The following is a 72089-nucleotide window of genomic DNA, read 5'->3' on the forward strand; positions in this document are numbered from 1 at the left end:
AGCATCCTAATCCCCATTGGCCTCATTTACAACCTCCTTATCCTAAACCCTAATCCAAGAAACCCTAGAGTGCTCTTTGAGTGTGGAGCCATTTTTGAGTGATTTTGTATGTTTTGAAGCCTAGAAAAAGAAGAATAAGCTTGAAGGTTCAAGGAGAAGGTTATAGATCCACGGATTTCGTTCCATCCTCTTCACTTTCTGGTAATCAAGCTCTCAACTTGTCTTATAGTTCATTAGATCTCTTTGTGGCCACTTTTATGGGTTTTTGTCCAAGTAGTATGATTTATGAGACATGGATGTCCCAAGTGGACTATACTTTCAGATCTGAAGTCATTAAGGGCTGTAAAGGCATAAAGGTGCAAACTTTATGCCATTTGAGCCTCATGCAATCCCTAAGGATGTTGTTATGGTCTTTAAAACCCCAAAGGGGCCATGCATGGAAGCAAGCTCGAGACTTTACGTGGTTATCTGGTATCTACGCCATAGATCTAGGTTTTCATGCTTTGGTTTGGGATACTAAGGCTGTTTGGACAAGATCTATGTCCTAAAGGAATTAGGGTTTTAGCTAAACCCCTAAAAAAGGGTTATCAACGGGTAAAGTTGGAAACTTTACCCTTACAAGGGTCATTTCCAGTAAACAATCGAAGTATGGGCTTTAGATCTATAGAATAAGGGCTTAAGCTGTTAAGATGGCCAAACAGACAGAAGGACTCGTCGAGTCCGTGAGGGAACTCGACAAGTCGGATCGTGTTGTCTCGTGAGTTGATTCACCAAGTCACGATTATGAGAAGCTTTGTAGAGGGACTCAGTGAGTTGATTCACCAATTCGCGACTATGAGCAGTTCGATAGGACTCGACGAGTTGAGTCGTGATTCAAGAATTTATGAGTTATAGAACTCGGCAAGTTGAAAGGTTGACTAGATGAGTTGGTCAACCCATAATGTTGACTTTGACCTGGGGTAAAATGGTCATTTTACTCTTAGATGAATTTCCAATTTTATGACTAAGTATTGTTGTATAAAGTTAGCTGGGGAGTCGTAGGAGCAGCCATCAGAGATTCCTCATGCACGAGATCAACATCCAGTTTGAGAGGTGAGTTTTCCTCCAATAGGAGCGGGTCAAAGGCACTAATGTCGGCCCGTTCATGTATGTTAGTGTATACCAGACTTAGGTTCGATGTCGGGGATAGCCTAATGCAGTTTATATGTTCCGGACTTCGGTCCGATGCTGGGGCAAGCCCGATCAAAATTTAGCTTATATGTTATGTTCTATGTGTTCCCGACTTCGATTCGATGCCGGGGCAAGCTCGTGGAAGCTTTATATGTTTATATGTTATATGTTTATGTGTTTTTTGCTTGTTTCTATGATATGTATTTCAGAATTTGATTCGATGCCGGGGGGGGGGGGGGGCGATTCCGGACTTTGTTCCGATGCTGGATTCGTCCGATGCCGGGAGGGGCCCGATGCAATGGGTAAGGACCAGTATGTGCGATTATGTGTTATTATATAGTATGTGGTAGTTTGGTCGCGTCTGAGGGCACGCGTGAGCCGGCGACTCGACGAGTCCATAATATGGACTCGGCGAGTCCATCCGTCTGGGTGAAACCCTAAATCCCCGGGTTGCCCACTATTTATACCACCTTATAGCCCCCATTCTCGCCTCCCTCACCCTGAGAACACAGTGTTAGAGCCCCAAACCTCCATTGAAGAGCTTATTTGTGTTTGGTGCCCTCTTTGTGAAGGTGTGAAGAAGGAGAAGAAGGAAGAAGCAAGGAGAAGGGTTGGAGTGCAAAGATCCAAGGCCAAATCAGAGTTTATTGAGGTATTTTCGAAGTTCCATCTTATTTTATGCTTTAAACTTCCATTAGGGCTCTCCTAAGAGCTAGTTGGTGCTTGTTTCAAGCCTTACACTTGCATGAATGTCTTAGTAAGTCGGAATATCTATGGATCTGAATGTTGGGGTGTTGTAGAGCCCAGATCTACTGTCTTTTTGGAGTTATATTGCATGATAACCATAGATCTACCCATTTTATGCATCTTTTAGCCTTATTTCCCTTATTCATGAGGTTGTGCACGTAAAGTTGGAAACTTTACGTGGTAAAACAGCTTATTGGACTCAGATCTATCAATTGTATGCGTTGGATTCAAACAAAATCAAGTAAAAATCAGTTGCATGGCGGCGACTCGGCGAGTCGGAAGAACGACTCGACGAGTCGGGTCGCGAGTCCCGAGTCCTTCAGTTTTATCAGTGTCGAGTGGACGAGGTGAGTTAGGGAGTGGACTCAGCGAGTTGAGAGTAGACTCAGTGATGGAGGGACTCGGCGAGTTGTTCATACAACTCGACGAGTCCAAGGCAATCTTCTTGGGGATCAAGAATAACTCGTCGAGTCTGTTCATACGACTCGGCGAGTCGGATGAAGATTGTCTGAGTTCTTGGATCTAAAGGGTACTCGTTGAGTCGATGCCCCACTCGACGAGTAGCAGCGTGAAGAGCTGAGAGATGAGACTAGGACTCGGCGAGTTGGGTAGCCCGACTCGGCGAGTCAGCCCAGAGTGAGTTGACTTTGACCAAGGGTAAAAGAGTCATTTTACCCCAAGTGCAGTGTTTAGTATTTGATTGAGTGTGTTTATGGACTTGTAGCCGAGGAGATTCAGGAGCAGCCGCCGTTAGCTTTCCGAGCCACACACTCAGCAGCCAGCTTACGAGGTGAGTTTCCTTCCAGTAGGAACGGGTCTAAGGCCACAATGCCGGCCCGTTCAGTTAGCAATAGTTTCCGGATTTAGGTCCGATGCAGCAGTTAGTATGTTCGATGCCTTCGTGGTTCGAACAGGATTTGTGTGCTATGTTTTATGTGTTAAGTATTATGTGTTCCGAGCCACGACCCGATGTAGCATGTCGTATATGTGTTATGCTAGTTGATGTGTTATGCCATGCCATGTTCAGTCAGACAGTTCCGGACTTCGGTCCGATGCAGTTAGTTCCGGACTTCGGTCCGATGCAGGGTACAAGGTCCCAGTCAGTTCCGGACTTCGGTCCGATGCAGGGGACAAGGTCCCAGTCAGTTCCGGACTTCGGTCCGATGCAGGGGACAAGGTCCCAGTCAGTTCCGGACTTCGGTCCGATGCAGTCAGTTCCGGACTTCGGTCCGATGCAGTAGTTCCGGACTTCGGTCCAATGCAGGGGACAAGGTCCTAGTCAGTTCCGGATTTCGGTCCGATGCAGTTTCCGGGCTTCGGCCCGATGCAGTGGGCAAGGCCCAATATGTGTTTATATGTTATTGTATGGTATGTGGTAGTTTGGGGGAGCTCACTAAGCTTCGTGCTTACAGTTTCAGTTTTGGTTTCAGGTACTTCCGCAAGCAAAGGGAAGAGTTCGGGGTGACAGCATCGCACACACCGCAGCATGACTTTTATCCTAGGATGTCTCTTGATATTTTGATTTGATGTAGTATGATACAGTTTTCCGCACAATATTTTATTATGTTTTGGGAATACATCGCATGTGTTTATGTTATGATACTTATATTATGGCTTTGATTATATGGAAAAACGAAAATTTTTGGGTCGTTTCATTCGTGCTTATAGTTTTTAGTTTTGGTTTCAGGTATTTATGCTAGTAAAAGGAAGGGCTTGAGATGATCGCATGGCATACATCACAGTCTTCAGTTTGAAAGATTTTAGACTCTCATATTTGATATATTATTTTGATACAGTGTTTTCTTATATGATGATTGAGATACATGACATGTGATTTTATTATGTTGTTTTATGAGTTATGGGTTTTTTTTAACGAATTAAAACGAAAATTTTGGATTATGTTTTTGGGATGTTTCAATATAACTTAGAATATCATATAACATTATCCTATTAAAATATTTTATAAACAAATAACATATACAATTATTCTATTATACACATACACTTATTGTGTTTATGTAATAAATGAACTTATTCAATTGGAAATCTAGAACTTTATTTTATTATAATATTTTATATATTACATTTATTGTTGGTGATTTGTTATCATCAATGTTATTCAAGTGTAATTAGATTACTTTTTTGACTAAAAATGATCTTGATAAATATTAAACAAGTAAGGAAGGTGTGGAGTACACACCTGTTTAAGTTTGATTAAGTATCAAAGTATACTGTCATTTAGGGGCGAAGACCCTGAACGAACGGGGGTCCGGGGGCAGCGCCCCTAGGAGCGGGGTCCAAGGGGTGGCATCTCCTGACGGGGTCCAAGGGGCGGAGCATTATTTTATAGATTATGAACATCATACATCATAAACTACAACAATTCAATGATTTTAAACAGTATACACTCAACTATAAAATTTAGCTTGAATTGCCACTTAAATTCTAAACAAGACATAAACATCAATTTATGATAACAAAAAACACGTAACATTATTCTATTAGAATATTGTACATAAACTTATTATAACAGAAAACATAAAATATTATTCTAATAGAATACTATACGCACAGACTTTGACTTTAAATTGATATAATATGTGAAAGATATTGCTACACTTACATGACATAAACCATGTCACTGCTTGTATTATCCTTCAAAGGATAACTGTTGTTCAACCATAATATATTTTTATTAAACATTTATCAATGTTCAAACATTCAAAACATAACTAGTATTTACCAAACATCAATCATACTTATTGTTCAAAATATAAAAAAAATATAGCCAATTCTAAAAGAGAATAATACTCAAAATTTATTAAAAATTAAAATCTTGGGAAATATTTTAAAAAATTCAATCAAAAGTCCTCATTCCATTTGTAATGCTCTGTTCCAAATCGTTTCCTAATGCGGGACAGTAACCCGAAGATCAGGTATCATCAGGCTTAGGACCTTTGAGGAAAATAGATTTAGACCTATTTGGGTGTGGGTGATGTAATTTAGGTGATCCGGGTATTCAGTTCGTGTTTTTGAGCCAAGGGGTATATCGGTAAAGTGTCAGTTTGGGCTTTTTTGGAAATTAGATTTTAGTTCGGGAAGTTTTAAAGTAAGTATGAGTTTTCTTTCAAAGGCTGAGGACAAAATGATGAGGTTTATTTCTTTGTCAGGATAAGTGATTTATGCTAATAATAGGCTTTGATAGCAGTAATATGTGGTGGTCTTCTGCACAAGAGGATTTCTCAATCATTTTATCAATTCAATCATAAAATATTATTTTAATAGAATACTATACGCATAGACTTTGACTTTAAATTGATATAATATGTGAAAGATATCGCTACACTTACATGACATAAATCATGTCACCGCCTGTATTATCCTCCAAAGGATAACTGTTGTTAAACCATAATACATTTTTATTAAACATTTATCAATGTTCAAACATTCAAAACATAACTACTATTTACCAAACATTCAACCATACTTATTGTTCAAAATATAAAAAATATAGCCAATTACTAAAAATTTATTAAACATTAAAATCTTGCAAATGTTTTATCAATTCAATCAACAGTCCTCATTCCATTTGTAATGCCCTGTTCCGAATCTTTTCCTAATACGGGACGGTAACCCGAAGATCGGGTATCATCAGGCTTAGGACCTTTGAGGAAAAGAGATTTAGACTCATTTGGGTGTGGGTGATGTAATTTAGGTGATCCAGGTATTCGTTTTGTGTTTTTGAGCCAAAGGCTATATCGGTAAAGTGTCAGTATGGGCTTTTATGGAAATTAGATTTTAGTTCGGGAAGTTTTAAGGTAAGTATGAGTTTTCTTTCAAAGGTGGAGGAAAAAATGATGATGTTTATCTCTTCATCAAGATAAGTGATTTATGCTAACAATAGGCTTTATTAATAGTAATAAGAGGCGGCTGTCTGTATAAGAGGATTTTTCAATCCTAGGTAGTATCCAGGAAGTTCTGGCGGGGTTGTCGAGTGTGGTAGAGTAAGTTGTAAGGAATTATTGAGGAAGAAATATAATTCAGTGGATAAGAGTTTAACACACGTGTTCCAGGCTGGTTTAGCTTTATAATTATCAGGGGACTAAAGATGAAGTTTTGGGAAAAACTTTGTGCCACGACGTGGCACAAGGATTCCCACGATGTGGCATCGAATAAAGGAACACAAATTTTATTGAGCCGCCACAGGATAACATTAGGCCACTACGGTGTGGCAGCTGTTTTGGACCAAGCCCATGATTCTTTTAGGGTTCCCTTCGTATTTAAATCCCTATAAGTCATTTCTTGGGTTCATTACCAGCCTCCAACACCCTTTTACCTCAAAGAAACCCTAGCCCTAATTTCCCTTGGTGATTTGTGGCCTTTTGAAGTATTTTTTGTCTTGGAGAAAGAGAGAAGAAGGAGAAGAAGGTGCTCAAGTGGTGGATATTACAAGGAAACAACATCTTAAACATCTCACATTGCTTCTGGACCTTTATAAGTGTCAAAGGCTCAAACTTTATAGATTCAAGTGGTTAGATCTAAGATATTGTCCCATGTTCTTCATGTCTATACAAGTTTAAATGGAATGAACACATAAAGTTGGTAACTTTATGACTCCCCTAAGTCCCATGAGCAACATATCTTACAGATTTAGACTTTGGTTGGGGGTTCTTGACCTTGCATGAGTTTTTGGTCATTTTATGCTCATGTCGACCTAAAATGGACTCTAGGAATGTATTGGACATGCATGTCTATAAAGCTCCAATATTTATGACCAATATGGTATTAGAAACTCTTCTAGAGTAATTAGGTTAAAGACTTTTTTGGATTAAGGGCTTAATGGTTAAGACATTATTGTACTTAGCTTTGTTTGGACCTAGGGTTTGAGATCTTGATCTCTTTGGGTGTCTTAATGGATAAGGTTGGAAACTTTATCAATCTAGACCATAAAATGGACTGGATATGAGCTTTGGAGCTCTTGGAATCAAAGAAAAGGCTTAATCCATTAAGTTGTTGGAAACCCAATGCCCACAGCATGGCCTTGGGTTGCCACGGTATGGTGACTTGGAAATGAACGTTTGTTTGACTGTATAAGGGCCACGACGTGGTGATGGATGGCCATGACATGGCGATTGACTAAAGTCAACGTTGCAACGTTGACCATTGACTTTTGGCATTGGTTGACTTTTTGTCAAAATTCTATTTTTAGAACGTAGACTTAGGGTTTACCTCGTATGGATAGTTATAAGTCGTTTAGCATCCATATTTTGGCAGTGAGAGATGTTAGCTATGGTCAGCGCGACATTGTGTTGGGTTTTAATTAGCTTTGTGATTTAGGTGAGTCTCCTCACTATAATTATGGGTCGAAGACACCAATACCGACCCATTGGTTTATATATAAAGTAAGACCAGGTGGTGGCCCCTAATAATTGTATGAAAGACTTGGATATGACACCTTACAAATTGCATGCAAGACCAGGATCTGGACCATGACAATCATATGTAAGATGTTATTTATCTTTTTGATGCTTGCATGAAAGACCAGGAGGTGACTCTTGGCACTTGTTTGTAAGAATTGGGTCGTTGGCTCCCAACTTAGCAAGGAAAGACCATGACACAACTCATGGCATGATAGTAATTGTAAGACTATGGTTGACACATGACTTTCTCTTTTCTATGTATGGTAGGTGGTGTTTTGGGGATCTTACTAAACTTTGTGCTTACAGTTTTTATGTTTATGGTTTCAGGTACTTCCTATTCCAAAGGGAAGGGTTCGATGTGACTGCATAACATATCCCATAGTTTTTCACATTGGCTATTTATGATTTTAATATGATGTTATTTGACATAATCATTTTGAATGGTTTTGGAACAACTCATTTGTATGGTTTACTATTTTAAAATTGAAAATTTTACTATGAATTTTTGGGACGTTACATCACCAAATCTTATTTTTGTGATTTACCACTAGATTATGTCATTAATCAACAAATTAACATATTTGAATAACATTCTATGTATAATTACAAACATAAAAATCAGACTATTATCAAGTAATATATTTTGTTATATATAACCAATAGATTAAGTTACAAACTATCTTGAACAAGTTTAGAACAACAAACATAAATCATTGAGAACATTCTCAACTAATTTATTCTATTATAGAGTAATATATTTTATATTTAAACTAAGGTATTTCATTATAGAATAACTTAAGTTAACAATAAAGTTCAAACAGTTTCAGCAAGCTAAATATTAAAAAATAACATTTTATCTGATAAAATATCTTAAATCAACAAAAAAAACATCAGTTATTCATAATAACAACTTAATCTAAATAAACATGGTAGTAAACAAGTTTTATTAAGAGAAATAAACCTATCTAAAAAAAGTTAATATAAATATGGCTACAATAAAGTTATATTAAATATTTAGTATTGAAGATTTTGAAATTGTAAAATTATTTGTAAACCCTAGCTAAGTTAGATCAAAGACTAACCATAGGTCTAGTAAATAGTAAACAAGTAAGTTGCTACAATAGACAATTTCACAATAGTGATTCATAAATCATAATCATAGAATAATTAGAATCAAAATCAAGAATAATTCAAGAGCATTTAGCAAAAAAAATCTCAAATTAGTGTTGATTTATAAAATACAATAACTATATCATAAAGTAATACTAGTATATGAATTAGCTTTGACTTATCAAATTAGGAAGTAAATTTTCGATTAATCAATAAAACAAGTTCTTAACTCAAATTAGGAGGAAACATCTAACTTATCAAATTAGAATACCTAGAATATCAAGTTATCAACACTATTTTACTAAATTCTTTTTACAAGATCATATAATTATTCAAACAAAATAACATTCGAAACTAAATTAGAAAGAAATATTTGACTTATAAAATCCAAATACCTAAAATATCAAAGTTATAAAAAATTTGACTTATAAATTAGAATATCTAGAATATCAAGTTCTCAAACACTATTTTATTAAATTTTTACTAGATCATCTAATTAATCAAATAAAATAACATCTAAAAGGAACATCTAACTTATCAAATTAGAATATATAAAATGTCAAGTTACCAAACACAAATGTACTTACTGTTTACTAGATTATCTAATTAATCAGACAAAATAACATATAGAAATGAAACTATACTAATCAAAATACTTAGAATAGTCATATATAATAACCCATTTCACAAAATTTGTACCGGTAGATAATTAATCGAATTTGTGGAACTAGGGTTTATACAATTATTATTGCTTATGTGTTCTTACTAACATGAATTTCAACTCCATAAATTGATTATATTACAAAGTATCTTAAATAAGTTTAGAACGGTAAACGTCAATAACCCATAACATTATTAATTAGTTTATTCTACTATAGAGTAATATATTATGTTTTTAAACTAATTTATTCGTTGTAGAGTATCTTAAGTTAACAGTTTAGTTACTATTGCAACAAGGTAAAACATCAACAAGTAACATATTCTCTTACAAAGTATGTTAATTTAACAACAACCATTAATCATTTGGAACAATAGCATAACAATTAAAATAAACCTAGGTGTAGTAAACAAATTCTATAAAAAAAATAAACCTACTTAAATAAGTTTATCGCTAACTGTGACTACAGTAAAGTTATATTAAACATTTGGTACTAAAGATTATGAAATTCCGAAATTCATTGCTAACCATAGCTAAAGTAAAGTTAGATCAAAGACTAACCATAGTTGTAGTAAACAAGTAAATTGCTACAATACACAAATTCATAAAAGTGCTTCATAAATCATAATCATATAATAATTAGAATCAATATCGAGAATCATGATCATAAAAACAAACTAGACGAGATATTAGTGCCATCTTATTTGATTGTTGAACTATCCATTTTTATGATCAAAATTGGAATCAAGAGATCCAAAATTAGATGTATTCAAGCTTTGATTGATAAAAAAAATGATATCACGTTTTTCAAAATAATAATCAAAATCAGTTTATTCAGTTTTTTCTTAAGAGATTTGGAAGAAAAAAAAATATTGTTAACAAAATTTGAATCAATAAAAGCAAAATATAATCACAATTCAAAACCAGAATCTGTATATGAACGTTGAAAATCAAAATGAGAATGAATCATAATTTATTCTTAGGCTTTTAACAAGGATTTTTGAAGAAATATTTCATAATCAAAATCAAATCGATTTAGTGATTTTCGAAAGAGTAGTGTGAAGTAGAATCAGAATGAGATAAAATCGAATCATGGTAAGTTCTTCAATCAGGATTGCAGATTGGGAAGAAAGTTGGTTTTTATGGTTCGTTGGAGGGTGAGTGTTTTCTAGTGAGTGAAGAATGAATGAATCTGGTTGACTCACGACTCTAGATCAATTAATAACAAAGTTATGATACTACCCCTCAGTGTCTTTCATTAATCCCAAAGGTTGATAGAATTGCAAAAATGATACCGCCTCTTTTTGTTTTAATTTGATTTAATCTCATTTATATATAATGGTAGATTAATGGTTTAGATTTTATCTCCATGTCTCACAATATATCATTATCTCACATGAACTCAATCCTCTCTCTCTCTCTCTCTCTCTCTATATATATATATATATATATATATATATATATATATTATCATTCCTCCGTTGCACCGGTACGATTGAGCGTTTTTCAGCGAAAATAAATAAATTGTTGATAATAATAGCACGTCATTTTGAAGACAAAAAACAAAAAAGAAAAATCTAAAATGCAGAATAAATTAAAATTTTGAAAAAAAAAAAGTATTAATTTCGTGATTTTTTATATTAAAAATAAATAAATGAATATTAAAAAAAAATTACTGTTTTTTTATAAATATATATATGAAATATGTAACAAAATTTTACTTGTAACAATTCTATTAAATTATTAGAATACTTTAAAAATTCTGTTCGTATAAAATATTAAAATATTTTAAAAATTCTAACTTATTTTCATATTATGTAAAAAAGACGGTAACTTTTGAATCTATTGATGACAAACAAACGGCGAATGCATTTTCAATTGTCTTTTACATAAGTAAGAAACTCTTTGTCCTTCTCAAGAATGACCATTTCTTCTTCTGGCAGTTGCACATGTGCCATAATACCATCTCCAGATGCAGTATCCATCAAAACGATAACATTCTTACTAACATTTGGAAATCGTACTCTTACTTCTACTGGTTTACCCCACCCGAAATCCACTTGATAAAATGGAACCCTACACACGCTTGTAATATAATACAGATCACCCTGTAAGTTTGATATCGCGTTTGCAAACTTTTGAACTAATTCTTGCTCATCTTTTATTCCCTCAAGTTCCATTTTTGCTTTCCTTATCCTAGCAATCACCTCACCCAGTTTGATTCTACCGGAATTATCCATCTTTGCTACCCCATACATAGATAAGTTACCTGCTGCTGTTTCAGGATACATTTCAACAAATTTGTTCCTCATGTTCACTGTTATAGTCAAGTTTGATGGCTTTAAAGAACCTGAACTTGTCGTAGCTGCACTAACTGCGTGTTTAAATAGTAGAGATGTCACCACTTCGACTCGAGTAGGGTTGACTGGAGCTGAGCCCATGGCAATAACCTTGTTCTTGAGCTCCTGTAGTTTTGAATTGGGAAACACAAATCTCCTCGTAACATAGTTTCCTTTATCCAAGTCGTTAACAATGAAATCAGGCAGTCTAGTGTTATCAGTTTTGGAAGATGAAATGAAACATGGGTTTATGGGTGACCCACAACGTGCAACAGTGGCCCAATGGTTAATGAAGTTGGCTATCGTTGCTCCGTCAGCAAACTTGTGTGACATGGACAGAGCAACGGCGGCTCCACCACCGGAAAAATGATTAAGCTGAACCTTGAGCAGCATAGGGCTAGAAGCTTGAGGAGTACAAGTGAGGCCATAAGGAAAGAGTTGGTCTATGAATTCGTCTTGCACATTCTTGTGAATGAAGTCATCTAGTGGGCTATCGTTAAAATTAAGCTTCCAAGAACTCGACACCTTCGTCATTGCAGTTGATGTAAGGTTCAGGAGGGGTTGGAATCCTGCCAGCGACAGGGTGGTATTGTGCTAAACACTTTGATAGCGATTGCTTTAGAATGTTGGTGTCATCTTTTTTGTAGTTTGGGTAGAAGAAAACAAATGGGATGTGCATGTCAGGAGCACTTCGATCAAGTAAAGAAAAGTAATGAGTTTTGAGGTGTAGAGGTGTTGGGGAAGATGGTTTAATGGTTTCTTGAGATATGATTGTGTGAAGTTGCCTAATCCTTCCAAATCGTTGGGACTTTGCCGTGATCGTGTTTGTTATTAATAATAGACAAGATTGCAAGTAATATGGAGATGTAAACATGTATAGGTCGTTATATATAGGGCCCTAATTAACTGAATGGTGAGAAATAATGACCATGAAAAAAGTCAAATGTTGCGTCTTGCACCACTTAATTGTTAATGCTAATTGATTGGGCTTACATACTTTGTTATATGGTTATTGGTCGTAGGATTATTAAATATTAATGACTGTTTGAATGTTCCTGGATGATATCCTGATTCAATGTTTTTTATTTCATTTGGTTATTGTTAATCATTAATTCAACTGTTTTATAATGTCTAAAAATTACGGTTATAAAACTAATTAAAATTTTATAGTAAAATTTTAAAATTATTTATTAAATATTTTAAATAAATTATTAATTAAAAGATTTTTTTTAATCATATAAAATTATAATCGTTGATTTAAATAAATACGTTAAATTATATCACTTTAGAATCTATATTAACTTTATTTATATATATATATATATATATATATATATATATATATATATATATATATATATATATATATATGAAAAATCAATAGGTTGACAATTGACATGATATTAATTAGAAATCTAATACGATAACACATGTCAAAAAAAAATTATTCCTTTATTAGAATAAAAGGATTCTTTAGGGTTCATCTTCAAATCATCATCTGTTTGATTGTTTTTCCCTGTTAATTTGTTGAGTTTTCATTTGTTGTTATGTATTTGTGGATTAATGTTTTCTTAATTTGTTAACTTCTTTTTGATGTTTTTATAAAATGTGGATTTATAGTTATAAAATTAATTTAATTTTCATAGTAAAAAATCATAATTATTAATCAATTATTTTAAATAAAAATTTTATTAAGAGATATATCAAAATTTTAAAATCATTGTAACTTCAAATTTAATATATAATTAGAAAAATTAAATTTAAATTTTGAATTGATTTGCCTAATATATCTTCCTGAAAAAGATTATATTTTTTTATTAGAATAGAAAGATTGGATGATCTAAGATGATATTGTTATATGCTTATTTCTTTATTATGTAAATTGTAGTTGTAAGTTTATAATATAATTTATCACTTTTATGTTTTCGTATTAGTAGATTGCAAGGGAGAAAAATAAAAAATTATACTTGCTACTAGAGTCTAGATATAGGACCCTTTTATATATATATATATATATATACTAGCCGTTTACCCGCGTCAAGCGCCGAGTGCTAATAGTTTTTTCAGAAATTAGTTTGATAGCAATTAGTTTTTTTGCGCAAATAATTTACTACATCTAAACAATTATCAATGAGAGTCATGCTAGCATAAATGAAATCCATAAAAACTAAAAACGAAAAAGTTGGGACATTTTACTAATGCATACGAACCCTGATTGATTGTGCATTATTAATTGTGCAATACTTTTTTATACACCACATTTGATGTATAGATTTTACTGTCGTTGAATTTTCCGTCAAGCTTCACTAAAACCTTTGTATCGGAACGTGAAATCCCTCCGGACAATGCCACATAAAGTTGGCAATGCAAGAAAAATGATCCCTTAGATAAATACATACATTTGGAGTTTTAAAGCGAGAGTGAGCTGTTCTCCCCCTGGCATGTTATTAGCCGTAACACCCGATGAAGCGGTGACGAGTGCAATATGACCACACGAACGGATATTAGCAAGTAAGCTTTGTAAAAAATGTTTGTTCTGTTCCATCGGGACCGTCTATGAAGAACACTCCTAGAATATCATTTATCGACATGTTCTATGATCTCATCATAAGCAAATTTTTGTTCATGATAGAGAAAATATTGGGTCACTAAACATTCAGATTTTATAACCATAGAGCATTCTTCGTGTACTTCACGAAAAACTCTAAATTCTAAATCAACATTTTGATCTATCTTTGGAATATTAAGATCATCAACATCATCACCCAAAGATTGTAGGAATACCAAGATGTCAGTGTGATTCAAATGAGTTAAAAATACGATATGTTGATGTTTTTTCATTAGGAAACATATTATATTCTAAAGAGATTGCGGTGACAAAAAAAGTTGGTAAATAGCTTCGTTTAGGAAAATAATTTCCTTTCAAAAATTAGTTGCCTACCGGAAACATGTAATATTCTAGAGAATGTCCAAAGAGGCAGACGATAGTCTTTTTTACTGAATAGTTTACTTTAGGTGATTATTTTGCAGTTGGAAAACAATAGTTAGTTTTCTGTCGGAAATCAGTTTCCTTTAAAAGTTTTTTTTTTTTTTTTTGCCCGGAGGATAGCTTCTTTTTGGTCATACCTTCGTTTAAGTTTATATAACACTAATGGTAAATACCATCTTGCTAAATAAAAGTAAAATGCTAATTTTCGTAAATTAGTGAATGTTTATATCAATTAATCAACTTCTTAGATCATTAAACCGAATAATGAAATAAGAATAAAAAATCAATCCAACTAAGGTTCAAAATAAAAAATATGATGTCTCTTTGGTTAAAATAAAAATATGTTTAAGTTTAATTTAAAAATATAGATACGCTATCATGTTTTTAAAATCTATCTTACTAAAACAAATATAGGTAAAACCATATAAATCATCAAATAGGTAGATTGTTATAAATACCATAAAATATATATTTTGTTGCTGATGAATTTTATATTTATACATATTTTGATTTTGAATTTATGCTATAAAACAAATATATACATAACTATATGATTAAATAGATGATGTAAAGTTAAAATAGATAACCATTATTTGTACCAGACCAACAATAAGCATCGAGCATTATGGGTTTATACATAAGTTCCAAATATAACAATGAAGTTACATACAATATTGAAGGTACAAATGAACAAAGTTGGTGCCCTTAAGTTCCAAATGTGACAATAAAGCCACTCAGTAACAAAGTCTCTCTCATCTAACATGCACCAAACAAACAAAGGTAAAACATTTTGTTACTATAAGACAAACATGTCAACAAATATATATTATTTTAGTTTTTTCTAGCACAAAAAGTGTTGATACATAAATAGTTTTAAAAAATATATTCAAGGCTTTTGGTATTTTAAAACTTATTTGATGTTGAAGAGTAGATAAAAATTTCAAATAGCCGGATACATACACACATAGCCACTCGATTCATAACCACTAACACAAAACAGCAACACATAAAACAACCAAAAAGAAAAGTGATGGTAAGAAAGTGCTTACCTCCAATTTGTCAATACCAACCATGGGAGCCTTCAAATTTTTAACTTTAAGGCTGAAAATACTCCACATCAGGAAAAATGCAACATGTTTCCTTCTCAGTCTCTCTGTCAATTCCAATCACCAAAAACATCCTTCAGTAAAGGTTCCTAACTAGACTAAAGAAAATAAGTAAAAAAGTTAAACATTTTGTTAATAGTGACTATTTGTTATAACATAACTTTGAAAATGCCAAACTTTGTAATCTAGGGGGTATCTTACTTGAAAATCATTGAAAAAAAATGCACCAAGATAGAATGTAGTTTTGGGAACAGACACTTGAATAATTGTTCTTTCCAAAATAAGGAACTCGGGTCTTATATAACTACTAAATTTCTATAAGTTTGCATCATCATTTCATGTAAAGGTTATTAAAAGTATGTTACCTAGAATAACAATTAGTTGAGAGGTTGAACACTTAACAAAGCATTACAAACTAGAATAACAAATAACTACTAAATTTGTGTAAGTCTGCATTATTCTAAATCATGTGCTAATTATAATATCAGAAACTTAGAGCTAGTTACCAAATGCCCTTGTTCTTATTTTGTGCCTCTTCATTGACTTGGCCTTTCTCTATTTTAAAGTCATCTCTTTTGAGGTCAAGACCTAACTAATTAACATACACACATAAACAAAAATAAGAAGTATATAATGAAAAACTAACGATTTTAATGGTTGAAAATCATACAAGTGGTTTAAAGTAAGTGATGTCTATGATCCACTTGGGTACATATTTGATGTTTTCACTCCAATTCTTTTGACACCAGATCCACCTTCATCTCCAAAAACACTTATACATATCACATCCTAGCTACATGAATATGATACCACCGACCTGAAATTGAAACTAAAACTAAAAATATTAAAATCATTTTCACGATGAAGCATGATGAAGAACTAAGAATCAGATAGAAAGATTAGGGTCAACTGGTTAAGATAGGTTTAAAACTTCGTGATGAAGCCATAACAGGGGTTTCACAATGACAACAACATCCAAAATATTGTTTGCCTTTGATGAATGACTCCGCTCATTCAGTTCACGGGATGGTGAACACATAAACATGCACAATTATATTAAAAGTCATTCACATTGGTTGCAAAGGTTTTGATTCTAATTATTTTTTCTTCTTACATGAGAGCAGATTTGGAGGTAGATCAAGAAGAACCATCTCAAGACCACCTGTACCTAGAACCATTTTACACAAAACTAAATTACTTCCTTCAAATGAAAAAGGGAAAATGGGCCAAAAATGTTGGTAAGGAAGTATAACGAATAGAAGGTGAAGATGGTGGTGGCAGATGTGGGTTAATCGAATCCATCTCCATCTGATTTCAGAAATTATGGGTCAAAACATGGGTTCATCATATCCCTCTCCATATGATTAAGGAAAACACGTGTGAAATCAAATTTGAGAGAGAGAAAGGGAAATCAAGATGAGAATTAAAAGGGACAAAAAAAATACCTCAAGACATCTGCGGTTGTAGGTGTTGGTGTCATGTAGCTACTAAAACTCCAAAAGTTCAAAAAATCCATATTAAATCACAATAAAAAATCGAGAACATGCTCACAAATGAAGAAGCTGCAATAGAAAAAAAAATAAAGACAAATGAAATCATAGATCCACGACACTGACATAGAGAAATGGGGAGAGATAGTGGGTGAGAAACCTTGGTATGCATCTGTCTTTAAAATACCAAACAAAAAGTCGATTGTGTATGTGTTTTTGGTTTTTCAAAGAGCAGAGAGTGACAGATAGGGTTTCTAAAAAGCTCAAGAAAATCAATCCCAGGTGTTTCTTCAAACAAATTAGTAACTCTCATAGAATTCTCTTTGTTCCTCCGCCTCATATCTGAAACATCAGGTCTCTCGGCTCATGCTCTCATACTCTGAGGAACATATGCTTCCTTTGCTGCACTGGAAACCATCATATCTGATCCTAGTGGTTTATCGATTAATGATTCAGGTGATGGGTCTTTGAAAGCCTACAAACTACAAAAACAGATCGAAATTTCAAGCTTTATCACCAAATCGGATAATGATGGAGTCGTGGTTTTTGAGATTGAATGTTGATGAGGGAAGTGAGAAAGAAAATGAGGTAATGAATTCTGAAATGGGAGCTAGGGTTTTTAAAGAGATTATTGAAGAAAACTCCATTAGAGAACATAAAAGTGTAACAAAAATCCCTTGCTTATTATCAATTCGATTTTTATAGTGAATAACCAATGAAATCCAAAACCAATATAGAAAATCAAAATCTTCAAGAACCCAAAATCGAAACCAAACATAAAAATATCAACTTAGGGCTAGAAAACATAAATTGATTTAAGGTTATGACTTGATACTACCAGAAAAGGGTATGTTGTCGCTAGTTCAACCAACACCAGCTAGAAAAAATTCTGCAAGAAAATTAAACCAAATAATTAAAGGAATAAGGTACCGAGAGAGAGAGGGAGAGAGAGAGAGAGAGAGATAGATAGAGAGTGGGGGGAGAGAGAGAGAGAGAGGACTTTAAATGGAAAATGTGTCTCAAGTCGAAGAGAAAGAAAGAAGAAGGAGATGGATAGTGGTGGTTGTTTCCTTAACTGATGATGGAGATGGTTTCGATCATTCGAACGATGGCTGATAAAGGTGATGAAGCTATGTTAGCAGAGTTCGATTTAGGGTTTTAAGAGATAAAATGAGAGAAATATATTGAGAGATGGTGAGTGTAGCAGAAGAGATATGATGAAAAGAATGAGTGTTGCAGTTCTTGAAATCAGCAGAAACTAGATATAGTGGAAGTCGGGCCTAACTTGAGAGATCTTTGCCGAGATTTGAGGATTCAACATAGACTTCAGATTAATAGGATGAAAGTGAGGAATATTTATTTAAAGGCCCGACTTGACTTTTGTTGAATGTGATGCGGAGATATTAAAGGGATAAAAGTGAGTTGTTGACCAAACATAATGTTAATGCATAAAAGGTTTGTACAAATTGTATTATGCTTTATCTTCTCTTCTAATAAAAGACTCTTTATACTACCACATGTTGATTTTCTACACCCTTTATATGCTATGTGTCCTTATATGAAGCCTCTTTTCTCTTTTCCCGCTCAAAATTTTTAGCCGGCTTTATTTACCATAAAATTTTAGCGTTCTTTATTTCCCCTAATTTTCCTCCTCGTTCGGTTTTCTTTCTGATTACAAATGCACCCCCATAAAATTGATAAGAAATCATCATCAACAAATCAACAATAAATTCGCAAGAAATCAGGAAACATCATCATCTCCAAAATTGAATATGTTTGACTAGGTTTTATCCAACTTCATATCTCGTCAGAATTAATCCACACTTTTTCTCTTCGTTTCTTACCCACCAAGCTCTTCCATTTCCTTCCTCTTCAAATAGCGTTCGCCGCACATGGGTGCAAATATGAAGATTAGATATGTGAGATCTCACTATTCCATGTTGGTTTTGTTCCAATGGAGATTTTCGAAGTTAAAAACAGTTCTAATACAAATACTTCATTGTAATTTCAGTTTCATGACTAAGTCCATTGAACCACTTTCATGGTTTTGGTAATGTAAACTCTGTCATCGGTTTGTTGATTGTAATCATTTTGAAATTTTTTGGTGTATTCATCAATAGACATGCTTCCTTTCTTTAAGGTAAGGAATTGGTTTTCTAGCTCGAGCAGATTTTGGGCTGAGCAGTACCTACGTTTGAAATGCACCAGAAATTCTGCCCATGTCAGTTGCAGGGGCCATTGGGGCTCAGCGTCTTTCCCAAGGTATTCCACCATCGTACAGCGCCTCCTCGAAACTGACGCACTGCAAACGTGGTCTGTTGTTTTCCCTTGCAACCGCACGTCATGAAAGCTAATTCCATCTCCGAGATCCAATCCATGACCCCGATCGGATCCTCCTTTCCAGTGAAAGTCGATGGCTTGCAAGTTAGAAAATCCTTGTACTTGCATCCATTCCTCTCGACTTCATCATCTTGGTTGTTTTGTCGAACTATTGGTGGGTTGACTTGACCAACAGTCCCACTGCAGTTTCCTTCCCCAGTCTGCCCTTCGTTCAACTTGGGCTGTTCGATCTGAATAGTGGCTTCCTCTCGATTTTGCTGGAGCAAACGTCTAGTTTCCTCCATTTGACGATCCAACATCGCTTGGATCATCGCTTGCACTCCGACCATCGTGACTGGCTCGGCAGTGGCTTCCATCACCGGTATTTGCTCAATTGCTGGGGGTTGATCTCGGTTCCCATTTGCATTCACGTTTCCGCTACGAATTCTTGCCATCTTGATCTATACACCGAATAAGGTGAATCTAGACCTTTACTTAGGATTGATGTTTAAATCATTCTTATCACTCCGAAACGTTTATATGCTAGTTTTAATATCGTAGTTAAACGCTTAGAATCCTAAACACACAAGGTTTCCAGATCCGGTCGGCAACAGACCATAGATCCGAACAAATATCAGCATATCAGGCACAAGCATTTAGCACATAAAAGCATTTTAGGCACAATTCCTAAAATAATCTAGTGCTCACACCTCACAATCATCGCTTAGCATTCTAAGTTTAAGTCTAGAAATAAATCCATATTCCTAGTTCGCTTAAACTAATGCTCTGATACCAACTGTGACATCCCCATTTTCACGGTCAGAAAAGACCGATTTTGTTTATGCTTTATAAAAATCAGAGTACTTCATTTTATAAAAATGTTGCGGAATTTGTTCCCAGAAAAACATGGTAAATACGTTATTAAAACATTTTCGAAGAAACGTATTTATTTCATTTTAAAACGTTTGGGACGTCATCATTAATACAGAAACATAAGCATAAACAGAACTTACAATCATTTACACTAGTGATCTACATCTCTTTAAATCTCTTAGTGTAATGTCACTTCATATCAACACCTGTGATATAAATAAACTGAGTGGGTCAGGTTGGGAAACCTGGTGAGTACATAGGGTTTTCAACCCACAATAATATAATTATTATGTTTAAACAATCAAACAATCAACCCAATTACCCATCCCCATTATCTTCTTTATTCTTAAGGATCTACCCTAAGAATCAGCTATTTCTCATTCATTCATTCCTAAGGATCATCCTAAGGAAACAACATGAAGTCCATTGTTGCCAATGACACATTGGTCAAGCACAGCTGCTAATATTGTCACTTAGGCTCAGCTGCCAGAATTAGGACATTTTCTATGAGGCGCTTCTGCCGGTATTGACCTTTAAACACTACGGTCATGGTCATAAGGCTCCCTATTAGGCGCAGCTGCCGATACTATCCTTAGAGCGCAGCTGCTAGGACGTTTATCGTAGATCTAAATCATCTACGGGTTGTGGCGCAGCTGCCAGTGCTCATCTATAGGTACTAGGTCCACTGCTGCCAATGTATACCTATAGGGCACTAGGTTTGTACTACTAATGTTCCTCTATTTCAGCTTTTATCCATCATCATTCATCTACCCATGTTTTACCCAACATATTTTGTAGATATAAAATACTTTATACAGTTTACATCATTTAAAACATGTATAAAAATCTTTCACCAGCATAGACAACAAGTATTCAGACAATATGCACACATAACCCGCAATTTATATTAAAATACTTCATATCTATGTGTAAGATGAAAGGGATCATGCACTCACAACACGTAAATTATATAATAAATACTTCATATCTATGTGTAAGATGAAAGGGATCATGCACTCACAACACATAAATTATATAATAAATACTTCATATCTATGTGTAAGATGAAAGGGACCATGCACTCACCTGAGAAGGTGGTGACTCGGTACTCGAACAACGCTTCGTTTACTTTAAAATAATTTCTTTCGACGAAACCTAGTATTATCACCAATAGATTTTAGTCTATTATTCGCCGAGACTAATTAATAGTCTAGCTATTATTACTATTATATAAGCGTTAAAAAAATACTTATATAACCCATAATAATAGCCCAAGTATTTATTATATGTTCTTAATAACGTTAATATAATTAAATAAAAACTATATTAAAAATAGCGTAGGCGTAGCTCACTTACAGCGGATTTTATAGAAAACCAGGCTTTGCTTGGAGCAGCGTTTCCGAGCCGAAAAGCTCTTCTTCTCGGAGCCGTCGAGCACTCCGGGGCTTCTGCCTCGTGCTAGGGAGGTTCCCTAGGCTTTTCGGGGGATTTCGGGGCTAGAGAGAGGTTCTAGAGAGAGAGTAAAGAGAAGAAAGAATGGAAAAGGTGTGAAGAAAATGAGGGTGGGAGAGGTGGTATTTATAGGGTGAAAATGGCTGAACTTGGTGCCACATGTCACCATCTAGTGGCAAGACTTGGGGAGAAAGCAATGGCCAAGATTGTGCCACATCACCCATTTTCGCACAGCACACTTCCGACTTCTAAAATCCGTAACATTCACATACGACCTCCGTTTTTGACGTTCTTTATATCCACGCGTAGGTAAAAATAATATCTACAACTTTCATTTTGACTCCGTCGGCTAATTCTCGACCGATCTTAAATTTAACAGTACGAGGCGTTTAGACTGTTAAATGATCGCGAAGAATTCGTAACTCCTTCATACGGACTCCGTTTTCGTCTGTCTTTTTACCGTTGAGTTCCTATTAATGATATCTTCAAGTCTCATTTAGTTCGCATAAGCCAAAAACTGCTCGAACTAAAATTCGAGTTTCGGGTTGTACACTGCTAAGCCGAATCTTAGAAAAATCATAACTTCTTCATATGAAGTCAGATTTGGGCGTTCTTTTTATGGATTTTCTCAGTTTAACATATTCTACGGCTTTCGTTTAGATCACTAAGCCTAAATCTCGCTCTATCGTAAATTCACTTTTTACACTTCCCGGTGCCGTGTCGATTCCGTCGCGAAACTTCGACGAGTCATAACTTCTTCGTTATAACTCGGATTTCGGCGTTCTTTATATGTACCGACACCTTGTGACATATACTAAAACTTGGTTCAAATTATTTATTCTAAATAATATTTTGTCGAAAAGTCATTTTCGACCCCTATTATCTCTAAATTGACTAGCCCGGATCTACGGGCGTTACAAATACACTATCGTTCTTCATATTCAAGGCAACTTTGTTGTATTTTAAGTGAGTGAGTCTATAAACAAAACACGAACTCACACATGAAAACCTAGATACAAATTAATTCTGAAAAAAAAAATGTTATTAGTAACAGTAATGATGAATTTAGGCAGTTTCCATAAAATGAGAATTATAATTATTGACATCATTTAATATACATACAACTATGAAAATAATTTAATATCTATCTGTATTTAATTAAATAATTATTTAATTTACTAAATTCTTATTGATGCATTTTAACACACAATAAATATAAGAAACACATGAACCTAACCTTATATATATATATATATATATATATATATATATATATATATATATATATTAATTATGAAACTCATATTTTATACGGATTGGAGAAAACAAAAAATTAAATAAAAATAAAATTATTTAAAATTGAAGTTTTAGTTTTGAAATTTAAAATTAAAAGGAAACATATTAAATACAATATATGACTAGTAACATTGTAATTTATTGATTATTTTCAATTAGGACAATTATTTGAGGTTTAAATATGATGTGTTAATTTAGAAAAAAAAAAGAGAAAATGACACATGGAAAAAACATTTATTGAAAAATAGTAGAAAATGACATGTATCCAAGTTAATGAGAGTGATATTTGTCAAAAAAAATCTTTATTTATTAGAGTGTATATATATATATATATATATATATATATATATATATATATATATATACTATCTTATAAAAGAAATCTAACTATTTCTAAAAATAGATTGATTATAATAATAATATTTTTTTAAGACGTCCAAATAATGAAGCTGATAGTACAAGTAAACATTAATAAAATAATATTAAATCTTAACCACATTTTGAATTCAAATATTTATCATCAAATCTCCTTATATTTCTCAGCAATTTGATATTGTTCCCTCAAATCCCGGATTCATTCAAATTTTGAACCCTTTTAGATATCCTTAAATTTAGCATGTTGATTCAAATATCCCTCCAATCGCATATACCTCTTTGTTCCCTCATCTGCTATAAAGCCCACCGTCTAGGAACAAAAAATGACTTCATCTCCCAAATAACACCATAGTTTGATTATTTTGTTTTCGACATGTACTTTCTTTTGTAACATAACATTTTTGTAGAGAAAACATATCACCGAAAGAATTTACACACCCAGCCGCTTTGCGCGGGTACGCTGCTAGTATATATATATATATATATATATATATATATATATATATATATATATATATATATATATATATATATATATATATAAACCATACATATTTGTGAGCCCTTAAAAAAATTAAGACATTGTCTTGAAAAACAAGGATGTGCAATATGAACCGTTTGATCAAAGTTGGATGGTGTAGATTATGTTGTTGGTGATCCATGTGAATAGCTTACAACCAATCAGAATTAAGCATGTAAAGTTTACAGCTGATAATACAGAATGTAAAAATATTAAAGCTTATAGAAACACTCATGCTCATTCTCACGTGGATGAAAGCTTTCACACACGTTGGCGTAACACTCCCGTACGCCCTAATTTATTATATACCCTAAACTCCTTTCCATTACCGTCATTATCTACATCAAAACAATAAATACGCTCATTCCTCACCATCACCACGATCCACCACAACCATCTCTACGAGCTACCTTCATCACCACCACCTGTGCTATCCTCTGCTCGCTAAGGTCACCATTGCTCGCCGTCAGTGATCCTCCGTCGTTTTCTTCCCTTTGGTTATGTTTTGTTTGTTTAGACACTGCCACAACCACATCAAGGAATAACCCTTCTGACTCTCACCTTAAAAATCCAACGGTAAATCTTAACCCGCCTACATTTTTTTTTTTGTTTTGTGACGTTTAGTGTCATTTGTGTGTGTGCCATTTGCTGTCATTTTGTGATGTTTGGTGCCATATGTTGCTTTATGTGTGAAGAAGCAACACCTTCATGACTATGAAAAACCACTATCGAGGTTTCTCTTTACATTTTCTTTTTATATCTCTATGTAAATCCAGATTTGAACAACGACCGTTTTCTGTGGTTTTGATATAGATTTGATAATGCTTTCATTTATATGGTGTTGATATAGTTTTTATATCTGAATATGCAGGAAAAATGGAATATATGGGAAAGGCAGATGAGATGAAGCGAAAATGAAATCAATACGGTGTGAGTACAATTTTGATTGTACGATTTAGGTTTTATTTATGACGAATGCATGATTAAACCCAAAAAAGTGCAAGGGGTTTGAAGTGAATATGTGTTGGAAGGAGAGTTCTAGGTTTGGTTTTGCTTTAGGCTTGGCCTTGGGGTTTTTTGCTCCACTTTGGCTTGAAGATCATACACATATCTGTACATACCAAATCTATAACAATTTGATTAAATCTTTTTTTTAATATTCCCATTACTAACTGTTATTCATAGCATATATTATAGATTAATGGAACCATGTTTAAGATACACATACATGTTTCGTTATTATTTGGTTATTCATTTTCTGATTTTTGGTTTCATATCTATGTGGTATATATGTGGAGCTATTAAAAGATAAACAAATTTATCACATTTTGGATAGATGGAATAAGAAGTATTTATGTTGTGGTTAGTAAATTTTGATCTTGGGGTTGTGATTAATTATTGGATTTTTTAAATGTATTTTCATGTGTTATTTTAGTTTCGATTATACTTTTGCACGAATCTGTATGAGATTTTTTTGTTTCTGCTTAGTTCTCTTAATTTGAATTTAAATACCTAGCATCATTTTGTATAATTATGTAATTGTTTTTACTAAGCTCCATAGTTCGTAGCATTTCTAATTTTTGAAGCCATAGTTTTTCATTATTAATTGAGAGTTATGACGTAAAATATTAACAAAAAGATAATAATATTTTTTAATTATTGTTTTTGAGATACTAATGTGTTTATTATAAAACGAATAGTCATATCATCGGATATTTATTTTAGATGAGTCAAATCTATCTTCCTAGGGTAAATGTGTATATGATTACTTTATTGAAAACATGTTAGATTAAATAGTCTTTCCAAAAAAATCTTTTTGATGGATTTTGTTGTTAAAAATTATAACACGGCCTTTAACTTTCTATAATATAAAAAACATAACTAATTGAAATTCTTTGGCATAAGTCAGACGTCAAATTTTTCTATCAATTCTTTGGCAGTCAAAATTTCTATTGATTATTTGACACGTCAATTTCTATCGATTATTTGGCATTAGTGAGACGTCAAATTTTCTATTGATTCTTTGGCATCAGTAAGACCTCAAATTTGCTATTCAATAATCTTTTGAATATATTTTCTATTCAATCGTCTTTTGAAATATTAAATAACTAAGATAACAATTTGACTTAATTTCACAAGGTCTAGATATTAAATTTAGTTTATTTATTTAAGTTTTCTACCTCATATTTTCATTAACGTCAAATTTGGAATTATATCTTACTTTTTTATATTAAAGTTGGATTGTAAATCATTTCTTATAGACAAAATTGCAAGAATGGTCCTTGTGGTATATCTAAAATTGCTACTTTGGGCCAAACAGGTTTAGACTAGCACTAATAGTCCAAAAGTTTTCATTTTGCTGCGGTTTTGGTCCAAATCAGTTTAAAAAATCTAAAAATGACGGATTTGCCCCTTTCCATTTCTTTTTTGCTTTTTCTTTTTGTTATTTAATTATTTTCTAACTAAAAAAATTAAAAAAATAAAATAAAATAAAATCTCTCTCTCTCTCTCTCTCTCTCTCTCTACAACTTCTTCCCCTTCTACCACCTCCCTCATATCAGTTCAAAGAACAAGGGATTTTCCGGCAACCACCAACACCAGTCGGATTTTTCGGTAACCACCAACACCAACCGGATTTTCTGGCAACCACCACCAAAGTTTGCCACCACCACCGTTCGCCACCACCCACAGATGAACAAAAATACACGAAATCAGATGAACACACAAACACATGAAATCTGAAGAAAACATAAACAAATCAACACACACATTCATCGATTTTTTAACAGATTCAACACAGACACACAAAACCCAAAAATCGATTCTCTCTCTCTCTCTCACACGGATCTGAAACGCCATTGTTCTTATTCTTCTCTCTCATAGAACAGAACCGCTGCCTCTTGAGAACCGACAAGATGAACAGAACACAAGCCTAGCACCGCCGGAGTTCATGGGTAACGAGGGTTTGCAAACAATGGTTTCAGATATGTTTACAAAACTCAAGCCATACCACCGTTTCAAACTGTCCCCACTGTTTCTCAACACTCCTAGCTCCATCAAACGACCCTCAGGTAAGCTTCTATCGAGTTTGAAGAAGGAAATAATGAGACACTGAGGTTTTCAGAGGCTACCACCATTCTCGTTATTTTGAAACCCTAGGGTATTCATAGGTTGTCGCCATTATAATCCCTAGCTTCGATATGTGTGTCGCATCCTGAAACTTTTAGGGTTAGGGATCGATGTCATAGCTTCGATCTCGTGGCGTTCATCTTTTATGCCGGTGGTGTCCAATCTTCCGGTGAGAGTGAAGCTTGGGGGAAAAAGTGAGGGTGGTGACGTTCTCTTAGCTGGAGAGAGAGAGAGAGAGAGAGAGAGAGAGAGAGAGAGAGAGAGAAAGAGAAAGAGAGGGGAGGGCGTGAGAGAGAGAGAGAGAGTGAGAGAGAGATTCTCTTCTTTTATTTTATTTTTATTTTTTAGTTAGGAAAACAATTAAATAAAAAAAGAAAAGCAAAAAATAAATATAATGGGGGTAAAATCGTCATTTTATAAAAAATCAAACAAAAATGGACCAACTCGCAACAAAATGAAACGTTCTAGACCATTAGTGCTAGTCCAAACCTGTTTGGCCCAAAGTGGTAATTTTCGATATACCACAGGGACCATTCTTGCAATTTTGTCTTTCTTATAATACACATGGTGATGGGAGGCCACCAAACCCGCCTCACAAGAGTATATATATATATATATATATATATATATTGGTTCTAAATTAATTAAAATTTAAAAAAAAAAAGTGTAATTCATTTCTTAAACTATTTAAACTTTATTTCATCTCTAAAAATCTAAATAGATGATGAGCTTTTAACATAATATTTTTTAATATAAGTTAATCGTTTATTTGTAAGTATTTTATGGATGATAGTTTTTGAACTTTTATGCTAACATATAAATCCAAAAGACTAGAAATATTATTTGTAGTTGACTTAGAAATATAATAAAAAATATATTTTCTAAAAAATATAATACAATATTTATGATGTATTTTTATAAATATCATAATTATACTATCAATGTAGAAATATATTAAAAATAGACATTTTCACGTATATTAAAAGTGGTTTTTGTAAACATACGTAATTTGGGTGTTTCTAATGACTATAGTTATAACAGAAACAATGTAAATGTTGACATTAAGTTTTTCTTTAAAATCTACTTAAGTCATAGATGTTTTTATAAGCTTTTTTCAATAAATTTATGAACATATAGAGAATTTTAAAAACTTCTTGCGATCTCTACAGGAATATGGGATAGACAATAGTAACTTAAAGCGAAGTACAACATTTTTTTTTAAGATCAGGAAAAAAGATAAGAATAGACAAATAATAAAATAAAGAGTAAATTACACGATGGTCCTTGTAGTATGTGTTATTTTGCGTGTTTGGTCTTTAAATTATGTTTTTAACTTGAAAAGTCATTACAATTCGATTTCATTGCGCCTTTGGTCTCTAACTTAATCCTCCACCAGATAACCAAAATGTAAATACATTAGTTTCAAATAACCGAAAACTTATATATAATATCTAACAGTATTATTGTTATCTTAAAACTAATAAAAGAAATAGTATACAAACTAACATAAGCCAATAACACTTTCATATGATGCATTTCATAGATAACTTTCATATTAAAACTAAGGAAATAAGATCATCACTGAAAACAAAGTATTCACCAAATGAAAACATTTGACGCACGTGGAAAGGAAAACTAATCGTCTCTTGAATATTAACCAGAGGTAGAGAAAACATATATTCAAATACTCGCCAATAGAAAATGAATCGCTGCTCGGAACTGTTCAATGTAAAAGAGTATTCGCCGACGCTGCATCGCACAGGTACACTACTAGTGTATATATATATATATATATATATATATATATATATATATATATATATATATATATATATATATATGGGAAAAGTGAATATACCCTTAAGGGTATATAAGCTTAGGTACCCAAACCCACCGTAATACATCATTTTGTTTGATATATTCATTTTAGGGATTTTCTAATATGGGCCCTAAGGGTACATATAAGAAGTATTAATTAATCATAATTATTACCATAATTAAATATGAAATGAATTAATTATAGAGATTATTAATGAATTTTATATTTAATTATGTTAATATTTCTTATAATTAATGTGTTTAACATTTAATTATGGTAATAATTGTGATTAATTAATACTTCTTATATCTGTCATCAGGCACATATTAGAAAATCCTTTCATTATAAAGTTCTTAAACATTAATCCTATCTTGATTTGATTTCAAGATTTTCAAAATTTCACTATTATCTTTCTTTTAAATCACATCTTTTTGCCGAACACCTTCTAGGCTATATATACTATAGTTGAAAATGAAAATTATGTAGAAGAAGATAAATGTGAAATTTATGAAAATTTTGGAAGTAAATCATGTTAGAAGTTGAATTATAAGAATATTGGACAATTACAATTTATATATATGATACAAAACAACGTAGTATAGTGAGTTTGGGTACCTAAGCTTATATACCATTAAGGGTATATTCATTTTTCCCTATATATATATATATATATATATATATATATATATATATATATATATATATATATATATATATATATATATATATATATATATATAGGGGATAGGGAATATACATTACAGCCCCACCTAAGCTTAGATACTAAACCTCTAAAATATGTCATTTTATCATGCTAAATATACCTGGTTTGGTTTCACTTGGTAAATATATCATCCTCCATAACATTTCTTTCTTTCATTATCGTTTTAACATCTCTATTTTCTTTCTTAAATTATTCTTTCTTACTTCACCCAAGTGAGCATTAGTAAACCTTAAAGCTAAACCGTAAACCCCTAAATGCTAAACCTAAACCCTAAACCTAAAATCTAAACCCTAAACCCTAAATCCTAAATCTAAACCCTAAACCCTAAACCTAAACCCTAAACCCTAAACCTTACTGTGTCAATCTTGAATTTAAATCTTGAAATATTAATCGTGAGGTTGAGTACCTAAGCTTAGGTGGGGCTGTAATGTATATTCCTTTTTCCCATATATATATATATATATATATATATATATATATATATATATATATATATATATATATATATATATATATATATATATATATATATATATATATATATATATATATATATATAGACACACACACACACACACACACGGCGTATGCCCGCTCAAAGCGGCAATGATAAATAGTTTTTTCGGCGAATAGTTTTTTTACGGGAGAATAATTATTAGATATTATTATTAGTTATTATGTAATAAAATATTACCACTTCTAAAAAAAATATTTATGTTTAAACCTTGTATTTATATTTTAAAATTGTCAATTTGCTCCTAAGTTAAATTTCTTAATAACCTTCCTTAATTCAAACTTTCTAACTTTTGGCAAGTATTAATACCTTTTTATGTATAATTGGTTTGTACAAAAATGTTTCTATCTTATTCCTCTTAAAATTCAAATATATATATATATATATATATTCTCCCTAATATATGAAAATAAATTTGCTACATATCACTCTCTCATTAACTTGGATACATATCATTTTTTGATATTTTTGATTAAATGTTTTTTCCATTTGTCATTTTCTCTTTATATATATATATATATATATTTTCTTATTTAATAATCATATTTAGACCTCAATTAATAATTTTCTTAATTAAAATAACCCATAAATTACAATATTAATATTCATATATTATTTAATATGTTTCCTTTTAAATTCAAATTTCAAATTTTAAATTTTAAATCTAAAATTTCAAATTTAAATAATTTTTGTTTAAACTTTCATATTTAATTTTTTGTTTTATCAAACCCGTATAATATAAACACATCACATTTTAAGAAAGGCTAATATATTGTTGAAATAAAACTATTATAAATTAAAAAACAATAATCTAAATAAAAAATAAACTTAATTAAAAAATGATTAATAAAGAATCTCTTTTAGTGTAAAAAATTATGTTACTAAGGTTAACCATTACATATCCATCCAAGATCAAAGTCATCTCCCTCTCATATAGTCATATTCTTTAATTACGATTCAAAAAAGTTATACACATTCAATACCACCCTATCACTATTCACCTTCATTTTTCTAAACATCATAACTAAAAATATACTATAGATAGAAAGTTAGAAACCACTCTACTCTTGTTCAATACACCAAACATTCAATACCTTCTTGGACCAAATCCCTCTTTGGGTCTAGCCCTTTTAGCTTTCTCAACCTCCTTAAGAACAGCAGCATGCTTTGTACCCTTAAGATGAGCTGCCATTACAATACCACTGGAGCAAGATGCATGACAAATCTCACATAAAAAAGGAGTGGCAACATTTTCCCCTCTTTTCTGCAATTGTTGTATATTGTTTTTGTGTCTCCCACTATTCGCATGATCCTTCAATTGAACAACTGTACAAAATGTTATCTCACAAATCTTGCAAACAAGTCTGACTGTTGGTTTTTTCGGTTTTATGCCACTTGTAGATGGCTCTTTTCTCTTTAAGATTGTTTGACTTGTGGGATGAACCTATATGTATATTTGTACTTGTATGTAAATGTCAATCGATGAAAAAAAAATGAAAAAAATTAGGCTTATAAGATCTCACTTGGGAAGGTGGCAAAGGATTAGATGTGACTTGGGATTGAGAAGGTAGCAAAGGATTTAAGTTATTGAGTTGCTGGTTTTTCAAGGCCTCCATTTTATGTCGATATTCCATTTCTCTTTTTAGAGCAAGATCCACAGGCATTACATTATGCAGTGTAACCATCTCGTCATCCATTTTTGCTACACATTTCAACATATACAGGTTTTTACTGGAGCATAAATAATGGTAACTATGTCCATCACAATATTACAATAACTTATAGCACAAACTCCAAATGAAACCAAATTAGCACGAAAAACATAATATTCAAACAGAAACAGAAAAGCCATTGTCAAATAATCATCATACTTGGTTTCGAAACAAAAACTGAAATAAAGCCATTTGTAGTTTTCATCACCAAGTTATCATCATTATTCGATCATCAGTAGAATACAACAGAATGTAGTTTTCGTCTCTAATTTTTATCGACAAACTCATCATACAATGTATGCTTATTTTCTACATAAAATCATATGACATTTAACCATTTGGTTGACAAAATCCTTTTAAAAGAGCAGTACAGGTGTATCTGTGTTAAATGTGTATGAGAGTGTGATACAGGGATGTTCTGTAATGCGTAATGAACAATAATTTTAGCTCTGAAACAAAATCCACTGGAAGATTTAGAAGTTCTGAAACAAAATAATGATCGGCTAAGTTGACAGAAGAGTGGAGAAGGAGGAACAGAGGAAGAGATTTAGGGAGGATCGAGGATAGTACCTGCACAGAGTCAATGAGAAGGATGACCGGAAGAGAGGCAGCAGTCGACGCGACGGCCGGACAGCGACGATGTGCGAAGAAGAAAAGAACCGAATCGGGGAGCCAAGCCAAGGGGAGAGGAGAGTGTGAGGTTACTGATTAGATTTAGGGATTTGGGCTATAGAAGGTTCTAGAGGGCAATAACGTAATTTCATATACGAGTGATACTGATAATCACTGTATTTTTGTTAAGCAAGAACCAATTCTACTTATGGTTTTTTTTTTTTTTTTTTTTTTTTAATATATTTTAATTTCAAATAACTGACTCCTACATCCATCGGTCCACCATTTTGAAATCGGCTTTGAGATTGGATTTGTGGGTATTGTGAGTCCTCTGGGAAGAAATTAGCATTACCACTTTACCAGCTAAAAAAAAGGGAGCAAGATGGTTGCTACCCCAAAGTTGTTAAGATTGAAATTTCATGTTAAAGCATTTAACATAATTGTTGTTGCTACCCCAAAGTTCAAAAGACACTAGCCATTAAACATAATTGTTGTTGCTACAAATTGCAAAAACTAGGAAGAAATATCAAAAGCATAAAAAGAATCAGGATAGTTTTGATTCATACAACCAGATAAGATCATATAAAGAATAGCATGGGTGTAATGTTTTGCATAATTTAAGATGAATAGACATAATGGATGAAGCGATAATACTCAATGAAACTTTTTACCTTTATCGATATGTAATGCTCGATTTCAAGTTGTATGGACGAATTTTTGAGGTTCGTCTATATAATAAACATTAAAGAGTTATGATCGGATTAGATTAAGATCTTAAGATCCTAGTATCCAAGTATAAATCTTGTTTTAAATAGATCCTAAAAAAATAAAAAAATAAAAAAAAAACATCTTTTAATAATAATAAAATTGCTTCAACAAGAAGTTTCTAATTAGTTAAAACTAATAATAGTCATCAATAACATAAATCGACAAAAATAGCATGTTTGTTTTGATAAAAAAAAATTATTGATTATGTGAATAAGGTGGTCACAATTTTTATAAAAAAAATGTCCAAATAAGTTATTTTAAAATTAATTAATTATATATTAAAACACCTGTAAGTCCAATGTTTTAACTAACTTAAAATCATTTTTTTAATAATCAAAACCATGGTTATGGCAAATAGGTCCCAACGTTATGAACGTCAAAGTTTAAAGTAAACTTTTTAAAGATACAAGAGTATGTAACAATCTAAAAGCCAAACATAAATTTAAAAGCAAACCACTACACGACATTCTAAATGTCCAAGTATCATCCTCAAATCATCGTGAATACATATCAAAATACATAACTCAAGCTTAAAAATTTCTATAAAGTAATAACGAGGTCAACATCTTTAAAGTTGAAGATGTCATTTAGATATATAGATGAATACCCCAACATATTTAGAAATCGTCATATAGATATTATTATCATAATAGGTAAAAACATGAGAAAAAGTAGAATTTTGCACAACGTCATACTCATCATTGGTGGTTCGTCATATGTCATCATTTGTCAGTTAAGGGTATTTGGCATTCGTCATTAAAGAGAAATTGTCATTCGTCATGAAGAGGGAATCATTATTTTTCATTTGTAAAACATCATTAAAACACTGACACATCATATAATAAGTGCAATGCTTATGCTTCTAATTCTCAACCCTAGTTATCTCAAGTCCAACCTCACATGCAGGTCATTGAAAGGAGAATTTGTCCAAGCATTGATGTCACATTTGTCAAACATCACTCGTAACGAAGGCATGTTGCCAAACATCACATAAATAGACCGTTATAACTAGGATAATGTGCTCGGTCGATCCACATACAAGGTAACTAGCCTCATATACAAATGGAGGATATCTAGAACACCGACACAACATCATTTTTCATTATTGGTTCTTGTGATCGTCGTTAATGATGCACACAAGTTTATAAGTGAAAATCAGGGGCAAAAGAAATTATAGTTGTCCCTTTTTATCATAACACATCTTTTAAAAATATATATTCTTTTCATGCAATGCAAAGGGAATACATATAGTATTACATGTAGCACATAAGGAACACAATGTATTACATGTAATACATAAGGAACACAACATCATTTAAAAATCATAAAGAAAATATGGACATGTACTCACCTCTAGTTGTGGTAAATAGCACATGACTTGTGCGCCTACTATTCACCTATAAGTAAACATAGGTATTAATATTTACTCCTTAACCCACTTCATGGTTTAAAACAAGATTGTCAAGATCGGAATCCTACTTAGGATTGTTTTTGGGTTTGCAAGATCGGGATCGAAATCCTAAGATCCCCACAAAATAAAATATAATTTTAATTTATAATATTTAATCATGAAAAATATTTCAAACATTTAATTTTTTGTTCAAAAGTTTTAAACTTCAAAATATTAGTCATAAGTTACAATAAAAAATGATAAATGGTAGATTGGTAAAAAGTAAAAGACATAAAATAGTAAAAAAAAATCATTTGCAAAAAAAAAAAAAAAAAAAAAAAAAAATCAAGGGAAGGTAGGATCGGATCAGATATCGATCCTACCCCAAATACGATACGATCTGGATCGTTTTTCATATCTAAAATCGTAGGATCAGGATCACGATTTTGATAATTATGGTCTAAAAGCCTTCAAGATATCATTCCTTTCCATACTCATAATCATCACCAACAATGGTGATGTTTATATACATCCTTACCATTCAACATCTTTTATCAATTTATGTGATTAATTAGGGTTTGTTGGTTATCATTCAACTTTGGAAATTCCCATGAAAATACATCAAGGACAATCCCTAGATAAGTTATAAACTCCAATGAAACATAATTGACAACGTGGGTTCATCAATGGATTGTTGTAAATCAAAAGACACGCAAGGAAACCGACAAATAATATTGTGAATTATATGTCGATTAGTTGCGAATAATAAATTCAATTATTATTATTATATTACCGAGTTTCGTCCAAAACCAGATCTATCCTTCTCGATTAGATCCGATTATAAGAAAGGTAGAAGAAGACTGTCCTGTTATTGGACGAATGAAACACAAGACAGAAAAATAAAACCGACCTGTTGATAGCTGACTTGATCTTGAAGCAACTGCACGGATCAGATTCCTGTCCTTAAAGGCTTTTACTTCGCTTGTATTGGCTGTAAGCAACAGAGTAAAACCCCAGGATTTAATGCAGCTAGATCGATATTCCAACAGCACTGGAAATCGACAAACACAAAGCGACTACTCGGAAACTAGAAGAAAAAACCACAGAGAGAGGGAGAGAGCTTTGAGAATTCGTGTGTGTTCTGAATGGCTCCTAGAGAGCTATATTTATAGGTATCGAAACCCTAGAAGGCATAAACCGGGCCCCCATAGGCCGGCCCCAGAAACCCTAAGGCGACAGCTTGCTCTCCAAGCAAGCCGTTTCCTTATCCTTCTAGAATGCCCCGATGACTTATCCATTACGAAGTCAACGCCAGTCAACCATTTGACCGGGTCGGTCAAATCGGCTTGACCCGAACTTACCAAAAACAAAAGCTCCTCAGCTCCCAGCGACCAATGCGTCGTGCGAAGTGCAAAGTGCGCCTAAATCGCGCCATTTCGCGCACTCGCGGCGTCGGCTAGTGCTAGGCTAGGCTAGGCGCGCGCGTGGGCTTGGCCCATTCCTTTGATCCACTAAAGCCTTTGAAGGCTTACCAAGGGAATAGGCTTATAAACCCCCAAAAGTTTCTTCTCCCCACCAATGTGGGATACAAAGGAAATTGCCAACTTGCAAATCCTTTATATATATAAAGTTCCAACAATCCCCCACCAAGTTGGTAAGTTTCCTTTCACTCAGACAGATGATGTCACTCGGGTGTCACGAAGATTAAACCCTAGTTTAATGAGAACAAACAAGAAGAGACCGATTCAATGGTATCCTTATAGGTTTAAACCATGAACCTTAATGACCTCTCCGGTTTACCCCCACACACCACAAGTCATATTTGTGTTCTCCCTGAGCGCTATTATGGCCATGCGCTATAAATCCTTTTCATGACCCTTTAGAAGATAAACCACTAATCTTCACTTGAGGCGGCACCACCTCTAGATCATATAGGCATAGTTTTACAACATCTTCGTTGCTTAGATGTCTCCAAAACTACGTTAAGAGTCGTAACTCAACCTCATTCTCGGCAACGACGCACTATCCTACCTCACATGGATCTATCATGAATGATAGTACCTTCTATCGTTAGTGATTTCGTTGTTACCCTTTAAACTTGAAAATTAGGAGCACTAATGTCAAGTTGGGTTTCCATCACTAAACGATTCTATTGTGGTTTTAGACCCATGACTCTCGTGGTAGACGTAACCAAATCTCTCGTCAGAGGTTTGGTGAACGGATCTGCCAAGTTCCTACTTGTCTTGACATAGACAACCTTGATGGTACCACTTTCAATTAGTTGTCTCACAAAATTGTGACGCAGACCTACATGTCTTGACTTCCCATTATATACCGCATTATATACTTTAGACAGTGTGGCCTCACTGTCACAGTACATGGGTATTGAAGGCATCGGAATATCCCACAAACGTATATCCATAAGTAGATCTCGAATCCACTCTGCCTCTTTGCCTGCTGCTGCTAAGGCAATTAGCTCAACTTCCATCGTTGAATGAGCTATGCATGTCTGTTTCTTGCTCGCCCAAGAAATAGCACCACCAGCTAGAGTATAAATCCAACCACTTGTGGACTTTGAATCACTAGTGTGATCAATCCAGCTGGCATCAGAATAACCTTCAAGTATTCCATTAGATGACGAATATGTCAATTCAAAAGTACTTGTCCTTTTCAGGTATCCTAGTACTCTACCCACTGCTTTCCAGTGCTCCGTCCCTGGATTAACTGTATACTGACTCAACTTGCTTACAGCGAATGCGATGTCAGGTCGTGTGCAGTGAGTAGCATACATCATGCTCCCAACTGCACTAGCATATTCTAGTTGGGCCACAGCTCGACCAGAATTCACCTTAAGTTTCACACTTGAATCAAAAGGAGTGTTAAATTCCTTAATGTTCAAATGTTGAAACTTTGTCAGAATTTTCTCTATGTAATGAGATTGACTCAGAGAAATCTGACCACCCGTCCTCTTCACCTTGATACCAAGAATAGTATCTACTTCTCCAAGATCTTTCATCTTAAAGTTCGAGGATAGGTATTTCTTCGTCTCAAGAATACCTTCTAAGTGAGTGCCAATGATCAACATATCATCAACATAAAGACATATAACTGCTATGTAATCAGATGTATGTTTTGAGTAAATACATCTGTCAGCACTATTGTGCTGAAAACCAAAGGCAGTCACAGTGGTGTCAAATCTCTCATGCCACTGTTTAGGAGCTTGTTTCAACCCGTACAAAGACTTAACAAGTCTACATACTTTGTTTTCTTGTCCAGGTATTACGAAACCTTCAGGTTGCTCCAGGTAAATCTCCTCTTTGAGATAACCATTCAGAAAGGCTGTCTTCACATCCATTTGATGAATATACAATCCCTTCAAAGCTGATATTGCTATGAGAGTCCTAATTGAACTAATTCTAGCAACTGGGGCATAGGTATCAAAATAATCGATCCCTTCTTGCTGCCTATAGCCCTTTGCAACCAACCTTGCTTTATAAGCAGATATGGATCCATCAGGATGATATTTCTTCTTGAATATCCATTTGGATCCTATGGGTCTTCTCCCCTTGGGTAGATCAGCTAACTCCCAAGTTCCATTACCCATAATTGAATCCATTTCGTCATTGATTGCTTCCTTCCACAGAGGAGCATCCCGAGACGTCATGGCTTCAGTAAATGTCTTAGGATCATCATCCAAATTAATTGAAAAAATGACCTCTCTCGTCACTTTCGTTTGTGTTCCTTCGACCAGATAAGAATAGAAATCATCTCCAAAGGTTTTCTCAATTCTAGCCCTAGTACTTCTCCTTGGTTCCTCCACACTGGTAGGAGGTGGGAGTATTTCTTGAGAGGTACTTGTAAGTGTTGTATGACTAGAGTTTTCTTCATCCTTAGAAAACTTGTCCTCAAAGAATTCCACATCTCTGGATTCCACAACAACACCAGAATCAATATCTAGTAATCGGTAAGCCTTGCTATTTTGAGCATATCCAATAAATATACTCTTATTAGCTCGTGCTCCCAATTTGGTTCGCTTAGGATCGGGAGTCCGATAATAAGCAACACACCCCCACACTTTCAAATAGTCTAGGTTAGGCTTTCTACCTTTCCACAACTCATAAGGGCTTGTAGGAATCACACGACTAGTGATCCTGTTATGAACATAACAAGCAGTCAATAGTGCTTCCCCCCCACAGATTGTTTGGTTGACCTGATTGGTTCAACATACAGTTGACCATCTCACAAAGAGTTCGGTTCTTTCTTTCAGCCAAACCATTCTGTTGAGGGGTGTATGGTGATGTTCTCTCATGTTTGATTCCATTCTCTTCGCAGAATGTGTCAAACTCTTGGTTGAAATATTCTCCGCCTCTGTCCGAGCGAAGAATTTTGATGTGTCTTTCAAGTTGATTTTCGACCTCAGCCTTATATCGTTTAAATGCATCAAAAGCTTCATCTTTTGATCTCAGCAAATAAACATGTAGATATCTACTGAAGTCATCACAGAATGTGATGAAATACCTTTTTCCTCCTCGAGTAAGGATTCCATTTAACTCACATATATCAGAATGAATCAACTCAAGTAAAGATGTGTTTCTCTTAACTGATGGAAATGGTTTCTTTGTGAACTTTGATTTTACACATGTTTCACATTTTTCAAAATCTTTTGAGTCATATTTTAACATACCTTTAGTTTGCATTTTTTTCAATGTTTTTAACATTAGTGTGAGCTAAACGTTTATGCCATAAAGAAATTGAACAAACAATATAACCAGAAAAGTTCACTTCATTCACATTAGCAACCAATCCATCAATTACATCATTACCAACACTCGACACCCTAGCAACACTAGAAACACCACACTCAACACTAGGACCACTCACATTACCCTCATCACTAAGACACAAGCGATACATTCCCGAAGTATTGTTCGCCCTCCCAACATGTCTTCTGCCTTTAGTGATCACAATTTTGCCTCTCGCAAGCACCATCTTGAACCCAGCCTTGTCAAACTTGTCCGCAGAAACCAAACCCTTCGAGATGGTAGGAACATGAAGAACATCTCGAAGAGTCACCCATTCACCACGTGTGAACTTCAAACGAACATCACCCCTTCCTAGAACTTCAGCTCTATGGCCATCAGCACAGACGACAACCGTCCCATGAGGCATGGGTTGGTAGGTGCGAAAGCTCTCTCGTTGCCCACAAACGTGCACAGTGGCTCCAATGTCTACGAACCAACCTCGAGCACAGATTGCTCGAGTAAGAGAGGAGATCATGAAAATCTCTCCAAGGTTCACACTAGCCACCATTTCAGTAACTTTCTCGACTGCATGTGCAACCGGTATGGATTTGCGATCTTTGCATTCTCTCGCATAGTGCCCAATCTCTCCGCAGACGTGGCAAGGACCGGCCCTTTTTGGCTTTGAGTTAGGATTTTGATGACCCGGTTTCTTGAAGCTTTGTTTCTTGGGCCCAAAGTTCTTCTTGTGCTGTCCCCCAGATTTGCCTTTGTGGCTAGAATTCCCACCTGACACATGATGCACACTTTGTCCAACTTTACCTCGCTTGTCCCTGATGCGAGTTTCCTCCTCAATGCGGAGGTGTTTCATCAGATCATCCAAGGAGTAGTCCTCAGATTTGTGCATCATTCTCTTAGAGAAATCTTTCCACGAGGGTGGCAGTTTTGCGATTATCGCACCAACCTGAAAGAGTTCTGGAAGAGAGATGGTGAGTGCGTTCAACTTGTTGACCATGACTTGGAGTTCATGCACTTGCTCCATAATTGGTTTGTCATCAACCATTTGAAACTCAAGGTACTTATTAGTACCTTCTTCATGTGCCTTATACTTGAGTTCCAACGCACTCCAAAGCTCTTCAGGATCTTTGACCGGCGAGTAAAGATCATAGAGCCGATCAGATAGGGAATTCTTGATGTGACCCACACACAATTCCTCGGATTCTCTACGCAGAATCCTTTGTTTTTCCAGTTCTGCAATGACCGTTGGGTCCACAGATTGCCCTTCCTTTGGAATGGGATCATCAGGAATTGGTGCCAGTTTTGGGTCCAACAAAAAGGAGAGCTTCAAGACATGAAACATGAACTTGACCTTTTCGGCCCAACGAGTGTAGTTCTGACCATCGAATTGGTCAAGTTTGGCAAACTCTTGGTTCATGAAGTGGAGGCTAGCAGTAGAGTCCATTAGTCTGTTGATTGATCACAATATATAAAAAACCTTTAAGATTGTTGTAAATCAAAAGACACGCAAGGAAACCGACAAATAATATTGTGAATTATATGTCGATTAGTTGCGAATAATAAATTCAATTATTATTATTATATTACCGAGTTTCGTCCAAAACCAGATCTATCCTTCTCGATTAGATCCGATTATAAGAAAGGTAGAAGAAGACTGTCCTGTTATTGGACGAATGAAACACAAGACAGAAAAATAAAACCGACCTGTTGATAGCTGACTTGATCTTGAAGCAACTGCACGGATCAGATTCCTGTCCTTAAAAGGTTTTTACTTCGCTTGTATTGGCTGTAAACAACAGAGTAAAACCCCAGGATTTAATGCAGCTAGATCGATATTCCAACAGCACTGGAAATCGACAAACACAAAGCGACTACTCGGAAACTAGAAGAAAAAACCGCAGAGAGAGGGAGAGAGCTTTGAGAATTCGTGTGTGTTCTGAATGGCTAGTCAAATCGGCTTGACCCGAACTCACCAAAAACAAAAGCTCCTCAGCTCGCTGTACAAGGGGAAGGGCTTTGATAAGAAAGAGTTTGGGGGTGTCCCGCTTAGTTAACAAACATCGAGTTTAAATTAAAGTCGAGGCAGACTTCATTTTGGGCGGATAGCGGGAATCGAACCCGCTGCTTTCATGGCAGTTAGCCGGTTCTCGGTACAGTCTCTTCGATCCCATCCCGCCTAACCAACTCAAACTACTAATCCTAGCTCTTTCTAGGACGAAGTGCAAAGTGCGCCTAAATCGCGCCATTTCGCGCACTCGGGGCGTCGGCTAGTGCTAGGCTAGGCTAGGCGCACGCGTGGGCTTGGCCCATTCCTTTGATCCACTAAAGCCTTTGAAGGCTTACCAAGGGAATAGGCTTATAAACCCCCAAAAGTTTCTTCTCCCCACCAATGTGGGATACAAAGGAAATTGCCAACTTGCAAATCCTTTATATATATAAAGTTCCAACATGGATCCCATGGATGTTACTAACATTAACATACTCTAATTTCAAGCCTTTAGTTGTATTCAAATCATTCCTAACCCTAAGCTTCGTGTTTTTAAACTTTCATGTACGTATAAAATCTGTTTTAATGCATCAAGATTACATACACTCATAAGGCATAGATCTATTTTATGTTTTTTTAAGGTTTTGTGTATAGCATGAGCATCTGCTGGGACAGCATTACCGCTATTGTGGGGATGTTATTCTTGAGTTCTATTCACTCATAGAAACCATAGGAGCAACGTCTTGCATTGTTCTAGGCAGGAAGAAAATGCCTAGAAAACACATCAAGGCTGCCGTCGGTTTGTAAGGCGTCTGGGCCATATCAAGGCCTTAAGGGGCTATTTTCCTCATTCTCTTGCTTCCATACGAGAAGCTGCGTATGGGTTTGCTTCGCATATTGTTTAAAAAAAAAAAAAAAAAAAAAAAAAGATTTTACACTTATGGTCCCTGTACTATTCCCTTAGTTGCCCTGCAATCGCTTTATGAAAATAAATAAATAAATAAACAAACTTTTAAATGAAGAAACACCATTGATCTGAATCCAAACAAACCTACAGAACAAATCGGCGGTTCCAAGCCAAAATTACCGAAACAACCTCACTCTTTTTGTTAAATTACACTCTCGAAAACTGTGAGCTCAAATTCTCCCCACTCATTTGAAGTACAGCTGCATGTCACTCGCATCAAATCGGTATGTTTGTCTTCACACTTTCCCTCATTTACCCTTTCTACTAAACAGCGTTTCCCACTTTCAGGGCGCAGAAACCCATCTTCTTAACAGAAATTACACACAATTTTACGTATAGTGATTGTGCGAAGGTGTGCAAGAGCATAGGGGGAAAATGGAGAAAGCATTGGTGAAAGTCGGAAGCATCAAAGCTAAAGCAGGAAGCTATTGGATTTCAAAGAAAGCTAAACAGGAGTTGTCCAACATCTCCGATGACCTAACTGTATGTTTGATTTCCCCTGTTTTCTCTTAATTTTATGTCTGATTATCGATTATCGTTAAAATGTAGCTCGATTATCTGGTGGTTTTGTTGTTAACCTAGAACTTACAATGTTTAAATCTCGCAGACTTTATCAAGTACTGTTGAAGAGAAGGCAAAATGGATTTTTAACAAGCTCAAAGGTACAAAGTCAAAATCAAAATCCAGATTCAGATTATCAGTATTATTCGCGATTAACACCATTGACGAGATTATTCATGTTAAATCACAGGAAAACCGGAGAAGTCCTTGCCGGAGCTCCTCCGTGAGTTCAACTTACCACCGGCTCTTTTCCCTGACAACATAGTATCTTATGAATTTGATGAAACAAAGGGAAAACTGGTGGTGCATTTGCCCTCAGCTTGTGAGGTAAGCTTCAAGGACTCATCAGTCATAAGGTACGCCACTCGAGTGAAAGCCATTTTGTTGAGGGGAAAGTTGAGTAACATTGAAGGAATGAAAACGAAGGTGTTGGTATGGGTCAAAATCACAAATATTGCAGTTGAAGGTTATCGATCAGATAAGGTCTGGTTTACTGCAGGAGTTAAAAGATCTAAGCCTAAAGATGCTTATGAAATTCCTAGTGTTGCCATTCGATGTCAAGAATTTTGAAAACCGGATCAAATTGACCTTAAATTTTCTACATTTATCGTTCTGTTTGGATTTGTGTTGCTTCTTACAAGTTTCATTTTACATATTTAAATATATTGTTATCATTATCATGGGTAAATAATGCAAGTATGTTGTCATGAATTATCACATTTGCAATTCTAAATGAGCAAAATATAGACATTCTTTGGGTTTGAAATCAATACTTTCCTATTTCACTACTATGTTCTAACAACAAAAACAATACATGTAAAATAAATAAATCTTTATCAATATATATAACTCCATCATATTGGGACTAAGTTTGTTTCCCGGATGATTTCATATATTCCTATAAAGTTCTCTATGCTCAACAACACAATGATGCACCATTCCAAAAGATCCGACTTGCGGTTTTGCAGTGCTTCTTGTAGAAAATGAATATTATGCTGCAAAACAAACAAAAACAATAAAAAATAAGATTCATATTCATATTCAAGATTTCATAAAACAAATTCTGGTGTGAAAAGTTACCTCAACAAACTTCAATTTATAATCAAGATTTCCAAACCGTTGTGTTACTTCATATTCCTCACGAAGGTACTCGTATATTTGAGCATACTTTGCCTCTCTCCAAGCAATCTCTGATCTGAAAAATAACAACAAATCCATTCATTTTACATCACTTCCCATTTTTTAACTTCATAGCCTTTTGAAAATTGCAATTCACCTGTCGAAAATTCCTACTCTAAGAATTACATCAGCAAGATTTGAATTAGCCTTTCCAACAAGTTGGAAAAGCTTCTTCCTATCCATGGTAAATGTGCCTGTTTTCTCCATTACCCTATTGATATATGTAAATTCTTCAATCATGCCATCAACCTTTTTAAAAACGAAACATGTCAAATTGTAAGATAAAGTGCATAATTTCATATTCACATCTAAATAGAAAAAGGTGATTGTTAGATTTGACACCTGTGAAACAAAGTAATCCAATGCAATACTTTGGCCAAGAACACTACTAATAGTACGTATACTGTCAATATCAAAGTTTCTCAGAACAATGTAATCAGGACCTCCCTGCATATCCTCCATCAACAATGGCTTCTCCTTCACCACATAATCTGTTTGTTTACACAACCACAAATGCTGCTTTAAGGAAACTATCATGACAAATGTGATTTTTGGTATTAGTTAACTAACCATCTTTTCTTGTTTCTTGAAGCAATCCAGAAGCATGTCTTCTAATAATGTCAAGGTAAGACTCAATCTCATGATCTTCAACATTAAACAACACAGCAGATCCGTATTGGAATACGACCATATAACTATGGGAGCTAGGGTTTTCTTCAACATCAATGTCCTGAAGTAAAAACCTTTTCTGAATTAAACTTTTGTAAGAGATAGTTCTAGAATGAAAAAGTGTGAGGAAATCCAAACCATATGATCTGAACTGAAATTGGAAAATCTGAGAGCGATATGGTTTGTTGAGCGTGAAGTAGGAGGAACAAAATGGCTTGATATCTCAACTTGCAGGCTCTTCAAATCAACACTGCCAAAACCATATATCTGACTCTGAGAAACCAAAGCATAAAGAAGAAAACAACAAAAAGCAGATATGAGAATAGGGATTAGGATCCCAAAAGCATGGCATACAAGTTTTCAAATGATCGCCTGTTTGCGTTAGGATTCATTGGCATTTCAACAAACACTACACGGGCATGGTAAATTGGTAATCAATAGCCTTAAAACAACAACTGCATCATAGACATGATGAAGGAATAGGAACCTGGTGCAGAGAAAGATAGCTCTGACGGAGATTTTTCTGAGCTCATCGTCATCTTCATCGTGCAAGAATAATTCTTCTGAATATTTCTGTTCGTCGTCATAACTACCAAGATCAAAAATGGGGCGTGCCGCAGTCGGATAAGAAGAGAAGGCCCTAAAGCTACCATAACTATTCGAGGGAATTAACGAACTAAGGGAGGGATCGGGATCGGGATTTAGAGGTCTAACAAGACGGCGGAAAACAAAATTAGGTCGAAAAACATGGGTTTTTCGAGAAAATGAATTGGTGGCGAATCTTGAGACAAGAAGGGAGGTTCTCCATCTCCCCATTCACTGGAACTACTACCGATAAGTAGTTCTACGATTGGATATTAATGTGAACTAGTGATTAGTAGTGCTACGATTGGATATTAATGTTCTTCTGTTGCAGTTGCAGCGGTGGCGTTGATTGAATGTTCGGAGATTGGATGATTTCTTCATGTCTTTTCTTGGGGGAAGGAGGCGGCTTGCGTTAGAAAAGCCACCGGACTCGGTAAAAGTTCATGGATGTATGATGAATCGACGGAGAGAGACCATCCTTTGGAAAGCAAGATCAATGGTTAGCAGGGTAACGTTGAAATGCTACGGGAATGGGTACGAGAGCAACACGTCCAAGAAATCTTTTTCTATAGAAGAGATACTTCTAAAATAAAAAAATTTATACATTTAGTCATTCAATTTTTTTCGTTCATATTTATCCATTTAACTTGTTAAACTGTACACATTCAGTCCTTATGATCGGTTACTTCAAATCATCAGGGAAAAATGATTTAATAAGATAATATATTTTTTATTGTGTACACATTTAATCCTTAATATTTTTGTATATATTTAGTCCTTAATATTTTTTTTGTTTCAAATAAATCATTTTTTTGTACTTATTCAGTACTTATAAATGATTTCTTTAGGTTTTCTCATGACATCTTATGTGAGACAATTATTGATTAGTTGTTTGGGGTTGTTGATGTTTATGTCCAACATGATCTCGTCGACTGCTTGGTTGTCTAGGTCTTGCGGTTTGGCTCAGGTATTTTATTCTGAATGTCGTAACTTCTTCATACGATATCAGATTTTAACGATCTTTATATTTACGTGTTCATTTTTTCATTAAGATTACTCTCGTTAAAATGTAATATATTTTTACTTACAATTTTATAAAAAATAAAAAAAAAAACATCCATACATGTATTCATAAAAAAAAATATGGACATGGGCAGACGCAGGAATACATAGTTGGTGTTACCGAGATGAAATAGGTGTTGTTGGTATATGAAAAATAGCTATAAATGAAAAAAATCAAAAATACGAGATCATGTGGATATAAAGATTATTCGCATGGATATAAAGATCGTTTACATATATATAAAAATCGTTAAAATCCGAGATCGTATGAAGAAGTTATGACGTTCAGAACACATGATCTAAGTAACCAAGTAGTTGAGATCACGATAGACATAAACATCAAAAGGCCCAAACACTTCATTAATGAATTTCCCACGTAAGATATATTAAGGACTAAATATGTACAAAGTGAAAAATATATTACCCTATTAAGTTATTTTTACCGGCTAACCTGGAGTAGTCGGTCATAAGAACTGAATGTGTACGCATTTGTTCTTTTTAGGGATAGTCGATCAAGGAGATGACGGAAGATGGCATCAAATCAACGGCGTAAAGGCTTGGATGACTTTATTTAGGCCATGGTACTCTTTTCAATGGCAAGGATAGCTTTCATCGTTTTTTGACTAAAGACATTAGTTAAAGGGGTAAATGTGGACGAAAAAAATCAGTGACTAAATGTGTACAAATCGAAAAATACATTACCCTTTTAAGTCATTATCCCCTTCTAAAATAAACACATTAGTACCTTTTGCTTTTAGTTTTTTGGATTTTAGAAAAAAGTTTGAATTAAAAAAAAAAAAAAAAAATATGTTCGTCAAACTTTTAGGTTTGAGATATGGACTCAATGTTCATGGATAATGACATAAAAACCCTTAAATTTGTCAGGAATTCACGGTTTTACCCTTTGTCAGAATTTAAATTCGTTTATACCGTAAACTTGCAATTTTTTTTCTTTTATACCCTTTTAACTGGTTGAACCGGTCACCCGCATACGTGGCACACCACGTGTGTGCTGAGTCGACGGTACCTGCTGACGTGCCAACCACGTGGGCAAATGATTTTTATTATATAAAAAATTCATAATCCACAAATGTACGAGGAAGCAGGATTCGAAGCTGCAATCTCCCACTAACAAAGTAGCATGCTTACCACTCAGCTAAATCAACTCTTCAGTACCAATTCTTCAGTTTTTTTAACTGAACAAATGCTATATATTGTAAATACTAAAACATTTTTGGGAAAATGAGGTGGAGGGGATTCAAACGATCACATCTAAATTAGAAAACAAAGGGCATTCAACTCAGCTACAAAACTTTTTATGTTTTAAAACGTGAAACGTAATATATATTGTATATTAATAGAAAACATTTTAAACGGTAGGTATATTTATATGATGTATATAAATACATATTTGGTTTATTATCTTTCACAATTTAAAAAATATAAAATATATAAATACATATCTTTATTTAACGTATTTAGTTTATTTATGCACTTAAAATCGTATTTTTAAATATATGCACTTAAAATCGTATTTTTATTTAACGTATTTGGTTTAGTTATGAATATTTCCTAAATATATGATGTGGAAGTGAAGATAATATGACATCGATGTGACAATACTTTTTGTGGGTACACCCAAAAGCCTAAAAGCAAAGAAACAACGAAAACTTTATTCCTCTATTAGTTTCACACATTATCAAACACGGATACAACATATATTTAAACGACATTTCCAATCAAATTTATGATTGCAAGATCAATTTTCTTTATTACACATATCAACGAATGGGCCACTTTACTAGTAGTCATTTTCCAGAAAATGTATTTTTTTTTTCGATCTAAATCATGGATGTGATCAGAGTAAATTGGTTTATAGTTACTGTTTTAACTTGATTTAATTGAGAGATGCATACGACTTTTTTCAGCGTGATATTGTGTAATGGATTTGAATAAATTTGACTTTTTTCAGGGTGATTAGGTGATATTGTGTAATGGACTTGAATAAATTTGAGAATGGGCTGCTGTGACTTCGGCTTTAAAGCTGGGCTTCGAAAAAGGACTGATAGATTGGATCCCAAATTATATGCGCTCAATGAAATCCCAAATTACAGAATTAGTGTTCTCGTGATAGATTGGATCATTCTTAAGAACATACAATTCTACCATAGCACCACTTTAATAGTCATCATATCTATAAGGCTACCAAAAGGTGGACACAAAGTTACGATGATATGAAAATCCCATCCATTTCAGATAAGCTTATTGGATTCTAGACAATTATTTTGAGTTTTGAACCTACTTTTTCCAGTTTATAACCCAAGTTATTTAGGAAAAGGAATAAGGTAGCCATTATTATTCGCAACACCACAATTTCTAAATTTGAGTTGTTTTTTCGTCAAAATCAAGTGTCAGAAATGCTATTTCAAGGGACCACTTGCCCAAACGGACAAATCGATAATGTGTCTAGAATGTCTGTTTGGATTGCTTGTTCGTTTTTCTTCAAATGCAAGATAAAATTGTATTTTTCGTTACTTCATTAGTGATTACTCATTTGGAAGTAACACTTTATTCTATTCAAGAGGTATATTAGTTAGATCAGATATTTTGATCAAAATATATTTATTGATAAATATACTGATGCAGTCTATTGAACTAGGGTTATATGAAAATTTATATGGCATTCATTGTATGTTGCAACACTTGTACTGAAGCTAGGGTTTTAAGCTCTCTAGACTCCTTAGTTATTAAGTTTTCTTTATTGTGGCATTAGGGTTTTAAGCTCTCTAGACTCCTTAGTTATTAAGTTTTCTTTATTGTGGCATTAGAACTTTTAACAACAAACGAAGCAAGAATTCGTGTATGTGATCTTATGTATTCGGTATTATTTACATGTTTAGTAAAATGTATGTGCATGTGCATGTCTACATGATGGTGTTTGTGAATTTATGCAGATGAATGATGTAGTTGAGTTTGGATGCAAAACATGCGTGTGATTGGATTTACATAGGAAAAGGAACTACACATATATTATCTCTTATAGCGGATCCACTTATGAATTTTTATGCTTTATGTTAGGGATGAACATATTAATCGAAAAACTCAAGTTAACCGAAATAATCAAACCATTTTAACCGAACAATTACTTAAAAAAGTGGTGTTTTCTATATTTTATTAACCAAATACATATGGTTCGGTTATGATTTTCATCTAAAACTGAACCACTAAAAACCGAACCGAACCAATAATATTAATAAATGTTTTTAATATAATATTAAATATATGGTATGTAATTATTATTCGAATTGAAATTTAAAGGGTAATTATTTGGAATTAAATGGGATACCTAATCTTCTATCATATTAATATACTATAAACACCTAATCGTTCACTTTTTATGACAATGTACTTTATGTTTTTCATTTTTATAGCAAAATATTTTTTATTTTTATCTCATTTTCGACCATTATGATTAACCAATATTAACCATTAACAATAATCATTAATCGACAAAAAAACCGTTAACCAAAACCAATACTAATCAATACTCAATGGCAACCAAAATGCATTAAGCACTTATAATGGTTATGGTTCGTTTTTAGCTAAAAACCGAACCAAATTGAAGCTTGAAAGATGGCTTATTAAGTTATTATTAAAATTTGTCAAAAAAAAATGAACCATGATCCCAAATAGTTATGAATTGAATTGAAATGGTCAACAAGAGCATGCCAAGTGTTTGTAGATGATGATGTGCAGACATATGAGTAGAAAACTATAATAGAATTTTAATGTCAAGAGAAGTATTTTGTTAGAAGGGTTATTTGCATCAAATAGGTAAAACTTAGGCTTGACTTGAGAGCTGACCAATTAGGTATCTTGGACCTAGTTTGTAAAGCTTATGATGAAGAGGGACCATAAGTGAGTTATTGGAAGTTCCTTGGTTAGTTTGGGAGCCTTTTTTAAGGAACTTTGGTAAGGAGGGACTAAAGTTGTATAAGTGCTCATAAATGGGTCTATTTGAAGTGTCTTTTCTCATTCTTATCCCTCATGTAAATCAACCAAATACTCCATAATTGAACATTTTTCACTTCTTAATCCATGGTGTAATGTCGCACCCCATCCGCTGACGGAAACACCGATATGCACGACGTAAATCGGTGATCACATTTATTAAACACACATTAAACAATACAAATATAATTTTCTATTGTTACCAATATAGAAGTTATATTGAGAATAACTATTGTTAAATCGCGATACACGCCTAACAATCCAGTGTTTACAAATGTATAACAAAAATAGTAGGGAGTCTTCTATGCGAACACTTCTGACCAGCTAAATAACATGAGAATACATGGATTAAGATACGTCAACAAAAATTGTTTGTGAGTTTTTGTACCATCCAAATTTAGAGGTACATTTTATTTAAATTAAAGTTTGGCTTTTAGGGGATGTCACAGCGTGGCGAGGCATTTTTGGTTGCGGGTCTCTATTAACTCGCCACGAGATGGACTGTATAATCCACAGTGTGGCAGCCACTAAGGCCTTAAACCATAATTTTATGAGTTTTGCAGGATATTTAAAGGAATGAGGAGGCTAGGTTTTGCTTAACCTCATCCTCCACTACCCTCTTAAGCTTTGAAGAAACCCAAATTCCATTTCATTCATTTATGAAGCTTTCTTGAGTGCTTTTAGAGATTTTAAAGGAAGAAGAAAGAAGGAGTAAGCCAAGGATCAGCAAGCAAGTCCCCATCTCCCTTCCTCGCTCGATTATGGACCATTTTAAGTGTTCAAGGCTCCACCTTTTTGTTACTATGTTGCTAGATCTTGAGTTTTGGCCCATTTTCTTCTAGATCTTCTTAGTTGGGATGGTGAGATTTCATAAAGGTTGCAACTTTATGAAGCTCTGGATCTTTTAGAGTGATTCATGGTTTAGATCTAAATTTTGATTGGTTGTTTGAACTATGCATAAGATTTTGGTCATAATCCCCATTTTTGACATAATATAAGTCCAAGACATGCATTAGACATGCATGTCTAAAAAACACCAACCTTTGAGTCGGTTTTAGTGTTATAAGCTCTTCTTGAGTGAATGGGTTAATGACTTAAGGGATTCTTGGTTGAGCCTATGTCATGTTTTTTCCTTTTTGGACCTAAGACTTGAGATCTAGACCTCTTTGAAAGTCTTAATGGATAGCGTTGTAAACTTTATCTATTTAGACTATAAAAATGACCAAATCTGAGCTTGGGAACCTTTGGAATTGCAGGACTCAACTAACCCATTAAGATATTTTGAACTCGGTGCCCATGGCGTGGCCCTAGGTTGCCACGACGTGGTGACAGTGGGTAATCGCGTCTGTTTTGTCGTTTGAGGGTCACGATATGGCGATTCAACTTTGACCGTGGACTTTTTGACATGAGCTGACTTTAGGTCAAACCCCTGATTTTTGAAGGTAAACTAAGGGTGTGCCTTGTATGGCCGTATAAGTTCAGCTAACCCATTAAGATATTTTGAAATCGGAGCCCATAGCGTGGCCCTAGGTTGCCACAGCGTGGTGACAGGGGGTAATCGCGTCTGTTTTGTCGTTTGAGGGTCACGACATGGCGATTCAACTTTGACCGTGGACTTTTTGACATGATCCGACTTTAGGTCAAACCCCTAGTTTTGAAGGTAAACAAGGTGTGGCCGTATAAGTGGTGTATATCTTCTGTACTCTCGGCAGTAGGAGCGATAGTAGTTGATCGTTGTCTGATAGGTGAGTATTTTCACTATACTATGTAGGATGCTAGTTGTCTTTGTGATACTTTCATGGAAGACCTCGGGCGTAGCCCATGACATTTGCATGAAAGACCATGGGGGTAGCCCATGACACTTGGATGTTAGACTGTAACATCCCCCTCTGGCACGTATCACAATATTGTCCGCTTTGGGCTCCCGGGGCAAAAACTTCCCAGGGGTTACCCATCCCTAGATTGCTTTCGCCCGGGCACGCTTAACTGCATAGTTCTTATGTGATTGCTACCCTCACGACTTTAAAATGCGTTGTGAAAAGGAAGGTATCCATATCCCTTCTAAGGAAATGTTTCGTTCTCCTTCCAATCCGTTGTGGGATCAGGTGCAACCCACCTTAGAAGGTGGGTTGCACCTGATCCCACATCGACTAGGAAGGAGAACTAAGCATTCCTTATAAAGAGTGCGGATACCTTCCCTATCACAACGCGTTTTAAAGTCGTGAGGGCAGCAGATCCCATAGGAATTTTCCAGTTAAGTGTGCCCGGGAAAGAATAATTCAGGGATGGATGACCCCCTGGGAAGTTGTTGTTGGATTAATGTCTAAGTCCATAACTATAATTGGTAAGACTTGACCCGACCCGGCATGGTCCATTTGGGTTGCATGGCATCATGCACTTGGATAGACTATAATGAGAGAAATAAGACACTTACGGTTATTAATATATTATAAGTTCTAGTATATTAATAATAAGAATAATAAGATTATTTAATTAGTATTGATCAAGAATTAATCTAGGATTAATTAAGTGATCAAAAGAAGACTAATTAAATATATGGGTTGATTGTGTAAATCATCCATACTTGTATAGTGGGCTAATGCTCCATGGATTATCTAGTTGGGCCAAAACCCATATGATGCTCCATGGATGCTCCATGGTGTATTTGAACCCATGGATCCAAGGAAATGGAAAGTCATGACAATTAGGGTTTGCCCTAATTATAACACTATAAAAAGATATTATTCTTGACAAAATCGGCACTAGTATTATTCTAGAGAGGGCTAGCCGATTTTCATGAAGTGTAGAATTCTCTCAAGTTATTCCAAGTGTATTTGGTGTTGTGTGAACCATTTGAGGTGTCACACTTGGGGCACTAGGCACTCAAGCTTCATGAAGATATTCTACATCAAAGAGGTATGTATTCTATCTTGTTATATTGATAGTTTTGTATGCTAGATTAGGATAATACCTTGGATGTTCATATTTGCATGTATAATAGAGAAAACATAGATCCAAGGTATTTAGGGTTGCATGTACACTTAGGAGTGTTAGAATGCTCATAACCCAACAGTGGTATCAGAGCCTAGGCTTGTTTTCTTGTTATACTTGCAAAACTTCTTAAAAAATCGAAATTGTTGCTGTCTGATCATCAGACTCAGCGAGTCCATCAGGAGACTCGGCGAGTCCATGCCTAAAAAATGATCAAATCGATCCAACTCGCCGAGTCGGTTCATGCACTCGACGAGTTGGACCCCCAAACAGCATATTTTCGAGGTTTTTGGCTAGAAATGGACTAGGAACATTACCCTAAGTTGTTTTGAACTTATAAACTTGTTTTTTGAAGAGGTAATGTTCATGCTAATCCAATTTCAAAGATAATTGTCAATAGATTCATGTTTTGTATTAGTTTAAGGTTTAGACTAATTACATGAAAAAGTTTGATTTGAATTATCTTGTTCTTATGAGTTGCTTAGATTAATAGAAAAGTTGAATGAAATAGTTGTTTTCAATCCAAATTAATCTAAGAGTTGATTCTAAAATGTGTTTTTGTAACTTGTCCTCAAGTTATATGAAAAGTCACATTTAAGTTTCATAAAACTCATAAAAGTTGGCAAAGGTTACAAAAATGAAGAGTCTAGTTCTAATTAATTGGAGTTATGACTCCATAATTAGTCCTCAAGTTATGGAGGACCAAGAGTCTCTTCATTAAATAAATAAATAAAAATAATGTAACCTTAATTAATTCCATAAGTTATAAAATAAAGAAAAGTTAATTCTTTATTAGTTTAAAGTCTTCCATAATTTGTCATCAAGTTATGGAACTTGAAGAGTTTTTGAATTAAAACTACTTTAAATACATAAGTTATGGAATTAATTAGTTTTGAATAGTTTCAAAACTTGCCCTCAAATTTTGGAATTTGTAAAGTTTTCTCCTATGAATACTTTAATTCCAAGTTAGCCCTTAGAATTTTAAAAGTTAAAATTCAACCCTTATACTTTATAATATTATAAGTTAATAATATATATATATATATATATATATATATATATATATATATGTATAAGAGTAAAGTCGGTCTTACCGCTAGTACGCCTCATTCACAAAGCTGGTCTATAAGGTGGGTATAAGGTTGTTGCCTATAAAATGGCAACTTAATGGGTGTCCACTCTCACCCACCGCTTGCTTGACTGGTGGAGGGTCGTTAGCCGAACGGGTTTGACAGGACTATAATTCTCCCTTCATTAAAAGTATTAATGATAAATACTAAGTAACTAAACTCTTAATAATACCCAATCTTAGTTACTTAGGAAAATGTGAATAAGGTGCTAATCCATGAAATTACACTTTACACTTTGTCTAAGCCGTTAGTGGAGCGTGTGTGGTTAACCGGCACACTAACTTGGACTTAACAAGGTAGGTAAAGGGTGACTTAATATTTATCATAGTATCGATGGAGCGTGTGTGGTTAACCGGCACATCGATTGAGGGGTAATTTATTAAGCGTACCAAGTAATTTGCATGGTTACTTCACACCTTGTTTTGTGATCCTCAGCATCCCAGTCACAAAACCTGAAGGGCACACTCAAGATTGAAACATGCCATTGAAAAGTTCAATGAATCTCAAATATCTAGGAGTTTCAAATCCAATTAAAACCTAATTATTATTTCGTTTTCATGGTGGAAATTGGTGAATCGTCATTCACCTACCTTCAAATATTTTATAGCTTGGATTACGGCATACCTCTTCTAAGTTATAAAATAGTTTGTTGGGTCCTAGCCTTAATATTTCATATTGGGTGTCATATTAAGGACTTTAAGATCAACTATCTTGAATATCTCCCAAAACATGTATGGTTTAAACATTTATGATCTTCCCAAATCTCTTGAAACTAGCTTTCCTAAATGAAGATGATATTCCAATGGAAATCATACTTCTTTCACCTCCTCCAATTATTCTCCCTACCCCACAAGTTCTTGAAAAGTTTAAGGTCACTCAAGCCCTATTGGCAAGGCACGGTCTAGGTGTGATCACATCTTGGAGATGTAGTCACATATTGACAAGCCGGGAGAGTTGGGTGTCAAAGTCTTGAGAAAGTTCGTGGTTCAACTACTCTCTAAGTCACATAGTGAGTTCTTTTGGAACACCTATGAAACAGACTATGACAAGACCCTTAATGATCTTATCTATTTGCTAAGATCAACTTCCTGAAACTTTATGGACATTAACAATGGTGACACTGGAAATACAGAAAAGGCATTCTCTTCCCAAGGAAAGGGATTGACCATAGTCAACTAGGTTGACCAAATGGTAAGGAGAAAAGGCTAAGTCTGTAATAGTCCCGTGTACCATTATCAAAGGGTCCATATGTTTATATTGCCAAAGGAAGGGTCATTAGTTGCGAAGCTGCCAAATTTACCTAAGGATGTTAAAGTCAATAAGTTTGACTCTACTTCAGGTAAAGTCCACTAATCTAACTCTGTTAAATTTCTATTCTGAGATTCCTGATACATGATGTGACTGGGTCACATGGTAATGTTTTAAGAATCAAAGAAAAGTGAAGGAACTTAAAGAAAGAATATGTTGAATCTGATCGCATAGATGGATTTCTATCGCGTAGTTTGAATATCGGATTCTTGAGCTACTTCTTAGGAGTTATGAGGTATTGCTTAGGAATAGATAACAACAAGTTTTCATATGGATTGTAAGGATAAGTTTTTCCGCAAAGTTTTAAAATAAAAGAAAATTTTTGATTTTATTTATTTTAAAATATCCTTACAATGGCATTTGAGGAAAAATTGTTGCTTATATGATTCCATTAAGAGCAAGAGTGGAAATATGAAATTGATTCTTTCATTTGTGGTAATGTTTAAATTTACCAAATAAGGAAAGATTCTCATTATCCAAAGTCTCAATTGGATCGGGACTTGGAATCATGCAAGTTGTATAGTATGATGAATGAGAACTTTCAAGTATTGGAAAAATTAAGACTAATTACTTGTTCACATGGATGTGTGAGTCAAGTAATGGACTAAGGGATCGAGTATATAGTCATGTGCACTGATTAAGTCCACCACAAAAGATATAAGGCTATTCGTCATAGTTTACTAAAGCTCGGTAAATATGATTATAATTACAAGCTTAAGTGTAACTCTGAGACATTGGAAAAGGTTCCAATGCATGGCAGAGCGAATAAAAAGAATCAAATTAGGCAGAAGGATAAAAGTTCCTCAAATCTGAAAAAATGGGAGAGTACTTTAGTATCAGTTTTGTGATCATCTTAATGATTAAGAAACCATATCAAAATTAGTTCTCTAAGGAAGTCTTAGTGCATTCTTATGACTAAGAAGAAGGGATCTTGAATTGTTGAAATGGTTAAATCAAGAAGATGAGTCATACTTCGTTCCAATACAAGTCTTAGAGTCATACTCCAAGATTGTAATTTGAGTGACATGTCTTTAAGAAGGTTTAAAACACGTGTCAAATGTAAGAGTAAAAGTGTCCTACTCTTGTTCATTTGAAGTTGGTAAGTTGTGATGTTTTGGATAAAACAAAGACCAACTTAGGCAAACTATGTGAAGTGTTTGTCTTGATTAGAATCCACACTATCTCTTGGATGTTTGACAAGGGAGTCTTATAGGTCAAGAGGACAGTGAGAGTCTTAAAGGTCTTGAAAGTCTCAAGAACTAATCAAGAATACAACCTAAAGTTCTTCACTAGCACACGACTTGAGGTTTATAACCTATCGTGTTGACATAGTCTATGCCCATTCCAGTTAAAGTTGAGTTCTTAGAGTTCTCAATTGGTTGCACAACAACTTGGAAGCAATGGCAGGCCCTTGAGCTGCTAGGTGGCAAGAAGTTAAGATTGAGTTCAGTCCATATGAGTTTGGATTTGTCATTATCCTTATCTTGTGACTATGATTTTGACAATTCACATGGATAAGAACACATACACCATTAAATCTAAGTGTCATAAGGTTTCTCTCCGATTCATGAAAATGATGGTGAGGAAACACTTTCACTAAGTAAATTTTAGCTAGATAGCAATTGTGATATTTACATTCTCAAAGTCGTTAGTGGAGCGTGTGTGGTTTACCGGCACACTAACCTGGACTTGTGAGAAGTGGCAAAAAGGTCTAAGCATTATGATTACGGCATCCATCTTCATAATTGTTTAGACACACAAGTGTGCTATCTAAGGGAAGGTGTATGATTTTGATAAAGTTCTATCAAAACAATCCAGTATCAGAAATCTGAACTTTGGTAAGAAAGTCAATAAAGTATTGATTTCTAGAAGTCGAGCCTTCTGAGTACATGTCAAAGCTAGTGGGAGCATAAGTGTTATGCTAATAATCATCGTGTTAGTGGGAGCATGATAATTATGATAAGTATTGCAAGTTAGCAATGTTAATTATAGAAAACAAAAGTTTCAACTGGGAAAGAGTTGTTTTGCTATAATTAAGGGAGAGGAAATTATACTTCATCTCAAATCTATAAGCTTAGATCGTGAGTCTTTAATCATTTAGTCAAGGATATATATATGAATTTCATGTTGGAATGGCTCAACATAAGGAAATTCTGTATATGGGTCCATTATTTGCGTTCTTAAATTCGATTATGATTACGACATCCCTTTTCATAATCTGAATTATGAGAACTTGGAAAATAGAAATGGAAATAGTATAGCAAAAGACTGGTTTAGTCTTTATGTGAGACATCATGAATCGTGTCCCATATGCTTCGGATATAGGATCGATTACATGTGCTATAGTTATCCGTTCTAAAAGTTTCCAAATGCCTGGGGCATTAAGAAGGGAAAAGGTTTAGAACTGGATATGACTAAAAGGATTAAACAATTGTCGAAGATAATCTAAGGTTTACCAAAGATTGGTTGCTCAAGGACAATTGGAAGTATAGTGATAATTCTGGAAGGGCCATATTGACATAATCTGTAAGGAGGCAACTCTTGTTCAAAAGTGATAGTCAAAATGAATCTGGAAATGTTTCAAAATCAGAGATTTCAATCCGTGTAAGATTAAGGAAACTTAATGCAAGAAGGATGTTTCTAAGGAGCTGATCTCGTTTGGAATGCTCTGTAATGGTTGTTGTCAAGTCTTTTTGACTTTGTGCATAATCATTACAAGAGGATCAATGCATATAAGTTTAGAATCTAACAGATTTCAGTAAATGACATGAATTTGGAATTCTTGCATTTGCAGTAAGGATTTGGGAGTGTGAAAAAAGAATCATTGAAGTTATGTGCAATTGATCTAGTTCACAAAGTAAAGATCATAGACAAACATAGTATGCATACTTGGTGTGTGGCATGACTAGTGTTTAGAAAAACATAGTGTACATGCTTGGAGCATGGGACAACTATTGTTTTAAATTCAAGAATAAAGTTGATAGTTGAAACAGTATACAATGAATAATGTGTAATCATATGGTGATAAATAAAAGGTGTTTTATTTATGTTCATAGGTTTTGATACCATATTGGATTCAATTATTATTGTGTTTCACTTTGCATGTTTTGACTTCCCGAATAAACTAGGTTATTCTTCCGGAATGACTAAGTTATTCAAACCATCCACATTCGGTCATATGTTGGAAGTACATATCAATTAAGACTGTCATGGGTTGGCTTGTAGAGGTCTAAAGTGTTGGACAAAGGGCTACAACACTCATGAGTGCTCATAAGTTCTGAGTATTGGATTCAACCCGCGCTCATTGGAATCACTTCATGGATTTTATCACGAGTGATCATGAGACGATAATATCTTATATTCTTCAAACCTAGAGATATGAGTTGTTACTATGAGTTAGTTGTACATTGATTGCACGAAACCGCATTTGGTAACTCGGTGCTATAAAACGCGCCTTTGTGTATGATTCAACAAGTAGTAGAACAAGCCATATGAGTCGAAGTTTATCCATTCCTTTTACCTTCGGGATAAAGGCGATATCTGTGGGCCCCTCGATGATTTGATGATGACAAATGGAAGTGCTCGGCCGGGCCAGGACTGATTTGATTTGTTCAATTAGTCAGTCGTCATAAATCGGAAATCGGGAAACAACAAATGGACAGAGAGAATGATTATAATCCATGTCTTAGTCCATATGATATCTAGAATGGAGGAATATATGATCCCTTATCTAATGGACAAGTCATTGACAAAGGTCAGAGTTTATCGACAAGGTCAGAGTTCGACAAAAGCTTTTGAGAGCTACGCTTGCCAGTTGGTTCCTGAAGTCATACGCAATAATAGTTTTAGACTTATCCAAGTGGGAGACTGTTGGATTAATGTCTAAGTCCATAACTATAATTGGTAAGACTTGACCCGACCCGGCATGGTCCATTTGGGTTGCATGGCATCATGCACTTGGATAGACTATAATGAGAGAAATAAGACACTTACGGTTATTAATATATTATAAGTTCTAGTATATTAATAATAAGAATAATAAGATTATTTAATTAGTATTGATCAAGAATTAATCTAGGATTAATTAAGTGATCAAAAGAAGACTAATTAAATATATGGGTTGATTGTGTAAATCATCCATACTTGTATAGTGGGCTAATGCTCCATGGATTATCTAGTTGGGCCAAAACCCATATGATGCTCCATGGATGCTCCATGGTGTATTTGAACCCATGGATCCAAGGAAATGGAAAGTCATGACAATTAGGGTTTGCCCTAATTGTAACACTATAAAAAGATATTATTCTTGACAAAATCGGCACTAGTATTATTCTAGAGAGGGCTAGCCGATTTTCATGAAGTGTAGAATTCTCTCAAGTTATTCCAAGTGTATTTGGTGTTGTGTGAACCATTTGAGGTGTCACACTTGGGGCACTAGGCACTCAAGCTTCATGAAGACATTCTACATCAAAGAGGTATGTATTCTATCTTGTTATATTGATAGTTTTGTATGCTAGATTAGGATAATACCTTGGATGTTCATATTTGCATGTATAATAGAGAATACATAAATCCAAGGTATTTAGGGTTGCATGTACACTTAGGAGTGTTAGAATGCTCATAACCCAACAGTTGTCACGTCAGGAGCCCAATGCGGACAATATTGTGATACATGTCGGAGGGGGATGTTACACAACAAATACTTACTCAACATTTGTAGATTCAAGTATCTGATTTGAAGCCATTGTTGAAAGAAGCCCCTTAAATTGTCATTATAGAAGACGATGAAGAGTACTCGATTCCCTGTGGTTCCTGTTTCCCCTTCCTTTATTTATCGACACCTATAAATCATAGGTTACCGGAGGACCTAAGTGAAACATAAATAATGCATGTTATTATTATGATGAGGGGCGGTGAGTTTGTTAAATCGACGTGAAGGTATCTATCAAGATCTGGAAAATAGCGGAAACACAACCAGATCATTTCCGTCTTTCTGAGTCGAGTTCTTAATTATTAATTACATTTGGGTCATTCTCGTACCTTCTCCACCTCATATGTATATATGTGTGATATGTATTGTATGTAGTGGTGGTTGACAATTCTATGGTGGAAACGAACTCACCGGAGAAAGAGCAAGGTTAGATCTAAAAACCCTAGTTATATGACGGAGTTTATTTATCGATCCCAAACAACTAGGGAGTGGTGGTATGGAATAATGGTAGTGGTGTTGATCGATGGTGGTGTTGAGTTTTGAGCATTCTAACACTCCTAAGGTGTGCATGCAACCCTAAATACCTTGGATCTATGTTTTCTCTATTATACATGCAAACTTGAACTTTCCGAGGTATTACCCTAACTAGAATACAAAACATTGACATTTGGGTAATAAAACAAGTTAGATGACATACATTTTCTTGTAGTTGGAAACCTTGGAGCTTTAAGAGCTTAGTGCTCCAAGTGTTGCACCTCAAATGGAATCACACAACACTACCAACAATTGGAATAACTTGAGAGAAGATCACTTGCTTCACAAATCGGCTAGCCCTCATGTCTTTCCACTAGTGCCCATTTCATGAACTATGAGGCTTCTTATATAGTGTGCACATTAGGGTTACACCATGTAACTCTTGACTTTCCACATTCCTCATGATCCATGGGTTTTAACCTCCATGGAGTATCCAAGGTTCACCACATGGGTTTAGCTCAACATGAAGAACTATGGATCATAAGCCCACTTTATAAGAACAAATGATTTACCAAATAAATCCCCATTTATTTAATTAGTCTTTTTTTTATCACAAAATTAATTCCAAACTAATTCTTGATCAATACTAATTAAATAATATGATTTCATATTAATATATTAGAACTTATAATATATTAATAAATCATAGATATCCTATTTTCACAGAAGTCTATCCAAATTGTTCTGATGCCATGCAACCCAAATGGACCATGCTACTCTCGGGCCAAGTACATACAAATAATAGTTATGGGCTTAGACACCTAATCCAACAGTCTCCCACTTTGATAAGTCTAATAACTATTATTGCAAACATGACTCCAACCCGACTAGCAATCGTAGCTCTTAAAATCCATGTGGATAAAACATGTTGTTGTGTGTAATTTAATGAGTAAGTACAAGCGAGCATTTGGGTTGAAGTTTATCCATCCCTTTTACCCCATGTGGATAAAAGTGATATATGTGGGCCCCTCAATGATTTAGTGATGACATCAGGCCTGGACAGATTTGGTTTGTTCAATTAATCGATCGTCATAAATTGGAAATCGGTAAACTACAGATGGACAGAGAGAATGATTATAATCCATGTCTCAATTCATATGATATCTAGAATGAATGAATATATGATCCCTTGTCTAATGGATACATCATTGACTAGGTCAGAATTTGACAACGGCTTTTAAGAGATACGATTGCTAGTCGGGTTGGAGTCATGCTTGCAATAATAGTTATTAGACTTATCAAAGTGGGAGACTGTTGGATTAGGTGTCTAAGCCCATAACTATTATTTTTATGTACTTGGCCAAAGAGTAGCATGGTCCATTTGGGTTGCATGGCATCGAAACAATTTGGATAGACTTCAGTGAAAAGAGGATATCTATGATTTATTAATATATTATAAGTTCTAATATATTAATATGAAATCATATTATTTAATTAGTATTGATCAAGAATTAGTTTGTAATTAATTTTGTGATCAAGAGAGACTAATTAAGTAAATGGGGATTGATTTGGTAAATCATTCATTCTTATAAGGTGGGCTTATGATCCATAGTTCTTCATGTTGGGCTAAACCCATGTGGTGACCCATAGATACTCCATGGAGGTTAAAATCCATGGATCATGAGGAATGTGGAAAGTCAAGAGTTACATGGTGTAACCCTAATGTGCACACTATATAAGAAGCCTCATAGTTCATGAAATGGGCACTAGTGGATACACAAGTGAGGGCTAGCTAATTTTCGTGCAATATATTCTTCTCTCAAGTTATTCCAATTGTTGGTGGTGTTGTGTGATTCCATTTGAGGTGCAACACTTGGGGAACTAAGTTCTTAAAGGTCCAAGGCTTCCAACTACAACAAAAGGTATGTCTTCTAACTTGCTTTATTACCCAAGTATCAATGTTTTTTATCCTAGTTAGGGTAATACCTTGGAATGTTCAAGTTTTCATGTATAATAGAGAAAACATAGATCCAAGGTATTTAGAGTTTCATGCACACCTTAGGAGTGTTAGAATGCTCAAAACCCAACAAGTATCACAATTCCTATCTCCTTAAAATCTACTTAGTGAAAGCGTTTCCTCACCATCGTTTTCATGAATCGAAGAGAAACCTTATGAGACTTTAATTTTATGGTGTATGTGTTCCTATCCATGTGAATTTGTCATGACCATAATAATAATATAAGGTTAGTGACAAATCCAAACTGATACGAACTGAACTTGTTCAATCTTAATTTCTTGCCACTTGGCAGCACAAGGGTCTACCATTGCTTCCAAGTAGTTATACAAACAATTGAGAACTCATAGAAACCACATGCATAGTCAACTTTAACTGGAATGGGCACAGAAACAAGATTATGTCGACACGATAGGTTACAAACCTCAAGTCGTGTGCTAGTGTTTAACAATAGGTTTACTCTTGATTAGTTCTTGAAGCTTTCAAGATCTTTAAGACTCCCGCAGACCTCTTGACATATAAGATTCACTTTTTCAAGGAACATTACTTGACAAACAAATATTCAAGAGTTAGTGCAGATTATAATCAAGACAAACACTTCACATAATTGGCCTTAGTTGGTCTTTGTTTTATCCAAAACATCAAAACTTACCAATTTTAAATGTACAAGAGTAGAAGACATTTTAATATACATTTGATAAGTGTTTTAAACCTTTCTTAAGATTATGTCACTCAAGGTTACAATCTTGGAGTATGACTCTAAGACTTGTTTTGGAAGATGAAGTATGACTCATCTTCTTGATTTAAACTATTTCAACAATTCAAGATTTCTCTTGTTAGCCATATAAATGCACTAAAATGTCCTTAGATGATCAATTGTGATATGGTTTACCATAATCATTAAGATGATCATAAAACACAATACTAAAGTACTCTCCCATCTTTTCATATTGGAGAAACTTTTACTTTCTGTCTAATTTGATTATTCTCATTCGTTCTGCCATACATTGAACCTTTTTCCAATGTTTCAGAATTATACTTAAACTTGTAAGCATAACCATGTTTACTAAACTTTAGTAAATCATGACGAATAGTCTTATCGATCATTGTGGTGGATCTTGACCAACGCACACCCAGTGTACCCGATCCCATAATCTTTCACTTGACTCACATATACATGTGCACAAGGAATTAGTCTTAATTTTCCAAAGATGAAAATTATCATTCATCATACAATACAACTTGCATGATTCCAAGTTTCTGTCCAATTGAAACTTGGGTGATGAGAATCTTTCTTTATTTTGCAAATACTCGACACTACCACAAACGAAATAATCAAATTCATAGAAACATACAAACATCAATTTTCACAAATGTCATTGCAAGGATATAAAAATAAAACAAAATTTTATTTATTTATAAAATGCGGAAAAAACTTTTCCTTACAATGCAATTACAAATGAAAACTATGTTATTACATATTTCTTAGCAATCTATCATAACTCCTAAGCAGCAACACAAAAATTCGATCTTCAAACCATGCGATTGAAATCCATCTTTGCGATCAGATTCAGCATACTCTTCCTTTAAGCTTCCTTCCCTTTGCATGATTCTACAAAACATCAAAATGCAACCTTGTCACATCATGTATTAAGAATCAACAATTAGGAACTTAATAGAGTTAGACAATACACTTGCATGAAGCAGAGTCAAACTTTTTGATTCTACCTTTTCTCAGATCATTCAGGTAGTCAGGACAGCTTCGCAACCAATGCCCTTGTCTTGACAATAAAAACATATAGACTCTTTGGGAATGGTACACGGGACAATCTCATACTTGGACTTTCTCTTTCCCTTGGAAAGAGAAATCTTTTCTGGACTTACAATGTTTCCATTGTCAATGTCCATAGAAGTTTGGGGTGTAGATCTTCCGATCAAATTTGTTTTACAGTGTGCTAAATCATTGTTGATTCAGCAACAACAAGTAAATACGTAAGATCAACAAGGGTCATGTCGTGGTCTCTCACATAGTAGTCCTTAATGAACTCACTATATGACTTAGGAAGTGATTGAAAAACCTAGTCAACAGCCAACTTCCTTGAGACTTCGACACCCGATACTCTCATCTTGTCAATATGTGACTTCATCTCCAAGACGTGAGTACACACAAGCCTTCCATCTTGATGTTTCATTGCAAGCAGGGCTTGAGTGACCTTGAATTTTTCAAGTCTTTGAATTTGTAGGTTAGGGAGAATTATTGGAGGGGTTGGAGGAAGTGAAGTATTACTTCCACGATCCAACTGCGGGACATCATCTTTAAGAGGAAAGCTTGTTCCAAAGGATTTTGAAAGACCATAGTTGTCTGAACTAGATATCTACAATGGGAGAAATTCAACTTAGTTTATTTAGGTCCTTAATATAAAGCCCAAATGAAATATTAAGGCTAGGACCCTACACAATATTTTACAATTTGGAAGAGGGATGTCGTAATCCAAACCGCAAAATATTTGAAGGTAGGTAAATGACAATTTACCAATTTCCACCACAAAAAACGAAAAAGAGTTTTAGGTTTTAAGTGAATTGAAACTCCTAGATCTTTTGAGATTCATCGAACAATTCAATGGCATATTTAAATCTCGATTGTGCCCTTCAAGTTTATGACTGGGATGCCGAGGATCATAAACAAGGTGTGAATAACCATACAAATTAGCTTGGTACACCCAATGTTACAACCACCTAATCAATGTGCCTGTTAACCACACATGCTCCATTGATCTATGATTAACATCAAGCTACCCTTTGCCACACACTATTAGTCCCGATAAGTGTGCCAGTTAACCACCCACGCTCCACTAAAGGCTTAACAAGGTGCAAAGTGCAATTTCATGGGTTAGCACCATATTCACATTTTCCTAAGTAACTAATATTTGTGAATTTATAAGTGTTTAGTTACTTTATATTTATCATTATACTTTTAATGAATGGAGAATTAGAGTCATATCTAACCCGTTCGGTTAACGACCCTCCACTAGTCAAGGAAGCGGTGGGTGAGAGTGGACACCCATTAAACTGCCATTTTATAGGCAGTAACCTTATACCCCCTTATAGACCGGCTTCGTGAATGAGGCCTACTAACGGTAAGACTGACTTTGTTCTTATACATATATATAAATATTAAGCCTATAATATTATAATATTATAAGGGTAGAATTTTAAACTTTAAAATTCTAGGGTTTGGAATTAAATGTTTCAAAAGTAGAATCTACATTTACAAATTCAAAAACTTTAGGACAAGTTTTGAACTATTCAAAAACTTTTGGAATCCATAAATTATGAGTTTAATATATGTTTAATGAAAAGACTTTTGACATTCCATAACTTGAGGATAAGTTATGGAGTTGATAAAACCATTTATAGGATAGAGAATCTTCAAGTTTTCTATAACATATGACTTTTAATGATCCATTTAAATGAAATTCTTTTCATTTTCCATAACTTGAGGACAAGTTATGGAATTCATCAAAATCATTTAGATCAAAACTTCTAACAAGAAAATCAAACAATTTGTCTATGATCTAAATTAAACTCATAAGAACAAAACAATTCATATGAAACAAATTTCATGTGATTCGCCTAACCATATAAACTAATACAAAACATGAAACTTTGACAATTATCTTTTAATTTGGATTAGCATGATCGTTACCACATCAAAAAATAGGTTTATGAGTTCAAAAACAGTTTAGGGTATTGATCCTAGTCTAATTCCAGCCAAAAAACTCAAAAAACAGCATTATGCGGCACCAAATTGTCGAGTGTTTGAACCAACTCGGCGAGTTGGATGAATTTGCACTTGGACTCGGCGAGTCCACTGTCCAGAACAACAGAAAATAGATTTTATGGCATTTCCAAGCAAGTAACATCAAGTATAATTGAAAACAACCCTAAGCTCTGATACCACTCTTGGGCTTTGAGCATTCTAACACTCCTAAGGTGTGAATGCAACCCTAAATACCTTGGATCTATGTTTTATCTATTATACATGCAAACTTGAACTTTCCAAGTTATTACCCTAACTAGCATACAAAACATTGATATTTAGGTAATAAAACAAGTTAAATGACATACCTTTTCTTGTAGTTGGAAACCTTGGAGCTTTAAGAGCTTAGTGCCCCAAGTGTTGCACCTCAAATGGAATCACACAACACCACCAACAATTGGCATAACTTGAGAGAAGAGCACTTGCTTCCCAAATCGGCTAGCCCTCATGTGTTTCCACTAGTGCCCATTTCATGAACTATGAGGCTTCTTATATAGTGTGCACATTAGGGTTACACCATGTAACTCATGACTTTCCACATTCCTCATGATCCATGGGATTTAACCTCCATGGAGTATCCATGGGTTACCACATGGGTTTAGCTCAACATGAAGAACTATGGATTATAAGCCCACTTTATAAGAATGACTGATTTACCAAATCAATACCCATTTATTTAATTTGTCTCTTTTGATCACAAAATTAATTCCAAACTAATTCTTGATCAATACTAATTAAATAATATGATTCATATTAATATATTAGAACTTATAATATATTAATAAATCATAAATATCCTCTTCTCACAAAATTCTATCCAAATTGTTCTGATGTCATGCAACCCAATTGGACCATGTTACTCTCAGGTCAAGTACATACCAATAATAGTTATGGGGTTAGACACCTAATCCAACAGGTTGCAGCTCCAATCGGAGTGTGAAATTCGGCTCAAACAAGGTGTGTCCATCAGATGTTGTGGCGAAGATAAAGGAAGAGATGGTAGAGCCATTTATAGATGAAAATCGCCTAATGGAGGATGTATCAAGCAGATGTGGTTCTTGAAGGATCAACCTAATTTCTTGTTGGGATTCTAGGTGGGAAATTGTTACGGGAATTCAAATCTTGTAAATCAGCACACAATTGATTGTATTTGTGGACATTATTCTTGAAGCGTGGATTTTTCATGGTATTTGGGGCATTTTCATCTAAATTCTAGGTGGAGATGCAGGTGGTTGAAGGTGGTGGTGGTGAGGCTGGTCGTGAGGTGGGATTTCTTTTTGGTGGAGAGACATTTTTTTGTTTTATTGAGAGTGAGAGATAAGTAGGAGTGATGAATTAGGTAAGGAAGGGTGTGATTTCTTTCTAGTTTTTTTTTTTTAAATTAAAAGAATAATAAAATAAATAAAAGGAAATTAAAAATAACTATTTTATGGGCATATTAGTCATTTTAGGTGGGGTATGGACCAAAAGCACGACAAAATGTCAACTATATGGATCAAAACAACATAAGGTATACAAAATTGGACCACTAATGCATTACCAAAATTTTTTGGACCAAACCACATAATTTTAACAACCATAGGGACCATTTTTGCAATTTTGCCTTTTTTTCATTTCATTGACAAACTGCACAAATGGTCCCTGTGGTTAGCCAAAAAGTGTCACTTTGGTCCAAAAAGGTTTGGACTAACATCAAAGGTCCAAAGTTTTTATTTTGTTGCGAGTTTGGTCCAATTTGCTTTGAACTTTTTTATAATGACATTTTTGCCCTTTATATTTTAATTATTTGTTTGTTTAATTTAATTTACCATTTTTCTATTTAAATAACAAAAAAAAAAGAATCAACCCCACCTCCACCTATTACTAACCCACCTCCACCTATTACTAACCCACCCACCTGCTTTCTCACTCTTAACAACTCCATATCTCTTTCTCTCTTTCAGACCATCATCGGTAGTCGAAACACCATTGTCTTCGGAACCACTGCCATTGTCGTCGGACCACCACCCCTTGTCGCTCTATCACCGAAGACATCCCCACTCAACCTTCACCTACTTCTAACATTTGTTTGTCGACATTGGAGAAAAACAGTTGGACCAATGGCTCCGACGAAAGCGACTACTCGTCGGGAAATAAGAGAGACATATTAAGGAAACCCGTCAGACCTTCATCCTTCTCTTTGGACCTCTACCTTCTCAACGAAACTATGTTCTTCACATCATAGATCCAATTCAATGAAGATGACTACACTAGGGTTTTTTTACGACCACCATTAAAGATCCAACTCCGATTAGGGTTATCGTCTTTTGCCTCCATCTTCATCGCCACCACCAACCTCTGATCTAATAATCATCGTCACCTACATAAAACCGTAATCGATCTGAAGTCACCATCACTTGGATAACTTGGGTTTTGTCGCCATTGGTAATTTGCAACCCTAACGACGTCAATCTAGGTTACAATGTCGTCTTCATCTCACCCCTTCTCCGACGACAATCTCTATGTAATTTGAAACCTTATCTTGGTCGATCTCCAGAAAGCTCCGAAAAAACCATACACTCTAATTCGAGTTATCAGTGACTAGGGTTTTCAAAATCTAGAAGGGGAAATCATCTGCAAAAGTAGGTGGTGATGGCGACCGGTCAAACTTCCGACATCGAAAGAAGAAGGAGAGTAACGGGATTAAAAGTGGGTGAAGTTGTCCAAGTTGTTAAAGGATTGGTGTATAATTTCTTTTTTGTTTTTATATTCATCAAGAAAGTTGTTACATTAAATAGAAGAAATAAAAAATAAAAGTACAAAGGACAAAATCGTTATTATTAAAAAGTTAAAAGCAAATCGGATCAAACTTGCAATAAAAAATGAAAACTTTGGATCTCTGGTGTTACTCCAAACATCTTTGGACCAAAACGATAATTTTCAACTAACCACAAAAACCATTTATACAATTTTCTTTATTTCATTCTTTATAAAATTTAGCAGTCATTTTAGACGTAGGTTAAAAAAATGGAGCACAATGTAACATACCTATAAAAATGTTCTTTTGCAAAATATATATTAAAGACTTAAAACCCAAAAATTTTAAAAACACAATGATAAAATTTATAGTTTTTCTTTGAAATTAATAAAATATAGAAGAATTTAGAAGAAATAATTCAAATAGGTACATTACAGTTTATGGTCCATGCGGTATATATATTTTTATAGGTTAGTCCTACTTTTTGAAAATCTACATCAATTATCCTCATGGATAGAGACTCCATAAAAAATGGTCCCAAGATTATGCATCTAGTATTTGGTTATAAACCTATAAAATTATAATGCAAGGAGTTTATGTTGTCAATTTTGTCCCAAGAATGTGTATCTAGTTGAGATCTTTCCATATACATAGAAAGAAAAAACAATCAACAATCTATATGTAAACCATAAGATTTCAGGAAATAAGAAGCTTAAATTCAACAATCTATATGAAAACCATAAGATTCACAACTTTCAGAATGATTTTACAATATTTCAGCAATCTTCATCAACATTTCAAAGCAAAAACACGAAATTAGTAAGATTTCAAGGGAAAAAACGAATAGAAACAGCTAAATAGGAAGCTTAAATCCAGAAGTTCGAAATTATTAAGCAACTTTCTAGTTGAGAGAATTCGATTACAACATTCTACATTAAAAAAAAAAAAAAAAAAAAAAAAAAAAGCAACACTTTCTCAGCAAGTGCAAAATGCAGAACATAAACACTACCCATTCCAACACCAAAAATCGTACCCATTACAACATTCTACATGAAATCAGAAAAATTACGAAGAACATAAACATGAAATAAAAAACGAAAAACGAGGAACAAATCGTATTTGACGATTTAGAGGCGTTGTAGGTCTGGTTGGCGGCGCCGGAGGTTTGGGGTTGCGTTACTGGTCCTTGTATCGACTATCGTTGGATCCTCGGATGTGTGCTAGCGGCTGAGCGTTGGAGGTCCTTCACTCTTCACTCTTCAGTTGGATGTGGCGTTAATTCTTAGAAGAAGATACATGAATGCGAGTAGGGCAATACGGGACTCAAAATGACCTAGGCTTTTATTATTTTTTTAGTTTTTTAATATACATATATATATATATATATATATATATATATATATATATATATATATATATATATATATATATATAAATAATTAGTAGAAAGCATTGGGTTTGCGGTTTTACTGGGTCGGTTTCTCGGTTTTCAAAGATGGGGCGATTTCTCGGGTTGTGTGGGTCGGTTACTAGGTACAAACCGAAACCGAAAACTCGGTTTTACAAATTTAAAACACTAACCGTCGGTTTTGATTCGGTTTCGATTTTTTTGGTTTCGGTTTCGTCGGTTTTTATCGGTTTCTTGGTTCGGGTTTGCTCACGCCTACCATTTCCCATTATATACCACCACTATATACAACCAACATCATCATCACCACTATATACAACCAACATCATCACCATATACAACCCGCAACACCATCACTTTCCATTTCCCTTTTACACCACCACCGACACCGGCCAATCCCACTACAATCATTCTCAAGCCAATCCCACTGTAATGCTCATGTTTCTTGCTATACTAGTCATAGTTTGTAATCATTTTGGTCAACTATTATAATCTTTTATGAACAAATAAAAAAAAGATTATTCATATATTTATGTGTTTATGTGTTATGTAAGTATTTTCTATGATATTTTATGCAAATTATATAAGTATTTAACAACAAAATAAATATAAGATTAAAATGTGTATCGAAAATAAAAGATTATTTATGAAAAATAATGTTAACCTAAGTTGTAGTATACGTAATAAGGATTCCAGAGATATGCGGAATGTTCGAATCCGACTTGGAACAAAGAGTTATGGTACGTTGAAGTTTCGCATTAAATCCGATACGGCTACAAATGTCACAAAATAGTGAATCGGAGATATATAACTTATTAGCCTAAGTAATCTAAATGAAAGTCATAGTAATCGTTAAACCGAGAGCGTGCATATAGAGAACGTCCAAATCTGACTTTGTATATGAAAGTTATGATTTTTCTAAGATTCAATGCAACAGTGTGCAACGCTGATATCGAAATTTAAAACGGTCGGTTGTTTGGAAAAACAATTTAAATGAGAGTTAAAGATCTCGTCCATACCTAACCTTCAATATAAAGATAATCAAGAACTGATATCGTATGAGACATTATGATTTTTACACGAACTTTAACCGTCTAAGTATACAAAAATATAGCTTTAAAAATAAAGTCATAATTAGTTGATTAAGTCTGAATGAAAGTAGTGGATATTGTCGATAACTACGCG

The 72089-nt window shown here is 34.3% G+C and overlaps 3 protein-coding genes and 1 pseudogene across 5 annotated transcripts; 1 reads left to right on the forward strand and 3 right to left on the reverse strand.

Annotated features, from left to right (window-relative positions):
• Positions 1–10979: 10979 nt before the first annotated feature.
• On the reverse strand, positions 10980–18719 carry LOC145035487 (17,18-epoxy-17-hydroxycur-19-ene N-malonyltransferase-like; annotated as a pseudogene).
• A 12239-nt stretch (positions 18720–30958) lies between these two features.
• On the reverse strand, positions 30959–32453 carry LOC145033644 (uncharacterized). The gene is made up of 3 exons (XM_078982221.1): positions 32333–32453; positions 31574–31752; positions 30959–31494 (listed from the first exon to the last, which is right to left on the reverse strand). The coding sequence occupies exons 2-3, from the start codon at positions 31745–31747 to the stop codon at positions 31138–31140; spliced, it is 531 nt and encodes a 176-aa protein (XP_078838347.1). The 5' UTR covers positions 31748–31752; positions 32333–32453; the 3' UTR covers positions 30959–31137.
• A 9876-nt stretch (positions 32454–42329) lies between these two features.
• On the forward strand, positions 42330–43421 carry LOC145036467 (uncharacterized protein At5g01610-like). 2 transcript variants are annotated; one of them, XM_078984917.1, is made up of 4 exons: positions 42330–42467; positions 42532–42726; positions 42851–42905; positions 42995–43421. In XM_078984917.1, exons 2-4 carry the CDS (start codon positions 42619–42621, stop codon positions 43372–43374), a joined length of 543 nt encoding a protein of 180 aa, XP_078841043.1. In that variant the 5' UTR covers positions 42330–42467; positions 42532–42618; the 3' UTR covers positions 43375–43421. The 2 variants fall into 2 exon arrangements, with proteins under 2 accessions (XP_078841043.1, XP_078841042.1); XM_078984916.1 differs by lacking the exon at positions 42330–42467 and having other exon boundaries at positions 42474–42726.
• Positions 43422–43554: 133 nt separating this feature from the next.
• On the reverse strand, positions 43555–45805 carry LOC145036465 (protein RETARDED ROOT GROWTH, mitochondrial-like). Of its 2 annotated transcripts, XM_078984915.1 has the most exons (8): positions 45140–45253; positions 45007–45061; positions 44791–44902; positions 44554–44713; positions 44326–44474; positions 44081–44232; positions 43885–43999; positions 43555–43799 (listed from the first exon to the last, which is right to left on the reverse strand). In XM_078984915.1, exons 1-8 carry the CDS (start codon positions 45237–45239, stop codon positions 43659–43661), a joined length of 984 nt encoding a protein of 327 aa, XP_078841041.1. In that variant the 5' UTR covers positions 45240–45253; the 3' UTR covers positions 43555–43658. The 2 variants fall into 2 exon arrangements, with proteins under 2 accessions (XP_078841041.1, XP_078841040.1); XM_078984914.1 differs by lacking the exon at positions 45007–45061 and having other exon boundaries at positions 45140–45805.
• Positions 45806–72089: the final 26284 nt, after the last annotated feature.

Source organism: Lactuca saligna, chromosome 3 (genome assembly GCF_052625555.1).
Source record: "Lactuca saligna cultivar CGN05327 chromosome 3, ASM5262555v1, whole genome shotgun sequence".
NCBI lineage: Eukaryota > Viridiplantae > Streptophyta > Magnoliopsida > Asterales > Asteraceae > Lactuca > Lactuca saligna.

Coding starts and splice junctions, on each gene's coding strand:
- LOC145033644 (XM_078982221.1), bottom strand. CDS start 31,747: ATGGATGACGAGATGGTTACACTGCATAATGTAATGCCTGTGGATCTT. Junction 31,495..31,573: donor ATCCTTTGCCACCTTCCCAA/GTGAGATCTTAT, acceptor ATATACATATAG/GTTCATCCCACAAGTCAAAC.
- LOC145036467 (XM_078984917.1), top strand. CDS start 42,619: ATGGAGAAAGCATTGGTGAAAGTCGGAAGCATCAAAGCTAAAGCAGGA. Junction 42,727..42,850: donor ACATCTCCGATGACCTAACT/GTATGTTTGATT, acceptor TAAATCTCGCAG/ACTTTATCAAGTACTGTTGA. Junction 42,906..42,994: donor GATTTTTAACAAGCTCAAAG/GTACAAAGTCAA, acceptor GTTAAATCACAG/GAAAACCGGAGAAGTCCTTG.
- LOC145036465 (XM_078984914.1), bottom strand. CDS start 45,468: ATGGGGAGATGGAGAACCTCCCTTCTTGTCTCAAGATTCGCCACCAAT. Junction 44,475..44,553: donor TCAAGAAACAAGAAAAGATG/GTTAGTTAACTA, acceptor GTAAACAAACAG/ATTATGTGGTGAAGGAGAAG. Junction 44,000..44,080: donor AGAGTAGGAATTTTCGACAG/GTGAATTGCAAT, acceptor GTTATTTTTCAG/ATCAGAGATTGCTTGGAGAG.